The sequence below is a fragment of the Schistocerca gregaria genome, chromosome 8 (assembly GCF_023897955.1).
Source record: "Schistocerca gregaria isolate iqSchGreg1 chromosome 8, iqSchGreg1.2, whole genome shotgun sequence".
In the NCBI taxonomy this organism is placed as follows: Eukaryota; Metazoa; Arthropoda; class Insecta; order Orthoptera; family Acrididae; genus Schistocerca; species Schistocerca gregaria.
Genome location: NC_064927.1, coordinates 301,931,050 through 302,003,138, shown reverse-complemented (window position 1 = coordinate 302,003,138; position 72,089 = coordinate 301,931,050).

Sequence of the window (72,089 nt, the reverse complement as noted above, 5' to 3'; positions counted from 1 at the left end):
ATGGAGATCTGCATCAAACCAGTCTCAGGACTGAAGACCACAACGACAATGTTTATTCAGGAAGCAAACTAATAGCGATAGTGGTCGTATTCAGAGTTACTGTTACACTTGAGCGAATATCGATTTGACACAGTTCGATCATTCACAATCTCATCGCGAAATTCAAGTTATCTACGCGAAATGTCAGAGTTCTTATCAGGCGCTCGGCTGCGCTCCGCTCAGAGATTAAGTACCACGATACCACACAACACGAAATTTTTTAGTAGCTTCACTTCCTGCCTGCCTGAAGAACGACGGTCCGCTTTCGAGTCTGCATCCGCACTGTACCCTTTGGTGTCTCCACACAAACTGTCTTCATTTATGTCTAGATCAGAACTGCCCTCTTCCCGTTTTACGCCGAACATCTTCGATCAACCGACTAGCGCAGTTGCCTTTCCTGAAGCCGCCCATCTGATTGGCCAAAGCGTATTCTACATTACTTTACGTTTAACCATATTTAAATAATTAAAGCTTCACGACTTTCACGTTTTAAATAAAATAACAATAGTATTACCAATCACATAATAAACATTACAGTCTTTTACATAGTACCTATACAATTTCCTTAGTAACTTTGAATGTCAGGCCAATAGCCTCGCACCAGTGTGCTTTCTGATAAATAAATAAGGAACAAAAGTAATTATTACGCACTAAAATTTACAACATGTATTCCATTACCTAATGATTGAATAAGGTGCCATGCTGTCATCGTTCAGTGTGTTTTTTTTGTAGGGGGTAATGATGATCTGATGCTTAACCGTAAATACTGATAATTTAAATTTACTATGTCTTTCAAACAAATAAAATTGCAGAGTTGATATTTACAGCGTTTGTCGTTTCAATGATGCGCTTGTATATGAAATGTCGGTCGTTAAAAGCGACCAAAGCGTTCAGATTTTAGCATTCAAGGTCTTTGTTACAAAACTTGTTAGTTTCACTTTAACAGTAAATTGTAAACTATTACAGATATGAACAATATTCAAGTTTTATTGGGATCACCAGGAAAATTTATGAAGGATGGTAGATTAAAATAACTGTACCTTCATTCTTTGCACTACTACAGAATTAAATAATTTTCATAAATGTTTCGCCTTATGGCCGATCTTAGGTGCGCACATATTTAATACTGATATGAGTCCTTGACCAGAAAAGCCTTCTACTATGTTTGACTATGATGTAGGTTCTCGTCTGTTTTACTCGCACCCTACAGTGCTTAGGCCTCAATAGACAATAGACGCTGTGAATATCCCCATCTCTTTAGGAATCTATGCCCTTTGTGACACATGGTCCTCGACGACAGGGTTCGTTTCACAATTCCTTTGGGCTAATGCTTTCGGCCATATATTTAAATGAGAGCGCAACGCTCGTTAACTCAAGCCACTCTCCCCAAATATCTGTACATTTAATACTCCTCCCCCCCACCCCCCACCCCACCGCCCATCGCCTCATCTATCATCATATTATCCACCTCCGCCATTCTGCTCTATCTGTCCATTTCCTCTAGCCCATTTATCTGTCCATCTACTCCTTCCACCTTTCTCTCTCTCGATCTCCTCCTCTCACTTCTGTTTGCCTCCATCCCCTGTCTCTCCTCACCTCCTCCCCCCTGTCTCTGTCATTTTCCTCCTCGCCCCCTCTCTATCCACCTCCTCCTCCACTCACTCCCTCATTACCCCTTCTCTCATCTCTCTCTCCATTTACTCCTCCCTACCTCACTACCAACAACTTTGTCTCCCCCATGTCCATCTGTTACTTATATTCTCAGTCTCTCCATACCCTCCACGAACACCCTCCTCTCTCCATCATCCCCACATTAAGAGAATGCTGATGGTTCTCGTCCCCACAGTATTTATCTCCAGATAGTAAGTACTATGAGTACCAAGTTCGGTTGAAATCGATCCAAGGATTTAGTAGGAGATTTTTATATGTGGCTTCAGCTGCATATGCACGTTATAAATCTGACGTATAATTAATAAATTTCGTACATATTTACACACATATTTCACTTACATCTCTTGCAAATTTCGCCTGGAAATGTCATTTTCAAGCAGCTCATATTTCCTGCACTAAGCACAGTCCACTGATGTAATATTTCAGGTGTATTCAGCGACATATGTGAATACTGTCTGCGAGATGTGTTGTGAAAACAGTTAGTGGTGAAGACATAATAAATTAAAACGCCTTGCATGACCCGGCAATTCTTCACACATCTTACTGATAATGATGTGTTTCCTGAACTATGTGTCGTACAAATATATAGTTTTTCAGGTACATTCATTGGTATATGGAAATACTGTCTTAAAAATGTGTGACAAACGGAGTTGGTAATAGACAGGTAATAAATTAAAGCGCCATGACTGAAGCCGTCGTTTTACTTCACGAACAGCGAAAACGTGGTAAGCAATAGAATTCTTTCCTTTCAGTATTTCTTTGGGATCTGTCAGCGAAAAATGTCTCGTATAGGTTTCAAATCACATGTAATGTTTCTTGCAGGTCTCTTAGTGCAATCTTTCTCAAATACTGGAAGAACATAATCTGACTATTTGCGCGTCGTGTAAGGTTTTGAACATCCACTCCAATCGCTTTGATCGGTAGGTAGTTCTCAGCCCCACAATGCTTCTTTTCAGAGAGTAAATTAAGTTGGTACTAAGCCTGATTGAAATTGATCCATTGGTTTTGGAGAAGTTGTTGAATAGACACATATATTTATAATATGTATGAATGTCGTTGAAGTTGTGTTGTGTGTCACTGGGCGGAAGGTGGAAGGGGGAGTAGGCCATGTGGCTGGGACTCTATGTCTCAGCAACCGGTACAAGGTGTTATCCAGTGCTGATGATAACTCTGAGCCAGCCAGGATGCATTTCCTCTTGGCCCAGTGGTCGATTTTCCTGCCCAGTCCAGAAAAAGACAGAGGGTGGTTATGCTTGTCATTCGGAGCTCTAATGTTAGGTGGCTGATGAAGCCCCTCAGGGAGATGGCTGGCAACGTCGGGCGGAATTCCAGTATGCATTCCGTGTGTTTGCCGGGAGGTCTCATTTGTGATAAGAAGGCAGTGCTGGCGACTATCGAGAACACTGGGTGCAACTGGCTGCAACTGGCTGCGTACAGTGGCACCTGTCGACACGACTGATGCCTGCCGTTCTGAGGTGATCCTCGGCTCTTTTCGGCAGCTGGCTGATTTGGTGAAGGCAACTAGCAATGCACACTGGGTGCTAGCTAAGTTGTCTATTTGTGGGATCTTACCCAGGGCTGGTGACGGTCCTCTCGTTTGGAACAAAGTGGGAAGTCTAAACCAGAAGATCTGAGAACTTTGCGATTGTATCGGATGCGAATTTCTCGACCTCCACTATCGGGTACAGAATTGTAGTGTTCCCTTTAATAGGTCAGGTGTGCATGCAGGAAGTGGTTACTAGGATATCGGGGTGCGTGTGGCGTGCAAATGGGGCTTCTTTACGTTAGAGAACCCCTCCCTTGGGATCAAGGACGATTTGCCTGCTAAATCAGCCACAGTTCCCTCAGAAAATTTTGGTCCTCACATATCAGAGGCAGAAAAGATTAACATGATTTTGGTAAACTGCAAGAGCATCCAAGGAAAGGTCTTAGAATTAGTATCGCTTACTGAAGGTTATAATACATACATAGTATTGGGAACAGAAAGCTGGTAGAAGTGTACCGGGAGGAGGTAGAAGGCACCATATTAAGACTCATCTGAGTTTTCCTAGTGTTTTATTGTTTCCAACTATAGTGCTGCGTTCCCCTCAGTCTGTGTCACAGGGTCCCACAATGCTCTGGACACCACTTCACTGTCTGCGAAACGACTTGGCGCGGAATGGCTGCCTCAGCGACTCATGCAACTCACAGCTGTTTGTCGGCCTTGTGAGGCCGCAACGTCAGGATGTACCAACAGTCCATTCAGTGGTCTTTGCCCCTGCCGCCTCAGCACCGCGCGCCGGGAGCCGCAGGCGTCCAGCTGTGTGCTTCTTGCCAGAGTGGCTAAGTCTGCAGCGACAACAAGCGACTGCGACTCGGAATCCAAATCTCTTGGCCTTGCCTCGGGATGCCTCCAGCGTGTGTTGGAATCCAGGACGACTGCCCGTGCTAGCGAGCCGTGGAGTGGTCCGCCGAAGGTGGGCTACAGACCCTGCGTCGGCCTCAGAGGGCCGGACGAGCGACCTGCCAGGGACTGGAATGCCGGCACCCCATCTGCTCCTGTGTGTGTAGCCGGTGGTTTGACATGTCCCGACATCCAGGAGAGCTGCCACCCTTGAATGCCTTGTTAGAAAACTGACACCCATTTATAAGCGGCTGTGCAATTATGTTCTGAGTAAAGTTTTAAGGGATGTGAAAGAACCACCATTCTTTAATTGCCATATTAGAAAACCGCTACTTAAATGTACAACACTTCATCTCAGATTCAAGAGAAGTAAATACCTAGCTGATAAACAAAAGCTGAACGAAGGGAAAATGAGAGTAAGGAGAGCAGAGAGAGCAGAGTTCAACTATTTTGAAATAAAGGTGTTGTCAACCGAAGTGAGTAAAAATGCTTAGAGACTTTGGTCGCATGTAAAATCGGTAAGTTAGTCACAATCATGTATTCATTCTCTCACCGACCACACCGGCACCGAAACAGAAGATAACAGCGAGAAGACCGAAATACAGAATTCGGTCTTCCGAAGTTGTTTCACCACGGAAGATAGTAACAGTGTCCCACCTTTCAAACGTCGTACTAACGTCGAAGTGGCAGATATTGCGATAACCGATCGCGGAACTGAAAAGTAGCTACAGCCGCTTAGTAGCGGAAAGGTGTCAGGACCAGATGAGATACCTATAAGATTCTACAAACATTATGCAAAAGAACTTGCTCCTCGTCTAGCAGTAGTTTATCGTAGATAGCCTTAGCAAGGGAAGGTACATAACGAATGGAAAAAAGCGCAGGCCATTCTTGTTTTTAAGAAAGGCCGTAAGATAGATCCACACAATTATAGACCTGTATCGCCGTTGTCAATCTGTTGTAGAATTATGGAACATATTTTATGCTGAGGAATTATGACGATTTAGGAAAATGAACATCTCCTCTACAAAAATCAATATCGATTTCGCAGAGATCCTGCGAAACTCAGCTCGCTCTATTCCTCCATAAGATACAAAGCGCAGTGGACAACGGCGCTCAGGTTAATGGCGTGATCCTTGATTTTAGTGACGCATTTGAAACAGTCCCGCATTTCCGTTTAACGAAAAAAATCGAGCTTACGGAATATCGGAGCAGACCTGTTACTTGATTCAAGACTTTCTTGCAGATAGAACTCAACACGGAAAAAAATTGGCAGATGTAAAGGTAATATACGGAGGACCACAGGGAAGCGTGAGAGGGTCATTACTACTTAGAATATTTATAAATGATCTGGTAGAAAGCGTCGGATGCTCTTTAAGGCTATTCGCGGATGATGCAGTTGTCTGCACAAAGTAGCAACGCCACAGGATATTAATAATTTTCAGAACGACCTGCAGAGAACTGATGAATGTTATAGGCATTGGCAGTTGACCCTGAATGTAAATAAATGTAACATATTGCGCATACGTAGTACAACAAGTCCATTACTGTACCACTACGCTATTTATGACAAACACCTGGTAACAGCTTCTGCCGTAAAATATCTAGTCTTAAATAACCAGAGCGACATTAAGTGGAATGATCGCATAAAACAGATAGAGGGAAAAGTTACACCAGACTCAGATTCATGGGAAGAACTTTAAGGAAACATAACTCATCCACGAAAGAAGTGGCTTATGAGGCACTTGTTCGCCCGATTCTTCAGTATTGTTCATCTGTCTGGGATTCTTATCATGTAGGACGTGATAGAAAAGATAGAGAAAACCCAACGAAGAGCGTCGCGTTTCGTTACGGGATCGCTTAGCTGGTGACAGAGTGTTACGGAGATGCTAAACAAACTCCACAGGCAGACGTTACAAGAGGTGCATTGTGCATCACGGAGGGATTTACTATTGAAATTTCGTGCCACCACTTTTTTGGAAGAGTCTGACAATGTATTACTTACCCTATATACATCTTGCGTACTGAACACGAGGAGAAAATTCGAGAAATTAGAGGCACTTCAGAGAGTTACCGACAATCATTATTCCCACGCACTCTTCGCGTGTGGAACAGGGTTTAAGGGATCAGATAGTGGTACCGAATGTACCCGCTGCCACACACAACTTGGTGGCTTGCGGTGTATGATGTACATGTAGATTTAGATCTTTAGTCTTGTGACATGACTGATGCAGCTCTCCATGTTAGCATATCGTGTGCAAATCTCTACATGTCTGCCCAGTTGCAGTAACCTGCATCCATTTGGACTTTCTTACTGCCCTTTGTTCTCCTTTACAACTTTTATATCGTCTTCCCCTCGAGACACACACCCACTTCCTTCCGCTACAAAACTGAGGATTCCTTGGTGCCCTAGCGTTTTTCATATCAACCGATCCTATATTTTATGCAAGTTGCACCACAAATTTCTTTTTCCCCAATTCGATACAGTACCTACTCATTCGTTATTCTGTCGAACCATACAATTTTTAACATCCTTCTGTAGCACCACATTTCAATGGCTTCTAATGTCTTCTAGTACGAACTGCTGACTGTTAATGTTTCATGTATCGTACAAAGCTTCATTCTACACAAATAAACTTCAGAGAGGACCTCCTAATTTTTGTTTTATACTTGATGTAAACAAATACCCTATTTTATCAGAAATGTTTGTCTTGCTATTACTGCCGCGTGGGATTAGCCAAGCGGTCAAAGGCGCTGCAATAATGGACTGTGCGGCTGGTCCCGGCGGTGGTTGGAGTCCTTCCTCGGGCATGGGTGTGTGTGTTTGTCCTTAGGATAATTCAGGTTAAGTGGTGTATAAGCTTAGAGACTGATGACCGTAGCACTTAAGTCCCATAAGATTTCACACACATTTGAACATTTTTCCTGCTATTACCAATTCATTGTAAACCCCTGTACGACAAGCGTCGTCAGTATTGCTGCGTTGGCCATCCAGGTAGCAGAATGCGTCGACTGCTTATGCTGTCTCACTCTCGTGTGTAAGAGTATCACCGTCTTCTGATGTAAAACGACTGCATTTGATTACCATTGTTTTACTCTTGTAGACTTTCATCTCAGAATCACTTTCCAAGATACTATCCATTCCTGTCACTGACAACACTGGAGTGTCACTGGGCAACCACTCAGTTTAATATTCTCTTCATAAACAAAAGTCCTCTTTCAAATTTCTCTTTAGTTTCCTTTACAACTCGCTCATCGTACAGATTAGAAACGTTAGGTTTGGGCCACGACCCGGTCTGGCTCCTCACTTCCACTTCCCTTTTATGCCCTTCGACTTTTGTATGTCGCTCAGTCACATTAAGGTGACCGCCTGCCAGAAGCCTGTATAACCACCTTCTGCAGCGCGAACCACTGCGAGACGTGCAGGAAGAGAGTGAGTGAGAATCAGGAAGATGCTGACAGGAATGTGGATCTACGCCGACTCCAGTGCCGTGTACAGCTACGTTAGGTTTTTCGGTTGAGGATCCATGACGTGAACAGCCCTGTGGAGCGGATCCCACTTATAACACCTACTGCCCAACAGGTGGTACTGTAATGTGAAAAACCATATATAGCACTATACTGCGCTGTTTGTTATACCGGCATAATGCGTATTACCAAATATGATATTACGATGCAGCAAACTGACCGTCAGTTACCTAATGGGTTTGGATTATCGAACCTGAATGTAATATAACAGTAGAAACCAAAAAGCTAAAGACTGAAATTTGGATAGTAAAAGCAACCATGTTTACTTAAATTAAATATAATACGGTCGCCAGCCTTCTCAAGCATAGTAATATAAAAATTACTTTTAAAGAACCTGTACCGAATTATGGTAAAGGAAACTTACCATTACTTCTTTCCTAGAGAAATGCAATGAAACTCTACCATAATCAGGTAAGTGATACAGTGAATATCAGCAGTTCAAAAATGTTTCAAATGGCTCTGAGCACTACGGGACTTAACTTCTAAGGTCACCAGTCCCCTAGAAATCAGTCCCCTAAAACTACTAAAACCTAATTAACCTAAGAACATCACACACATCCATGCCCAAGGCAGGATTCGAACCTGCTACCGGACGATCACGCGGTTCCATATTGTAGCGTCTAGAACCGTAGGGCCACCCTGGCCGGCAATATCAGCAGTTACAAATAGTATGTGCAAGCTCTCACAGTAAAAATTGACACTATATTTCTTCTCAAGATTAATACTTTCTCATATATCAATAATTTCTTCATTAGATGTTGTTAAAGTCATTAATAAACCAAAATTGGACATGGACGTAGTCCTGTATCAATACTTACTTTTCATATAGTACAAAGATGATTACAAGTCACTTGCAATAGGATTTTTACACTCAGTGTGAAGCACTCTTGTTTCTATTTTTATGAATAAAAATAATTACAGTAACTTCATCTTTCATAGGCAAGGATTTAGGTGGGGGCCCTCAATTTGTCTTTGCAACTTTTACTGCATAATGCACACAAAATTCTAGAATAACTTTTTAAAGCAATTAGTAAATTCATTGTTCAAGACTGTTTTTTCTAAAGTGGGGATTCTCAAACTGACCATTACACTAAAGGAAACTAAACACACTTCCATGAGACGATTTGTAAGGTGCAAATTTAGGTATTACTGTGTCACAAATTTCCATCACAATAGAAGACTTTTAAAACAGTTGATGTCGGTGATCTTTCAAACAGGTTCTTAAGTATGTCTTTAAAAGCATTTTACTCTAACTAATCACAAGACAAATGGCTGTCTTATTGCCATTGATACAACCAGTAATTTTTCATTTACAGAATTTAATGCAGTATATCTTTAAAGAACAAACACTTTGAAATAAAGGAAATCAACCACTATGGAGGTTTTCATAAATACAAAGCAAACTTCCTCGCTTAACTTCAATTGAAACCACAGTTTCCTTAGATACCTTTTTGCATTCAGAATTGTGCAAATAATCAAACATTTATTTTCGTTTGATTATAACACACAGGATTCTCATGGTGTGGGTTCCTGTAGTCATGTCCTAGTTCATGAACCACGGGCAACGTATGAGTGGCCAAGTAAGTGGCCCGACAGTCGGGGTACCAAATACTTTGGAATAAGGCTGGGCATCTCGGACATATTCTGAGTCGTGGTAACCTTTGTGCTCATACGGCAAAGACTACAAAATCAACCGGTTAGTCCCTCAGCCGTTAGGGGTAAGACCCAATGGGACTCGGGGCAAGTAAGGCTAGCAACCTGCTTCCCTGGTACTTTAAATATGATACTGGCAAAAATCAGAGTAACATGCCTCGGACGTTTGGAGGTGACGGAGTCCCACCTCTAACTGACAAACCAGGGACTCCTAAGATACGACTCGGCAAACAAATGGTAATGAGATAGGGGGCTATTAATATCAATGGGGGCTACTCTGGGAAGAAGGTAGAGCTGGCAGAGGCTGCAAGTAAGATGGGGCTGGACGTTTTAGCTGTTAGTGGCAATCGGGTAAGGGGTGAGAAAGAAGAGGAAGTGGGAGAATACAAGGTCTACCTGTCAGGAGTCAAAGCAAGAATAGCACAATGGGGTGGACTGTACATCAGGAATGAAATGGAACCCAGCATACTTGCATTAAGGTATGTAAATGAACGACTGATGTGGATAGATTTAACAGTATCTAGCAAGAATATTAGGGTTGTGTCAGAATATTCGCATTGTGAAGGGACAGATCAAGATAATATGGATAGATTTTATGAGGCACTCAGTGATGTAGTTGTTAGAGTAAAGGACAAGGACAGTCTTCTGCTCATGGGTGATTTTAACGGTAGGATTGGAAATCGAACAGAAGGGTATGAAAAGGTTATGGGTAAATTTGGAGAGGATATGGAGGCCAACAGTAACGGGAAACAACTCTTGTATTGCTGTGCCAGTATGGGCTTAGTAATGACAAACTCCTTTTTTAAACATAAGAACATTCACAGGTATACTTGGGAAAGCAGGGGAACCAGATCTGTCATTGACCATATAATAACAGATAAGGAATTCAGGAAGGCTGTGAGGGACACACGTGTATTCAAGGAATTCTTTGATGACACTGATCATTATTTAATCTGCAGTGAAATTGGGATTGTGAGGCCGAAGGTGCAGGAGGTCAGGTCCATATGTAGGAGGATAAGAGTGGAGAAACTTCAAGATAAGGAAATCAGGCACAAGTACATAACAGCGATCTCAGAAAGGTACCGGTTAGTTGAAAGTAGTCAATTACAGTTATTGGAAAAGGAATGGACAAGATACAGGGACACATTACTAGAAGTGGCTAAAGACTGTCTTGAAACAGTAGTGTGTAAAGGTAGGATGAAGCAAAGAGCTTGGTGGAATGACACAGTCAAGGCAGCCTGTAAAAGGAAAAAAAAGGCGTATCAAAAATGGCTACATACTAGAACTCAGGTAGACAGAGAAAGTTATATTGAAGAAATAAACAAAGCCAAACAGTTAATTTCAGCATCCAAGAAGAAATCTTGGGAAGACTTTGGAAACAGGTTGGAGGCATTGGGTCAAGCTGCTGGAAAACCATTCTGAAGTGTAATTAGCAGTCTTCGAAAGGTAGGTAAGAAGGAAATGACAAGTATTTTGGACAGGTCAGGAAAACTGCTGGTGACTGCTGTGGATGCCTTGGGCAGATGGAGGGAATATTTTGAAGAGTTGCTCAATGTAGGTGAAAATACGATCAGTAGTGTCTCAGATATCGAGGTAGAATGGGATAGGAATGAGGATGGAAATAGGATCAAATTTGAGGAAGTGGAAAAAATGGTCAATAGGCTGCAGTGCAATAAAGCAGGTGGGGTGGATGAAATTAAGTCAGAACTCGTCAAACACAGTCGAAAGTCAGGTCTTAAATGGCTACACAAGATAATTGAAATGGCCTGGGAGTCGGGACAGGTTGCATCAGACTGGGAAAAAGCAGTAATCACACCAATATTTAAACATGGAAACAGAAAAGATTGTAACAACTACAGAGGTATCTCTTTAATCAGCGATGTGGGTAAAATCTTCTCAGGTATTGTTTAAAGGAAAGTGCGAGTATTAGTTTAGGACCAATTGGATGAAAATCAGTGTGGGTTTAGACCTCTTAGAGGTTGTAAGGACCAGATCTTTAGCTTACGGCAAATAATGGGGAAGTGTTCTGAGTGGAACAGGGAATTGTATCTATGCTGTATAGATCTAGAAAAGGCATATGACCGGGTTCCTAGAAGGAAGTTATTGTCTGATTTACGAGATTATGGAATAGGAGGCCAACTTTTGCAAGCAATTAAAGGTATTTACATGGGTAGTCAGGCAGCAGTTAGAGTTGACGGCAAATTGAGTTCATGGTTTAGAGTAGTTTCAGGGGTAAGACAAGGCTGCAACCCGTCTTCACTGTTGTTCATATTATTTATGGATCATATGTTGAAAACAATTAACTGTCTGGGTGAGATTAAGATATGTGAACACAAAATAAGCAGTCTTACATATGCGGATGACTTAGTTGTGATGGCAGATTCGATTGAAAGTTTGCAGAGTTATGTTTCAGAGCTAGACCAGAAATGTAAGAACTACAGTATGAAGATTAGCATCTCCAAATCGAAAGTAATGTCAGTGAGAAAGAAATATAAACGGATTGAGTGCCAATTAGGAGGAACAAAGTTAGAATAGGTGGACGGTTTCAAGTATTTAGGATGCATATTCTCACAGGATGGCAACATAGTGAAAGAACTGGAAGCGAGGTGTAGCAAAGCTAACGCAGTGAACGCTCAGCTACGATCTACTCTCTTCTGCAAGAAGGAAGTTAGTACCAAGACTAAGTTATCTGTGCACCGTTCAAGTTTTCGACCAACTTTGTTGTATGGGAGCGAAAGCTCGGTGAATTCAGTTACCTTATCAACAAGGTTGAGGTTACAGACATGAAAGTAGCTAGGATGATTTCAGGTACTAGTAGATAGGAACAATGGCAGGAGGGTGTCCACAATGAGGAAATCAAAGAAAAACTGGGAATGAACTCTATAGACGTAGCAGTCAGGGCAAACAGGCTTAGATGGTGGGGTCATGTTACACACATGGGTTCAAATGGTTGAAATGGATCTGAGCACTATGGGACTTAACATCTGTGGTCATCAGTCCCCTAGAAGCTAGAACTACTTAAACCTAACTAACCTAAGGACATCACAAACATCCATGCCCGAAGCAGGATTCGAACCTGCCACCGTAGCAGTCGCGCGGTTCCGGACTGTGCGCCTAGAACCGCTAGACCACCACGGCAGGCTACACGCATGGGAGAAGCAAGGTTACCCAAGAGACTCATAGGTTCAGCAGTAGAGGGTAGGAGGAGTCGTGGGAGACCAAGGAGAAGGTACCTGGATTCGGTTAAGAATGATTTTGAAGTAATAGGTTTAACATCAGAAGAGGCACCAACATTACCACTGAATCATGGAGGAAATTTATAAGGGGGCTATGCTCCAGACTGAACGCTGAAAGGCATAATCGGTTTTAAATGATGATGATGATGATGATGATGATGATGATGGATACTCGGATGACAGTGTTTATGTGGAGTGGATGCTAAGAGGTATCATGAGAAGAACCAAATGAAAGATAGAACACAACTTTCACATAATTTGCCTGATTATTGCAGATTGAACAACACTTAAATATACTGGTTCACACTTTTACATAAATCTGACCTCTTAGATTTTCTGAAGTGTTGGGGCAATATTAGTGGCGAGTACATGGTGGCTACGTTGTCTTTTCTCTGGATGTAACTGGCTCTATTATCTTCTTCTTGGCGACAGAATTTCCAGCGTTAGAGCCGTTTTCAATAATAGAACACCATTTTAGACTCGTACACACATCCGGGACCTTTCCATATTAATCCAGGTATCCTCGGCACTTGCGCAGTTCCCTCACCTGCTGCTCAGACCAGACTGTACAGTAGCTGGCTGCCGACTGGCTTTTGTCCCATATTTTAGCGCGCGACAACTCACTTCCACTGCAAATGGGAAGTACTGTTGGTTTTCATTTTATACAATTCAAGTCCCTAGGTATGAACCAGCTTGTACACAGTTGTAAACAAACATCTTTTAAAAAATCTTGATATTTAAATACATTAACATGTCGACAAAAAGGCCACATAATTACTGCGATATCGGTAGCTACGATGCCACAATGTAGGATCGCTCTGCTAGGTTCGATCTACCACATTGACACGACACGACCTATAGCCGGCGTTGTGCAGCTCTACGAGCTCCGCTCCGGTTTCAGCCCATTTGATGCCGAGCAGACGACCAACCAACAATGTTTGTATTTCGTGGTTGGTGCCACTACTTGTAACTTTGTAATCTGATGTACAGCGTCGCACCTACGTGCTCATCTTCAGTGCAAAGTTACGTACATCATTCTCTATTAAATGTTCTATAAAGTTAAACGTAGAACCGAGGCTTTTCACCTTTCCCTGCTCCTACTCACTTCCTGCATTCGGCCAACCCTTCAGTTTTCAGGAGGGCCGGTCGGTGTAGCCGTGCTGTTCTAGGCGCTTCAGTCTGGAATATCGTGACCGCTACGGCCGCAGGTTCGAATCCTGCCTCGGGCATGGATGTGTGCGATGTCCTTAGTTAGATTTAAGTAGTTCAAAGTTCTAGGGGACAGATGACCATAGATGTTAAGTCCCAAAGTACTCTGAGCCATTTGAACCATCTGAACCAGCTTCAGGAGCGCAGTTTTCAGGAGCGCCGCCTATGCAGGCGGGATACAAAAATTACATTTTCTTCCAGTTAAAACGAAGAAATTAAACAGTAAAGAGAAAACATTTTACAAAACTTTCCACTTCATTACAATAGCTCAAAGATATTACATTTGAAAAATACATACTTGACATTGAATAGAATTAGTCAGCACAGAAAAATTATACTATTAATTATGGTTTTACACACTGATACTCGATTGGGGTTTGATCCTCGTAGTTTGGTGGCAGGGATGTTAATCTCATCATGGTGCTCTCCGTGTCACGCGCGTACACTGCGAGCTGTGTGACATGTGACATTGTCCTGTTGGTAGATGCCTTTGTGCCGAGGAAAAGCAGAATGCATGTCGAAGTGGATGGTCCCCAAGGCTACTTGTATTGACCCACCGTGGTTCCGAGAAAGACGAGGTGACTCAGGAAAGTGCCTAGAACCACTCAGTCACAGCGGCCGGCAGTTCGCTTGTAGCAGAGGTAAAAGTATACCGAGCATGGCAAAAGGGTGCTATCCAAGCAAAACCGACAGTGAGCTGAATGTAGTGCACAACGAGCCATAGGCAACAGAATTTAACGACGGCTGTCGAGATGAGTACCGGCGAAGATACGTGGAACTGTTGGACAACTGATTGCCCAGATTAACTTAGGGGCTACCGGTATCTCCTCAACGACCTTCAGTGAACGTTGCTGCGTATGGACCTCCGCAGTAGGCGCCTGGTTCGTACAGCCATGCTTTCTGCTGTTGCCAATGAGTAGCAGCAGATGGTCTTTCGAGGAGGATGACGATTTAGATGGCCATAGGCATGTACGACACGAAGAGTATGAAAGCAGACACCCAGAAACGGTCTTCGGTAAGATCTGTCTGGTTTCATACGCTTCATATCGTACACGCCTATGGCCAGCTAAACCGTCATTCTCCTGGAAAGACCATCTGTTGCCACTCCGCAGCCGTCGTTAAATTCTGTTGCCTATGTCTTGTTATGCACTACACTTGTCTCACTGTCGGTTTTGGACAGCACCCGTTTACCATGCTCGGTATACTTTTACCTCTGCTACACGCGAACACCCGGCTGCTGAGGTTTAGTGGTTCTAGGCGCTTCAGTCCGTAACCGTGCTCCTGCTACGGTCGCATGTTGGAATCCTGCCTCGGGCATGTATGGGTGTGATGTCCTTAGGTTAGTCTGGTTTAACTGGTTCTAAGTGTAGGAGACTGATGACCTCGGATGTTAAATCCCATAGTGGTTAGAGCCATTTGTACCATTTACACGCGAACAGTTTACAGACTTTGCCGTTTCGGTAATGCTTTCATCCTTGGCACTAAAGCAGTGATGACGCCCTATTGGGCGGCAGATAAATCGCTCCTTTTCAGCTTTACGGCAATGACTCGACAGTTTTTCCGCATCCTTCGTACATTCTTTGCATATCCTCCATTGCTAGTGCTGCCAAAGCTGCCACCTACCGTCTGTCGGTACTTATTGCACGTCGACGTCGAACATAAGCGGTGCTCACATTAATGTGACTATACAGTGTAACTGCAATGGTGTCCCGTACCATTTCTCTCGCTATGGCATTGAAGAATTCAGAGAGTGAATTCTTCTCAACATTGTCAACCGGTGTCTATCATTCCTAAGGCCAGCGTGATAGTCATTTAGTAGATACCGAATTCCATTTTTAATTCGTTAGTAATAACGTTCTGTGAAGCAAAATTGATGCATAAGCTTTCCAGCTCATCCACCACTGAACAATATTTCATCGAACGTGTGCTGTAGAGTCACCCTCTTCTGAAACCTAAGTTGCCACGGCGCTTAGCCGCACAAGAAGACCTGTGTGTGTGTGTGTGTGTGTGTGTGTGTGTGTGTGTGTTTGTGTGTGTCTCAGTCGACGCCTCGGCGGCTTTGATGGTAGAGAGCTGGAGTTAGCTGGAGCCTGCTGTGACAAATGCCTCCTGGAGCGGCGCTGTCGGGATTGACGCCGCTTTGATGGCGCCGCGGCGTGGCGTCGGCCGCACGTGAGGACGCCGACGCCGACGCCGACGCCTGCGTCCCGCTGCCGGCGGTGATTTATCGACAAGCGTCACACCCACACACGCAGCGCCAGTCGGCGACGTTTAATCGTCTTACCTCGCAACGCCGCCCCCACTCCGCGGGTTATCGCCCACAGTTCTCAGGGGAACTTGCGAATATTTTCCCGTGGACTTTAAAGCAGACACGGAGGTAAGAGTCACGTGCTACAGCTCATACCTAATATTAGCTAGACTCGTCCTTGAAGGTGGAGTGTATTTTATAGTATACTACCTATACCTGCACACGCTTTGCCTTGACTCAGACTGCTTAAAAGGAAAAAAAAGAGAAAGCACACGTTTTTAGTACTTATTAAAATTAGATATACGTCCTAATCTCCTTCTCGCTCGGTCTCTGTCCTTCTGTATCTCCTCTTTTCTCTCCATTTCCTCCTGGCCCCTCTCTCTGTCCATCATCTCCTTCCCGTTTTCTATGTTCATTTCCTCCCACCTCTCTGTCAATCTCCTCCCATCCTCTCTCTGACGTTGAGTCTTGTTTGTTGTTAATGCAATTTCAGATGCTGCAGTGGTTTTCTAATCATAAACCTATAAGCCATTAATACAACTTTCCTGTTTGCTAACAACGATTCACTATTATATATTTCATATCTATATTTATGTATATTAAAGAGCATACAGTCTAGCTGTACATATTAAGTAAGGGAGAGTCGGTTAAAACAGGATACTTAATATACAAAGTGGCATCTGTAATTAACTTTGTGTACCAATCTGCTGAGTTTTTAATGACTAATTGTCCAATGTGTCTACTTATAACTGGGCATGAAAAACATACATTTAAAAAATACCTCATCACAGAAAACTATTTTTCAGGCTTGTGTCAACTACCCCATTTTATCAGACTAGTGGGATAAAACAGTGTACTACATTATAATGAAAATTTAAAAAAACTTCATTCACAAACCCTGACAATCACTTCATGTACAAAAATCACATTTATATCGTTCATCATTAATGCCGGCATACTGTTCATGAGCCCATTCACTACACTTACAACACTTCACCCAGCTTTCTTCAGACTTAGAATTGGAGAAAAGTTAATTACAATAAATGCTAACTCTATTACTATCTTCTCATTCCCATTCTGACGATGAGCAATACTCCCGTACTTTTCCAACTTTCTTTGCTTTCTTCTGTCCAATATTTCTCACTTCAGTAGGCCTAGAACTGTTAGATTGTGGCCCCATTTAAAGTTTCCTTCCGTGAATCGTCCACGTTTTCATAGACGACTATAATTCTTCCCTATAAGGTGAATTTGTAAAAACAGCTGTCTTTCTTCTTCTTATATCAGAATTTTGTTCCTTTCTTTCAGCTATCGGCACTACTTTTAAGTCTTTCGGAGGGACGTGGAAAGCTCAAGTTGAAGGCTTAGCAGAAGAAGAAGAATGTGTTAGAGCATTAGGTACCTTAGGCCCACATTAGAAATCAATGTTGTGTTAAAATTTTAAAGCAAACGATCAAGAACTTCCGGACATTAACGATTCTGAGCAAACCATCATCTACATTTTTATGACGTTTCCTGTTGGTGGTTTTCCAGTACGTATACAGAAACACTTGAGTATTCGAATGTGTTGTGTAAAAATTTTAAGGCCATCCATGAAGAACTGTAGGAGGTTTTAGGTTATGAAGAAACGAACATACGTTTGTACTTACATAGAACAGGAAGTTCCTAATCGCAAATCTCTGAAATTTTTTCACTGAAGGCTTTGAAATTTTCGGACAACGTTGCATTGTATTAAGTGTATTTTTATATATTTACTTTTTGTAATATATGTAATATATAACTTTTTTATAAACTTAGTAATAGGAAAACCTTGTTAAAAATACCAAAGAGCGAATATTGTCTGTGTTGTAGATCTATAGTGTACTTTGGGATGCTCTTAGTGTCGTACGCTTCATTGGACAAACAGACTGAAGCTTGAATCAATTTTTGGTGCGCCACGTGCAGCAGGAAATTCATTGTGTGGTGGCCACATCTCGAGTATAGCTTCGGGTCGTTCATACACTGTGATGGAGCATCTAGGACACGGACTCACCGTAGTATCGTAACAATGAAATCGAGTGCTGTTACTGTGAATGGCATCGAGCACAATGATCAACACATGACGAGAGCTGCAGCACCGGCGTACATAAAGGGACCTAACGCTGTGACATGAGGTTCGGTTCCTAATGACAGCATGTCTTCTCCTCATTGTGCTATTTTCGCTTAACAGGCTGTTTCGTTTAACTAATGCGTTAGTTCCTCACTACGTGCTCTTGTGTAAGAGAGTTTCTTGCAGCAAGTATTACAAGCTAACAAATATCCATGACATGACTTTCTTTCGTTTCCTGTCGCAGTACCCTTTCTCAGAAGGCGGTGTCATAATGTTTCCACGACTTGCCCCACTTGCAACATGCCAACTCTCCTCCTGCTTCTGTGTCTATCTGTGGCGTTACTCGAGTTTCTATGTGGCACTGCTAATGGGTTTTAATAAGAACATCTATTTTCCTACCCCTTATTATTTTCTGCCATAACAGTTGGCAAGCTAAATGTTTACCTAATGGAAGCAAACAACAAATCTTCTTCTCTATTTACTGATGCAATGTACAAATAATTTTACTGTGTGTGAAGGAGTTTGAAGTATAACGGCTTTACAATACTTTTAAAGAGATAAAATCTGTAAAAGTTCGCTGTTATGAAGTACAGTGAAGAAGTACAGTGAAGAAGTGCTTACTTTAATTTTACACGGAAGTAGACAAAGTTCTTCATATCCAAGAACAGAGTTATCAGGATCTATAGGTTGCTGTTTGGAAACAAACAAACACTATCTTTCATTCACTTATTATTGAAAACGAACGAGTATTATGCTTTACCCTTTAATTACTATTTACAAGAAAGTCAATATTTATATCTTGCCTTGTTAATTTCATAGTGCTGAAACAATAGTTACTGTTTTATATGGGACTCCATGTGCTTTTGATCATGTACAGAAAAACTCATTCCTCTAGCTGTGGTCGTTCTGAGATTTTCCACTAATCTTGCTGTACTTGATCTCTGATATTTATTAGAGGCTGGCTACTAATATTTAGAGATGGACAGTATCTTTGAATACTCTGCACTTATTTTCTTATCGTCTCAGAACTTTGACAAGCCACAAACTTAGGAAGATCAGACGGTCAATTCCAATGACAAAATGATCTAGAGAGAATTTCAGTATGGTGCGAAAACTGGCAATTGTCACTAAACAAGTACATGGGTACTAAAAGAAATCCGATAAATTTAGGGTATACGATAAATCGCCAAATCTAAGGGCTATGAATTCGACTAAATACCTAGAAATTACAGTTACTAGCAACTTAAATTGGAAAGACCTCGCAGATAATATTGTGGGGAGGGCGAAACAAAGACTGCGCTTTGTTGGCAGAATACTTAGAAGATGCAACAAACCGACTAAAGAGACAGCGTACATTATATTCGTCCGTCCTCTGCTGGAATATTGGTGCTCATTATGGTATTCTTACCACGTACGATTGACGGAGGACAAGGAAAATGTGCAAAGAAGGGCCGCTCGTTTCGTGTTATCGCGCAGCAGGAGTGGGTCACTAATATTATACGTGAGTTGGGGTGGCAGTCACTGAAACGAAGGCAGTTTCCTTTGTTGCGAGATCTATTTACGAAACTTCAGTAACGAACTTTCTTTTCCGAATGTTAAAATACTTTGAGAAGACTACCGGCCTTTTCAGGCACGTTCTGACCTCCACGTATTTTCTCTTTACTGGAGGCTGCCATTAACAAACCGAAGGAGTCGTAATGGGGAGCCTATGGTAGCGAATTTCTATATCGAGTACTTCGAGAAGGAAGCTTTGGTGTCATCAAAATGGAAACCTACTTGTTTTCTCCGTTATGTGGATGACACGTTTGTGATCTGGCGCCATGGAAGAGACAAGCTCCTAGATTTCCATACACAGCTGAACTCCATAAATCCGAACATCAAATTCACTATGGAACCCGAAGCAGAAGGAAACCAATCCTGGAAGTCAAGGTCATGAGAAGAGCGGATGGCACCCTGGACCACGGGGTATACAGGAAGAAAACGCACACCGACTAGTATTTGCATGCGGATAGCAGGGACCTGCTGGTTCTACCCTTAGTCTAGGGGTAGCACCTTCGGTTCATTATCAAAATGCCTTTGGCCCCGGGTTCGATCCCCTCCCATGCCTAAATTTTGATAAATAGTCAGCATTGGCGACCGAAGAATTCCGGCATACGAAGTCAGCCTCATTCTGCCAACGACCTTGTCAAAGAGGGAGGAAGAGCGGATAGAGGTTCAGGGCACTCTCTTGTCCTAGGGGTGGGAAATTGCCACTAAAGGCGGAAGAATCAGCAATGATCAACGACTTGAGGATGCAGAAGCCAATGGAAACCACTGCATTAAACACACGTAACGTGTATCCACAGGATATGTGGCCTGTAATTGAAGAAGTGTCATGATGATCTCTCCATTGGCAAAAGATTCCGGAGTAGTCCCCAATTCGGATCTCCGGGAGAGGACTGCCAAGGGAGACGTTACCATAAGTAAAAGATTGAATAATCAACGAAAGGATAACGTTCTACGAGTCGGGGCGTAGAATGGCAGAAGCTTGAACGTGGTAGGGAAACTAGAAAATCTGAAAAGGGAAATGCAGAGGCTCAATCTAGATATAGTAGTGATCAGTTAAGTGAAGTGGAAGGATGACAAGGATTTCTGGTCAGATGATTATCGGGTAAAATCAACCGCTTCAGAAAATGGTATAACAGGTGTAGGATTCGTTATGAATAGGAAGGTAGGGCAGAGGATGTGTTACTGTGAACCGTTCAGTGACCGGGTTGTTATAATCAGAATCGATAGCAGACCAACACCGACAACGACAGTTCAGATATACATGCCGACGTCGCAGGTTGAAGATGAACAGATAGAGAAAGTGTATGAGGATATTGAAAGGGTAATGGAGTATGTAAAGGGAGACGACAATGTAATAGTCATGGACGACTGGAATGCAGTTGTAGGGGAAGCAGTAGAAGAAAAGGTTACAGAAGAATATGGGCTTGGGACAAAGAATGAAAGAGGAGAAAGACTAATTGAGTTTTGTAACAAGTTTCAGCTAGTAATAGCGAATACCTTGTTCAAGAATCACAAGAGGAGGAGGTATACTTGGAAAAGGCCGGGAGATACGGGAAGATTTCAATTACATTACATCATGATCAGACAGAGATTCCGAAATCAGGTACTGGATTGTAAGGCGTACCCAGGAGCAGATATAGACTCAGATCACAATATAGTAGTGATGAAGAGTAGGCTGAAGTTCAAGACATTAGTCAGGAAGAATCAATACGCTAAGAAGTGGGATAAAGAAGTTCTCTAACGCTATAGATACAGCAATAAGGAATAGCGCAGTAGGCATTACAGTTGAAGAGGAATGGACATCTCTAAAAAGGGTCATCACATAAGTTGGGAAGGAAAACATAGGTACAAAGAAGGTAGCTGCGAAGAAATCATGGGTAACAGAAGAAATACTTCAGTTGATTGATGAAAGGAGGAAGTACAAACATGTTCTGGGAAAATCCGGAATACAGAAATACAAGTCGCTGAGGAATGAAATAAATAGGAAGTGAAAGGAAGCTAAGACGAAATGGCTGCAGGAAAAATGTGAAGACATCGAAAAAGATACGATTGTCGGAAGGACAGACTCAGCATACAGGAAAGTCAAAACAACCTTTGGTGACATTAAAAGAAACGGTTGTAACATTAAGAGTGCAACTGGAATTCCACTGTTAAATGCAGAGGAGAGAGCAGATAGGTGGAAAGAATACATTGAAAGCCTCTATGAGGGTGAAGATTTGTCTGATGTGATAGAAGAAGAAACAGGAGTCATATTTAGAAGAGATAGTGGATCCAGTATTAGTATCGGAATTTCAAAGAGCTTTGGAGGACTTGCGGTCAAATAATGCAGAAGGGATAGATAACATTCCCTCAGAATTTCTTAAATCATTGGGTGTGGTGACAACAAAACGACTATTCACGTTGGTGTGTAGAATGTATGAGTCTGGCGACATACCATCTGACTTTCGGAAAAGCATCATCCACACAATTCCGAAGATTGCAAGACCTGACAAGGGCGAAACTTATCGCACAATCAGCTTAACAGCTCATGCATCGAAGCTGCTTACAAGAATAAAATACAGAAGGATGGAAAAGAAAATAGCGAATGCGCTAGGTGACGATCAGTTTGGCTTTAGAAAAAGTAAAGGTACGAGAGAGGCAATTGTGACGTTACGGCTAATAATGGAAGCAAGGCTCAAGAAAAATCAAGACACGTTAAAAGGGTTTGTCGATCTGGAAAAAGCGTCCGATAATATAAATTGGTGCAAGCTGTTCGAGATTCTGAAAAAAAGTTGGGTTAAGCTATAGGGAGATACGGGTAATATACAATATGTACAACAACCAAGAGGGAATAATAAAAGTGGACGATCAAGAACGGAGTGCTTGTATTAAGAAGGATGTAAGACAAGGCTGTAGCCTTTCGCCCCTACTCTTCAATCTGTACATCGAGGAAGCAATGATGGAAATAAAAGAAAGGTTCAGGAGTGGAATTAAAATACAAGGTGAAAGGATATCAATGATACGGTTCGCTGATGACATTGCTATCCAGAGTGAAAGTGAAGAAGAATTACATGATCTGCTGAACGGAATGAACAGTCTCATGAGTACACAGTATGGTTTGAGAGTAAATCGGAGAAAGACGAAGGTAATGAGAAGTAGTAGAAATGAGAACAGCGAGAAACTTAACATCAGGATTGATGGTCACTAAGTCAATGAAGTTAAGGAATTCTGCTACCTAGGCAGTAAAATAACCAGTGACGGACGGAGCAAGGAGGACATCAAAAGCACACTTGTTATGGCTAAAAAGGCATTTCTGGCCAAGAGAAGTCTACTAATATCAAATACCGGCCTTAATTTGAATAAGAAATTTCTGAGGATGTACGTCTGGAGTACAGGATTGTGTGGTAGTGAATCATGGACTGTGGGAAAACCGGAACAGAAGAGAATAGAAGCATTTGAGATGTGGTACTATAGACGAATGTTGAAAATTAGGTGGACTGATAAGATAAGGAATGAGGAGGTTCTACGCAGAATCGGAAAGGAAAGGAATATGTGGAAAACACTGATAAGGAGAAGGATGATAGGACATCTGCTAAGACATGAAGGAATTATTTCCATGGTACTAGAGGGATCTGTAGAGGGCAAAAACTTTAGAGGAAGACAGAGATTGGAATACGTCAAGCAAATAATTGAGGACGTATGTTGCAAGTGCTACTCTGAGATGAAGAGGTTGGCACAGGATAGTAATTAGTGGCGGGCCGCATCAAACCAGTCAGTAGACTGATGACCAAAAAAAAAAAAAAAAAGCTGCCACCACCCTTCGCAGAGGAATGGGGTGCTAAAAACACTGGTGCACAGAGGGCGCACCATTTCTGATGGAGAGAGTCGGCCCCATGAGCTGAAACATCTCAAAACTGTATTCCGGAAAAACGAGTACTCGGAATGGCAGATCAGACGCGCTCTCTTTCACATCTCTACAGCTTGTGGAGATGGAAGACGTCACAGAGGAAGAGACAGGCGCTGCCTATATACCATATACTGGCGCACTGTCTGGGAAAATAGGACGAATATTGAGAAAACACCTAGCAGGAACTGCCTTTTGCCAACCCAATAAACCATGAACATTATTGGGAAGTGTCAAAGGCAGTAACGGTTTGCGGAAGGTCAGCATATATCATATTCCGAGCCAGTGTGAGAAGACTTACATTGGACAGACAGTGCACACCATCGAAGATAGTTGCTTAGAACATCAGAGGTACACTCAACGTAAGTACCCTAACAAGTTGGCGGTCGCAGAGCACTGATTCTCCGAAAATCGCGAAATGGACCACCAGCTTACCAATGTCTTGGTACAGACATCTAAATAATAGGACAGCGTCGTTAGAGAGGCTATCTAAATTCGTACCAGAGACGGAGTCATTAACCTAGATTGCAGCTATAACCTCAGCAAGGCATGGGAACCGGCACTGAGTCTAATTAAAAAGTCGCTCAACAAAGAGAACGAACGGACGACCAGGGCGGACAAGGCAATTACACCGACGCCACCACAAACGCCGACACCAGTATCTCAGCGATCGCCGAAGCGTGGCTGAGGGCGCGGACCGCGGAGAGAACGCTTCGCAGGGGGAAGGTGTTTAAGACGGCGTCCCGCCCTCAGGAGATAAGTTCGTCAGCGCACCTTACGATGGCGACATGTCTGTCACCGAAATATTGTGCCCGTTGGACACAATGGACTGGCAGTACACCCGTGGATTGTTCGAACAATTAATTTGTTGTTATTATTAAGGGAGACACTAACTTAATTCAACAAGTATTGTGAACATGTGTGTTTTCGGTTAGTTCTATAGACATATAATTTTTGTATCTTGAGACTGTTTATTTTAAGCCACTATATCAACTTTCTTAAATCGGGTGTCAAAACTTATTATTGCTGAATGTAAGAGCAGTAACAATAATTTCTGTGTTCTAATACCTCCTCAGAGACAGAGTATTAAACGTCTTCGATGGGATGTTTCGCTGCAGTACTTGAGTAAAATCGGTGTGCATAATATCATTTTCTTAAAGAATCGAGAATGTAGTAACTTTATCAAACGACAGATACCAACTTTAATTATTTGGAAAGAATCAAAGTACTGAATGGAAGGTGACATATATCTAGTCAGTTTAATTAAATAACTATTACAAGTTGAATGAAGAGATTCAACATTCTAAACTCCTTCAGTCAGAACGTGGAAAAATTCAGTATAAAATATCAGAGTTAAATTTAAGTAGAGATTGCTGAAGATGAATTTAGTCACAGTTCCTGTTCTACTGGTGAGTGCAGTAACACTGTCTGCATAAGGTATTAAAACGATAATTCGAGGTAAGCAACGAGGTGCTGTTAAATAAAATGACACTACACTTTGTCTGCTAAACTCTTTGTAAGAAGTTCGATAGCCAAAATAAAATTCTATCATGTAAATAAACCGTCAGTATTAGTATAAGAGTGCTTTGTGGTCTAATATGGTGCTACACATGTTAATATCGTTGCTTGGATCAGCAAATCCGAATTTAGATGCTACGGAAGAAAAAGTCGTGGCAACGTCACGCTGCTTCACAGATACGGCAAGACCTCCGTAAAAACAGACGTGAGGGAACGATTATATTTGGGAATAGGAAAGAGGGCAATAGGGTCGTTGTAGTTTGCTGTCGAATGCGTTAACAAAAACTCTGTACCTGAATAACTCTACTACTTTCTGCTACTGTTCATATTACCCCATATTCGTATGAACAAAAATTCTTGTCTTCTTTTCATTCCAATTCACTGACGCTCTTTGTACCTAAATTGAATCTCTGCACATTCTTTTTCAGATTTTGTGGCTAAATTAAAACTTCTGCCATTTCATTCTCCGACTCCTCTTTGGTATTCCATGCTCACCTCCTCCGCGGCTGTCTTTTCCCGGAAATAAGATACGAATGGGGAGCTAAATCGATATCTTTTGGCAATGCAGAGATGATCAAGTAACTTTTTTTCCATAGTAGCCACACGTCTTGTGAAAAGATGTTATGTGCCTTTAATGCTGTGGTTTACATTGCAGTCTACATCTTCATGCTGTCGATCATTTGTTGCGTTTTCCGCCTTTTGGGGTAGTCTTCCATCATAAAAACGATAGAGTACCCTCAACTTCTGTCCGCACCTCCGCTCCCTTTGCCAACCAAGGCTGTAGGCATAACGAAGGTATCACCTTATTCCGGAATTCTTTGGCCGCCATTGTCCTGCGATAGTTACTCAGAATTTAAACTGTCTGATTTTTAGAACAGGACCTACGGCGTTTTGATTACAAGTGAAAGACGGTGTCCTTAGCCCATCGTATGGCTTTATATTTACTGAACTCCTCCCTTAAGGTGCTTATACGCCATACAAGGACCGGTCTCTCCACGTTTCATCTCTCTGTCATCGATAACGAAAGCTGGTGTCTGATTTTGAGAGTATGTCACGTCGTATCTCTTGAAACTATCAATGCTTGAATTTTAAAAAATTCTCTCTCAGTAAGGGACTATGGTAAAAATTAATGTTTCACTCCTAATTTCACGGTTGTGGAATGATTTAGGATGGGAGAAATTCGGTAGCAAAACATTGAAGGCCCTAACCCCTCTCGCCACGTCTTTCTCCCTCTCTTTCGCTGAATATGGAAAACTTATTTCGTAGCAAACACCTAGTAACACACAAAGAATGTTTCATCCAGTAATTATGCTCCTAAAGCCATTGCTTAAGGATTTATATTTTAATAAGTTTCTTCATTCATATATAGGATGTATCATAACTAGTAGACAAAACTGGTAAGCTATAAATGGTAAAACAATGTAAGGGAGAAGTTTCTTAACGGTGGCTGTACTCTTTGTAGTTCCTTTGTAATTATTGAATATGTTTAGTAACGAGCCGTTCTGAAATCAAGAAAGCAAGATCGATTGTCAATATGTTTATTGCATATCACTGCTGACCTTTTACTTCAATAACTTGAAACGAGTTTGCTGACATAAACAATTATTTTACTGCAATCGCGAAGAGTGCTTTAGAACTCTTCAGCGGAAGGAAAAATGCTCGAATACGCAGGAGCCCGCAAACGATCACCTTGCGAGATAATTTCGAATCTATGTTTACGACCTGTTACTTACTTCACTACGAAATTCTGCATAGTTAGCACAAAGGTTTCTATTTCTTGAAGTCGCTCAAATTGTTCCTACAGCCTGTGGATTGTTTTATGTACTAGCTGCATGACGGACAGCTCATTTAAAACTAGATCAACGAGCCGATATGATCTAAGATGGAAACGGCGAGCCGAGACTGTTCCTGGGCATTGAAGGTCAAGTGAGCTTCATTTTCGTCTGCCTAGAAGATTGGAGAAGCAAAACGGAATGTTTCAGTCTGGTCAATATTTTCAAGATGTTCCGGGAGGTTAGGTAAGAATTCGTAGTTATACAATTACATCTACATTGGTACTCTGCAAGTAAAATTGAAGTACCTGGCAGAGGGTTCATCGAAGCACCTTCACAATTCTCATTATTTCAATCTCATATAGTGTACGGAAAGAACAAACACCTATATCTTTCCGTACGAGATCTGATTTCCCTTATTTTATCATGGCGATTGTTTCTCCCTATATAGGTCGGTGTCAACAAAATATTTTCGCATTCGGAGGAGAAATTCGTGAGAAGATTCCTCCGCTACGAAAATGCATATATTCCTTACTGTCGTTTCTTGTTATCTATATCAGCTTATTCCCAAGAATAAGCAGCTTTCACTCAGTTAATACTTGGCAGAAACCTAACCTGCATTTGGATCGGACTTCTCTTGTGCGGAAAGGTGTGCAGCATATTGCTGCATCCGTTTTCAGTAAGCTACCAAAAGAGTTCATCTCCTTCTATTCAGTTGAGGAGTTCCTTGAGAAGTTAAGCTGATTCTTGTGTTATGTTGTTGACTGCGTTTACTTAAACTTATGGCTCGACTTTTCTTGGGCTCGTAAACATTTTACTTTTGTGTGTTATTACCTTGATGTCGTAAGCTCATGTACTGACACATTCCATGAGTTTGGAGATTTGCTCCTCAGTTTGGGCATACGGAACTTGGCGTGTAAATAAAAATAAAAAAAGTTAGAGCGAATGTTACAGCGGTCGAGGTGCTTCCTACAATCACTCGAACAGCGGAAGCATTAACCCTCCCTGCTAGGTTTAATTAACAGAGGATAAAGGGGAAGTAGATCTTTCTCGAGCGATGGGCTCATTACTCATCCACATGAAAGAAAACTCCGCCTCGTAAGTCTCCAAAGAATAAACTCGACAGTTGTGAAAGACGACGACCAGGACGTGATAAAGGAAAACGAGTTGATGTTAAAGACTTATTAAGTGTAGGTACCTGGAATATAAGAGGCGGTTTTAATACGAAGGAATGATAGCTTGTAAAGAACTGCACTCAAAGACATTCATATACTGATGCAGTAGCAGGACCAAACAAGAAAATGAGAGAGAAAATGGTTTAAATGATTAGAAATTAATTTACAGTGAATTCGAACAAACGAGCATAGTAGGCTTTCTTATAGATAAAAGAAGTGAAAGACTTTTATGACTATCTAATTGAAAGGATAGTAGCTGCTAACGGACATTTATGCATCATGAAGAAGGAAAGCGTGTAGATTCTGAAATATTGCGTTAGTGCAAAAGTCCGTACTATTTTCAGTTCAGATGTTGGTATACTAGTTGCTACGGTTCTATATATCATTTCCAATTTTTTAAATTTGTAGTTCATTGTTGCTATTTGAGTTAAAATACTGTGATTTTGTCATTTGAAGAAAGCGAGTGGAGCTTGAACGCTAGAAAATAGAGTGCGAAATGGAGAAATCGGAACGTTCGCGATGTAACTTTCTGTTTGAGTTCAGCAGAGGGGTGACAGTAGCGAAGGAAGCCAAAAGCATTTGCGCCGTGTAGAGGAACAATGCCACTGCACAGAGCACGGCAAGAAAATTGTTTTCTCGTTTTAAGAAGCATTGTTTTGACATTTATGACCCTCCACACACAGGAAAACTTTGGGGGTTTGATCGATTAAGCGCATTAATCTACAATGATCCGCGTCAGTGTACTCGACCACTGTCTGGTGTGATGAACTGTGATCATTCCAGCATCGTCTCACATTTGCATCCAAAGACTAAAGTTCAAGGTATAAGTCAAAATCACAAAAATCAGCGCTCACCATATGCACACCTCTCCTATATCGTCATTAATTGCCTCGTGAACAACACTCACTGTTCCATTCCTGTACCTTTACTGGTGACGAGAAATGGTGTCTTTATGAAGACATACGGAAAAGAAAGGCATGGTTGAACCCAAACAAAGTAGTAACTATCCGTGGAAAAACCTGCGAATATCAGCAAAATACAATCTTACGGATCTGCAGGAACAGCGACTGTATGATGTATTACGTAATGATTCTCAAATGTATACCCATCAACAAATAAGATATCTTGCAGACGTAGCCGAAGGACACCGACCAGGAAGACTGCGTGAATTGAAGGTATTCCACGATAACACCCGCCCGCGCTCAGCTAGACTGACGGAAACCGCTAATAAAGGAGATGGTTGGGGAGTCGTGATGCACCTATCTTGTTCAATTGATTTAGCACCCTCAGGTTTTAAACTCCCCCGCTCTCTTTCTAACAAGCTTAAAGAAACTTCCTTTCCAGGTGCAAAGGCGGTCTGGAAATGGCTTGACCCTTGCGAAGGTAAGCACCACTCAAATACATTATGAAGATCTGCAGAAAAATGAAATTACTGAAATTTATCATTTGTTAAAATTAGGAGACTTAAATTCAAGAACTAGAGAGGTACCAGTGGTAGACACCATAGACACACTTGGTGAAATAATATGGAAAAAAAACATTATGCCATTATGCTATATTTCATCAGGTAAAAATAACAAATAGCCTCGTCCGGAAGTAACATATAAATAGGTACACCTGTATCGGTAGATCGTTGTGCAATCATTAATAAAAAGGTAAACTCTCAGATTCGATATACTCATATATTTAGAGAAAACGATATACACTTTCGTAACTTCCTAGTTGCTTCGAGGATTGGAATGTGGGTAAGATGGAGGAAACAAACAAATGTAAGTAAAACTCATAGAAAAACGTGAAATATAATGTTCATATTTTACTGGAAGAGACCATAAGGAACCTACATCAACACATACCAACACAAGATTTGCAAATAGTTGAAACTAAAGACAATATTGAAGAAGAATGGGAAAAATTAAAATCAGCGATCTTGAAAACGATCTAATGACCTACTAGGAAAAACTGAAGTATCATATCAGGCAAGGGGTGCGAAAACATGGAATACACAACTAGCTAACAATACTAAAGAAGAACGAAATGTTTATAATGTGTATTTGGAAAACATATCAACAGAAAAGAAAGAATGACGAAACAAAGAATTTAATAAAAAGATACAATAGTGAATCCTCAGAAGGATTTATTACTAATGTTGAACATGAAAATAGCGAAGAGAGAACGTAGCGTTTAAACTTATAAAGGATATGAATAAAATGGAAAAAAAAAATATTGCAAACATTAGCTTAATAGTGGAAAATCAATTTAAATTCCATTAAACAAGTTTATGGTATACTGAAGACAATCAAGAAATTTTTGCTATAAAAGTAGATAACAACTCTGTAGGTGCAATAAGCGCAAAAGAGTTAAAAACAGCATTGAATGTAACAAAAATAGGTAAGGTACTGGCCTACAGTGCATGAATAATGCATTAATCAATCAAGGAAGAACCATTTTAGTATTTCTGTGTTCTCTACTTTTTAAATATAGGTTAGTCGATATCGAAAGAATGGAACGGTGCTATATTATAAAGGCAAACAGAAAGATACAGGAAATTACCCAGGAATAAGTTTACTAAATGCAAGATATGATATTTAAGGGAAAATTCTCAATCAATGATTACGAACTATCGCTGATACAGCAATCTCAGAAGAATAATTAGGCTTCAGAAAAGAATATTTTTGCAGTTATAACATGTTTATAATTAGACAGGCTATTGAAAAACATCGGCAATTGGGCTCAGAAAAGATTATTTCATTTATTGATAACGACAAAGCCTTTTATAAGGTAAAATATATATTTTGTAGAAAATTCAGGAAATAAGAAGTTTTTCCTAAGCACCTTATTAATACCACGAGAAGTGTACAAGAAACTAAAAAATAGTTATACGTTCAAGTTCGAAAATGTTAGATGAAATGTAATAAATCAAGGTGTTTAACAATGGAGCAGTCTATCTCCCACTTTATTTAATATATATAATAACGGCCTCGTAAATAAGCAGAAAGATGAATTACATTCACGGATTCAAACAGGTTCTAGTGTATAGTTAAACACTCTCGTATATAATGATTGCCGGAAAACTATATGGGAAAAAGAAGATAATTTAGAAAGAGTAGTATAAAGATTCAGCCAAAACGCGGTAATTGCCGCCCAAGTACACCTGCAAATAAGACATAGGTAATGACTTTCAAAGGAAAGAATACAGTCAGATCTAAAATAATAATAAACGACAAAATTTTATAAAAAGGTATCTTCCTTCAGTTAACCTGGATGTGATATTAGCTATAAGTAGGACAAAGATTTTGAGGGAAAGATTAATAAATATCAACCTGTCTACACAACAACTGGAATAACTCTGGAAAGAAATACAAGAAAGGAGACAGAAATGAAATTATATAAACTTAGGGCTGCCCCTACTTTTAAAGGCAGCAGAGATGAATTTCATGAACTGCAATAACTTTTGGAAGAAATACTAAAACGGAAACAGAAATGAAATTCTGTAAACGTAGGGCTGTACCTAATTTTGTACGTGGTTCTTAATCATGGACAGTAGCAAAAAGAAGAAAAATAACGTTTACAGGCAGCAGAGATGAAGTTCATGACATATGCAAGAGGGCTGTAAGAGAATTAGTGAAATAATGAAATAATGAAATAAGGACTGGAAGAATAAGATCAGCTTTAAAAATCTTTTCAATTAATGGAAGAGAACAGAATGAAATGGAAGGATCATGTTGACAGAATGATAGAAAACAGATTACAAAAAAAGGTTATGAATTATCGGCCGACTGGGAAAGAAGAACTAGGTAGACCTGGATGGTTGGATGGTAGAGACTGGAACAGCTGACTACAACACTTAATTCATTTAAGGAGATGATATCGATGACAATATAGAATAGTGTATGATAGAATGGAAACTGTTGCCTCGTAACCAACCATTAACAATTATCTGTCGAATGTTACGTTTGCGGATGTACACTGTATCGTATATGCTTCTAGTAATATGTTTTTGTAACCTGTCGAGTTTCACTTATAATTACGATACACCTTGTATATGGATAGATAATATGTAACTGTATCTGAGTACAGTCTCCTCTTGGCCTTAAAGTACGTGACAGAATGATCAGAGTTCGTCAGCTCAACGTAAATAATTTGAACAGATATTGCGCCCGCATACCACTGGTAACACGTGCGATTCTTTTGCGCTGGAGGGAAGGAATGTGTAAAATTTTAGTGGAACGACAGCTGGAATATTATCAGACCACCTGTTCTGCAGCCGCAGAATGAATGATGGACGAGCCTCTCTGCCGCTGTTCGGCACGCAGATCACAGACACCGACACCGACAGGGACAGCGGGAGGGTGGACGCCGCCGCCGGCCCTCTGGCCGTGACAAAAGAGAGCGCACGCTTAATGACGCATTCAGACGGCCGTCAATCTGAGCACTGTGCGGCTGCCTCCGCTGCAAATCGGTGACAAAATCCTCCCCGTCGGTCCGGCAGCCACAATTGGACGCCAGCCGCGCATCGATTTCAGATGGCCGGCCGACGCGTCGGCTATTGCGCTTTGCGGCGAGTAATATGGCAAATTAAACAGCGCGCGCGTTTTATTTCGTTTGTAACTAAAATCGGCATTGTTCCTGCTGTGCGTCGTCGCCACATCAGAGCCCGCTACAGTTACAGCCGGCGGAGCTGTCAATTTACCTACTGTACCATGACGAGTGTAAACGATTTGCGAACTGTAATAATGAGTGATAGTGTCGACAGGGGAAGATTTACATACCTGCAGAGGCACCTTATGAAGAAATTATAACAATGATATAAATAGAAAATAATACTGAAGATATGTGAAATGATTAGTTTCGTTTTAGGTAAGATAAAGGCACGAGGGAAGCAGTTGTAAGGTTGCGGTTGGTAAGTGAAAAAACAAAAATTTCATTGTATTTATCTACCTGTAAAAACTGCGCAACAGTGCCAAATGGTACAATATGTTCGAAATTCCGAGAAAAATTGGAATAAGCTGTAGGGAAAGAGGAGTAATATACAGTATGTACAAGAACCAAGAGGTGACATTAATGACGGAAAACCAAGATGAAAGTGATCTGATAAAAAGGGTGTAACGAATGGTGTGGTCTTTCGTCCCTACTGTTCAATCTGTATATCCGAGAGCCAATGAGGGTAATGCAAGATGGGTTCAAGAGTGGGACTAAAATTCAGGATGAAAGGATACCTATGATACGATTTGCTTATGCCGTTGCTATTCTCAGTGAAAGTGAAGAAGAATTACAGGATATGTTGAACAGAAGGTACAGTCTAACAAGTACCGAATATGCATTGAGAGTAAGTCTAAGAAAGACGAAAGTAATGAGAATCTTTGCAATTGAGCTGTGGTGCTACAAAAGAATGCTGAAAATCATTGGACTGATAAAATAAGGAATGAGGAGGTTCTTTTCAGAATCAGAGAGGAAATAAACATATAGAAAACGCTGACAAAAAGAAAGGACATAATGATAGAACATCTGACGTGGTAGTAGACGGAGCAATAGAGGGTAAAAACTGCATAGGAAGACAAAAATTTGAGTATATCCTGCAAATAATAGAGTTCATAGGTTGGAATTGCTACTTTGAGATGAGAAAATTGGGCAGGAGAGGAATTCGTTTCGCGCCGCATCAAACATCAAACCAGTCACAAGCCTGACGGCCCAAAAGGAAAATAGAAGAATCGCGTTTTTTGTACGGCTAAAGCCTTGGATAAGTGTAAATTGACCTTACACATTAGTGATATTTGAGAACGAGCTAATACTCGAGACTGATCCAGAATACATGTGGTGGAAGAGGTTGCGGCCAGATGGTTTTCTATTAGCTGTTACCAAGGGAACGTATTGCGAGATAAGTGACCTACGTCCATATTCGGTCATATAACCGCCATACAACGTTAACCATAGTCGGAGCTGACGCTACAGTAGAACTACTCTGAAGAGTACATCGCCCAAGGAGCAACTGTTGGAAATTAGTGTTCACATGTTTCCAGGGTGGAGCTGGTGGATGATTGGTCACGGTGAAATAGTATCACTCCATTTGCCATTTCTTTTTATTGGCAAAGGTTTCGTCCATTTGTTTGAAACATCTTTCTACGTACTTGGATGACGATACGAGTAATGGATTTGATGTTGTTTTGTACTTTAAGAAATAGCCCCTGTACTATAGTTACGTTACGGTACAGAAATGGAAGTTGTAATATCACTTTGATCATAAGTGCCACGTAATGATTCCAATACAAAATCACAGCAAATAGTGATATTTTATCACATAACATATCTCCATTAGAACTTAGGTAAGTTATGCGCCACCTCTGTTGAAAACGCAGTAGCAATTCTATCATAATATTGCCATTTTTTCAGCATCTTAGGAATAGGATTAACACTGGAAGTTTACGAGACTTACCCGTTGGTCCATAATTGTGCCCTTTACCTATTCTGATTAATACTTAATAGTACTCGATTCTGGCACTATAAGTACATACAAATTACTAATCTGCACTATCTTGGTTTTTTCAAGCAGAGCTCTGTCCCCACGCTACGTGAATTGCTACCGTAACATCTGAAGCAGCAACTAACGCAATCTGCTGTCTGTGCGAGAAGATACTTGGTGCTCCCGAACTGCAGATGTGTTCCTGTTCCTTACTCCTAAGCATTTTACAACTCTGGTTTAAATTTATCATTATTTGGAATAAAACGATTGGAATGCATAATATGTTCGGCACTTTATCATGAGAAGAGTTCAAATACATTTCATAGCACGGCAAAGTCACAAGTTAAGTAATCCCAGACAGCTGATTTACGTAAGTGTTTCTGCTTTTCTCGAGTGTTTACTCGTTCGACTGCTGGATGTCTGATGATTATAGCAGCTGAGGAGAAATCTAGTACTTGTGGTTGCTGTATACGGCGACCCTGTGTCACAGAAGAGACAACGCTGAAGTTTGTCAGAGCTGGAAAACCGTGAACGACTAACATCTCAATACACAGATGAATACATTGCTATTATTTGGAAAAATCTACTGCTGGTTTAAGTCAGTATGCTGCAACCGGAATACCGTGTAACGGAATAAAAGCAGGACAAGGAGCGTTTATGAGAAGCCCCCCTTCATGATGTTTGTACTTATGTCCACAACGCATCAACAACCGATGCAGCGGTGCGGCAGCAGACCAGTTCCGCTTTGGACATGTAAGTGCGTAGTAGTGTGTGATAAAGAGTCTACTAACTACTGAAGACTGTTGGGTCACATATCAATTTCGTGTCGTAGCAATAACCAAGGACGTAGGTCGTAGCAATAATGCCAAGGCATTTTCCACGACCACGACGTGCATTACCAAGAGGCTCTTGAATTATATAAACAACGTACTTTTCAAACAGGTACTGATGTGTAAGTAAGATCTATAACCTGAAAAATCTTTAGCAGCCTCAACTCGCGTTCAGTAACGCGTACGATCGACTTTATGACCACCACATATAAACTTTAAAAATGCTTATTTCATTTACTGTTGTGGAATTTTCTCCCAACACTCTTTTTAAAAACATAATGATGTGTAAGTAAGGTTTCGAACCTACCAGTGTTGAGTACATCAGCTACTGAGACGTAACATTTTAGGTTCAGGTCCAACTGGAAAATTTATAACATATATGGAATCTCCTGGAAGAATTTATTAAAAACCAGCAATACTTTTTCAAAATTTTTCAATATAAAGTAACTGACTAGGTTACAATATTTCCAAAGGGTGGGCATTAAATACTCCTACCCCCTCCCCCCCTTCCCCCTCGGTTGGTATTTCATGGGTTCAATCCCCGTGTTGTATTGTGAGCACCATTCACATACTAAGTGTAAGTGATCATGAATGAGTTCCAAAATGGCTCTGAGCACTATGGGACTAAACTTCTAAGGTCATCAGTCCCCCAGAACCTAGAACTACTTAAACCCAACTAACCTAAGGACATCACATACATCCATGTCCGAGGCAGGATTCGAACCTGCGACTGGGGCGGTCGCGCGGTTCCAGACTGTAGCGCCTAGAAGCGCCCGGCCACACCGGCCGGCAATGACGGAGGTGTTCTGCCCTGGTGGCGGACTGGATAACAAAGCAGTGTGTGTGTGTGTGTGTGTGTGTGTGTGTGTGTTGTGTGTGTTTGGTTACCGGTATACTCTTTGCCCAAGTGTGTCCAGGAAACTGAAAGAAAATACTTTCAAGCCCTACGTAGCGTTCTTTATATATCTTCACAGCTTGTATACTATGACGTTCCTCTTTCCCTTCCTATACCGTCCGCTCCAACTGAAAATGTTTGTATGATTTTCTGTAGTACGTAGGCAGCTGCTACGTAACAAAATAAATGTTTGTTAGAGTGAATCGCATCGGAGTTTTTCTTTTGCAACCACGACTACGTAAAACTGAATCCTGACCAAATGTGGCTTACCTTGCCGTCAGTTTTGAGTTAACATTGACATTAACATTTAACAAGGTTATACAGGTGACTCATAACTACAAAGACAAACTTCCAAAGGCGGAAGTATGGTCCAAAGAAAGGAAAATGGCCTATTAAGAAAAAAATGTCTCTAAAACGCATAAGAGCTATGAACACTTGTTCAGCTTTGCAACTGGGAAACACATCTCTTAACTCAACACGTGATAATAACTCTTAAGTTATATACACTCCTGGAAATTGAAATAAGAACACCGTGAATTCATTGTCCCAGGAAGGGGAAACTTTATTGACACATTCCTGGGGTCAGACACATCACATGATCACACTGGCAGAACCACAGGCACATAGACATAGGCAACAGAGCATGAACAATGTCGGCACTAGTACAGTGTATATCCACCTTTCGCAGCAATGCAGGCTGCTATTCTCCCATGGAGACGATCGTAGAGATGCTGGATGTAGTCCTGTGGAACGGCTTGCCATGTCATTTCCACCTGGCGCCTCAGTTGGACCAGCGTTCGTGCTGGACGTGCAGACCGCGTGAGACGACACTTCATCCAGTCCCAAACATGTTCAATGGGGGACAGATCCGGAGATCTTGCTGGCCAGGGTAGTTGACTTACACCTTCTAGAGCACGTTGGGTGGCACGGGATACATGCGGACGTGCATTGTCCTGTTGTAACAGAAAGTTCCCTTGCCGGTCTCGGAATGGTAGAACAATGGGTTCGATGACGATTTGGATGTACCGTGCACTATTCAGTGTCCCGTCGACGATCACCAGAGGTGTACGGCCAGTGTTGGAGATCGCCCCCCACACCATGATGCAGGGTGTTGTCCGTGTGTGCCTCGGTCGTATGCAGTCCTGATTCTGGCGCTCACCTGCACGGCGCCAAACACGCATACGACCATCATTGGCACCAAGGCAGAAGCAACTCTCATCGCTGAAGACGACACGTCTCCATTCGTCCCTCCATTCACGCCTGTCGCGACACCACTGGAGGCGGGCTGCACGATGTTGGGGCGTGAGCGGAAGGCGGCCTAACGGTGTGCGGGACCGTAGCCCAGCTTCATGGAGACGGTTGCGAATGGTCCTCGCCGATACCCCAGGAGCAACAGTGTCCCTAATTTGCTGGGAAGTGTCGGTGCGGTCCCCTACGGCACTGCGTAGGATCCTACGGTCTTGGCGTGCATCCAAGCGTCGCTGCGGTCCGGTCCCAGGTCGACGGGCACGTGCACCTTCCGCCGACCACTGGCGACAACATCGATGTACTGTGGAGACCTCATGCCCCACGTGTTGAGCAATTCGGCGGTACGTCCACCCGGCCTCCCGCATGCCCACTATACGCCCTCGCTCAAAGTCCGTCAACTGCACATACGGTTCACGTCCACGCTGTCGCGGCATGCTACCAGTGTTAAAGACTGCGATGGAGCTCCGTATGCCACGGCAAACTGGCTGACACAGACGGCGGCGGTGCACAAATGCCGCGCAGCTAGCGCCATTCGACGGCCAACACCGCGGTTCCTGGTGTGTCCGCTGTGCCGTGCGTGTGATCATTGCTTGTACAGCCCTCTCGCAGTGTCCGGAGCAAGTATGGTGGGTCTGACACACCGGCGTCAATGTGTTCTTTTTTCCATTTCCCGGAGTGTATTTTATAGCCAATGTTCACCGGACAATTTATCTTCTTTTCATCCCTACTACCACCTCGGAAACTTCGTGAGTGGGATGCTGGTTCACCCTGTATACTACTTTTTGCTCTAAATTTTTTCTAACTTTCCTCAAATCCTTCGATGTACTAAAACTTTTAGATTTAAAATAACATACAATAACCCTTTTGAAAAACCCTTAACAAACTTTCACTTAACAGCTACTGAATTAAAAGCACATAATGAAAACTGACCGGAGTTACAAGTTAAGGCACTCTTAGACTCCTCTATTAAACCCTGTTACTCAATATGTTAGGTCTTAAGGTCTTAATATATTGCTATTTTCTCAATCCTTAAATTAATATTACATATTATTATCTTCACATTATTAACTATCACATTCTCATACATATTACTAAAAGACTTCAACATATCTTATGGTTAAACGATGAGGTTGGTATTCTACCAGGATATTAATGAAGCTCTGTATTCCCGTATTTCAGTTTCAGGGAACACTGTACATTTCGTATCAGTGAACACTGTAGAGATAAAAGGCGAGGGAATGGTGAAACACGATTTCTCTTACGTTAGCGTCCTACGTGAGTGACATGTTGAGAACGTGCCGCAGTGAGGCGACCGCGGAAAACTATCAATCAGTCGCCGGCGGTTAGTTGTCCTACGTGAGCGCACTCGCGCAGGGTGTCGTGCGACTCCCCCCTAAGCGGACGCTGTCAGTTGTTTTGACATTTTAGCGTGAGCTGGTTGGAGTTTTGTTGTTTGTGTTTGAAATTACAATGTCTGAAATACTGATAATTGTTGTTCAAGAGCATTATGTTTATTTACATCTATACCCTGCAAACCGCTGCCAAGTGAGTTTGAGAGGGTACGTTCCATTGTACCAGTTGTTAGGGATTTTTCCGTTTAATACATGTATTTTGTGTAGGGAGCGTTTTCTGCTGGTTTCAAATATCAAACAACCATACACTGTCAGATGAAAGTGGTCACTAATTTCATATGAAACTCTCTATAATTGATAGCTGTCGTGGTCATAGTGGTTAATCAAAAGCATATGCGGTATTCTATAAGTCCAGTGGCTGCTGAACTGGAAATGTCAAAACTATTTATGCCAATAGGTAATTATATTCCTTTTAAAGTTACTTGATAACTTACGTCTGGCACTTACCGCTACAGTGTTGCCACATCGTCTGGCGGCTACCACTCGGTTATAGGCGTCACACAAACACAGCGGGTCGCTTGACAAATGCTGTTACTGGGTAACGCGGTATCTGTAATCCCTTCCTGTCATTGATTCAAACCTTTGTCCTTCTACATGTCAGTTTATAAGCCAAAGACCACACTATACTATTACTTAGACAAAAATCTTGTGTTCCAGTCCTAACAAATAACTGACTATAAAAACCTAACCTGCGCCAGACCAGGCCACGAAGGCCCAACGGTACCGACCGGCCGCCATATCGTCCTCAGTTCAAAAATGGTGCAAATGGCTCTAAGCACTATGGGACTAACATCTGAGGTCATCAGTCCCCTGGACTTAAAACTACTTAAACCTATCTAAACTAAGGACATCACACATACCCATGCCCGAGGCAGGATTCGAACCTGTGACCGTAACAGCAGCGCTGTTCAGGACTTAAGTGCCTAGGACCGCCGGCCGCATTGGCCGGCTCTTCCACAGTCCTCAGCCCACAGGCGTCATTGGTTGTGGATATGGGGGGGGGGGGGGGGTGGCATGTGGTCAGCATTCCCTTCAAAATTTCAGCTTCACTCAATGACGTGTGAAGCTTATCTCTTGTAAGCCGATCTCTGCGATTTTAATAAATGTAAAAGGCGTTGAATCGCTTTTTATGCTGTTTGGTTAGTGCTGTAAGTGAAATATATGTATTTCGTTAGGATCGTTGTGTATATGTGTATATGTGTGTGTGTGTGTGTGTGTGTGTGTGTGTGTGTGTGTGTCTGTGTGTCTGGTGTGAATAAAAAGGCCAGGTTCAGGATTCAGGTCCCAAACACATTAAGAAAAAAGCCGGACGGAAAACTGTCAATGAACTAATTCTTGCGGCAGTTTGGCAACGGTAGACGGTTGGGGCGCGACGTTGAGCCCTCTGACTGGAGGAAAGCAGCTACAACGAGTGAAGTGTCTACTACCAAGTAATTTTATGCAGACTACACTAATCAGTTTTTGATTAGTGGGAAAGCTGAAGATGCCAAATTATAAAGATAATTTCACTAGCGCTGCTGGAAAGACTAAATGGCAACATAAAGAATTATCGCTACATGTAACTAAAAAGCTCTCTATAGGTTGTAAATCAACAAAATTCATCAGCGCAGCCTGAAATAACTGAAATATGTACTTACTTAGCGACTGCATCTCGTAATATAGCAAAAAACGTACTTCACTTAAAGCTGAGCAGCCCATATAGAAGATCGTAAATATTAACCTGTACAGTACTGCAGTAGTCTTCTGTCACGAGGTATAAAATGCTGTTAACAGAGTAATTCGTTCCATTGAGAAGAACTACATTTGCTTGGAAATCTCTATACAAAAAATGTGTGGCGTATTGATCATATGGCAAAATGCACGCCTCTTTGCATGATATAATTTTCAAAAAACTACATTATATTGTTTTGAACTATTTACGAAATGCAATGGGTGTTACGGCTACAAGATTCATGTTGTGCATGCACAGGAGTCGGCATACCATGTGAAACCCTCCGATAGATAAAAAAAAAATACTATCTCTCGAGAATAGAGTGAGATATTGCTCTGCTCTCAGCTTTCAATAGTGTTTGAAGATGCGAGGTACATTTCATATGTGGCTATGTACGACCTGAAACGATCCATATATAAAGTGTACACAGTGTGTTTTTGCCTCTGAAAATTATTAAATTGTAGTGCCGTGATCTGACGCATCACAGTATCTATGACGAACAAGAAGAGAATTTCAGTCCTTTATCGAGCTAAGATATTAAACTGTAATATACGGAAGAGTCACATTTTTTTTTAACGTAATAGTTTTCTTAAAAGCGGACGACAGTATTTCATAGCGGCCGGCACCTTAACACAACTCGTGCCACACAGCTGCGATGCACATGTAGGACACGATAATCCCAGTGCACCGCTTCACTTTGTATCGCTTGAATATGTGTGCTCTTCCGGCACTGCTCCGCATTCGCGTTGGAAAGGAAGAAGAGGCGGTATGGCGCTTGGCAGAACACTGATTTTTCAGCCTCAACCGTCGCTTAACTCTCCAGTTCATCACAGGAAAACACATGTAACTGAGAACCGATAGTGACGATGAACTGATAACGAAGAAACGTCGAATATATACTGCTGCTGCGGAGGAGACACGTTTATAAAAAGACGGTGCATCATATCGCAGTCAACATGAACCACACAAATACCAGAGATTACTGCTTCATCAAAACTAACAAAATCGTTGGAAACAATTATAGGCAAAGTGTCGTCCACATATCTGAACTAGCAGCGTAATGGAGGCTAACTCCATGACTCGATTATTATTTAAGCTAGTAGTATTGGTAGAGGAAAGTGCTCTGCTATGTTATCTGTCTGCTACTTGTATTTGCCCTGAATTAACGTGGCAGACGTAAGTGAATGACGTTGCATATATAAAAGGATGAACACGTTTCTGTATACTGTAAGTAGTGTCGTTTGTTGATACGTATGTAGGTCCAAATGTGTGTAGAACAGTAGGAATAGTGAAAACCGTATAATCCTGGAGAAGATCACAGCAGAGGATTATTTTAGAAGTGCATATGACGCAACTTAAGAACCCAGAAGATTTTAACCTTAGTGACAACCGCCAGACCCAGAGGAAAATATTTCATATACACTTATTTAAAATAATAATATATTCCAAAAATTTATAAAATCTAACAGGAAATAGTGTCTGAATCATTCATGAACAAAAGTTATCCATAATTTTAGAAAACACAGCAGTAAACACAGCTCTATTAAAAAGTACACTTGCACGATATAGTGTCTGAATCATTCATGTACGAAAGTTACCCATAATTGTAGAAAAACACAACAGTAAACACATTTCTTTTAAAAGCTAGACTTGTAGCCCTCAGTGTCTTCAATATAAGCAGATGTTAAATAAGAAAATGTTCCAACTGTTATGTATAGATCAGTATTTCAAAAAAGTTCGCCAGCTTGCAATAGCAAAATTTGCGGAAAGTTCTTCCTGGAATGACTTGGCGACTTCTGAATTATCACACGTAATAACAGGGCAAAAGGTGACAGAGGAACACACCCCCATTCTGTATGTCCGTTCAATGGTACCATAAACAGCGCTATATAAAAGACAGAATAGCATCTAATTATGGCGTACTAAAATCTGTTCTACAAGTGAAACACTATCCTTATCATTGAGCAAATGGAAATCATGCAAATAAACCTACATAATAAAAGCAGTATAATATAACGGTTAATGAAATAACCTTCTATCAATGTGTCGCTGCGAAACCACAAACTTCTATACAATGTCAGTCTTTCCTCCCGATTGTTTCTTCTCCCGCCAATACACAACGTTCTTATATACACCGAAGTACCAGCGAAACTACTATAGGCACGTGTACTCAAATACAGACATATGTAAACAGACAGAATGCAGCGTTGCAGTCGGCAACGCATATATAAAACAACGGAGTATCAATATCGGTTACTGCGGCTCTAATGGCATATTGTCAAGAATTAAGTGAGTTTTAACGTGTTGTTATAGTCGCCGCACCAGCTATGGGGCACAACATGTCCGCGGTAGTGATGACGTGGGGATTTCACGAGTGTACCGTAAGTATCAAGAATCCGGTAAAACATCAAATCTCCTACATCGCTGCGGCCGGAAAACGATCCTGCAATGACGGGGCCATTCGGGGCAAGCAGTTAGGGGTCCTCTGGCAAACTGATGCATGTGCAACATGGATCAGACCGCTACAAAATTGCTTAAATACAGGCGACCATCTCAGCAGGAGGGGCTGGGTTCAGCAACTGACCGGCCCATGTATGGGGACTTTTACGAGCACACTACTTTCATGCAGATGTTCAGTCACCCAGTGATCACTTATAAAGACTCAAGTGTGTAAGCATTTTTTAACGCCATTACACATAGTCTGACCGGTCAGCTGACCCTTCCTCCAGCTGCCTCCCTGTACTAGTTGGTTTGCACCTTTTTCAGTCTGTTTGCCCTTGTGTGGATATTTTACAATAGTCACGTCAGTGCTCCAAGTGCGTCAGTTTGCTTATGGACCTCTATCAGCTTGCCTCCCTGGTACATCCCGTCCCACACTCCATCAGTGCAGGCAACTAGGATTCACCAGTTAGTCACAGTGTGCCCACACAGTGTCAGATGGGTCAGTGATCCACTCAATGGGGGGTCCTTACAGTCAGTTTGGATGTGCGTGGGTGACTGGAACGTTTGCGGGACACAAGGACGCAAGATTCTACAACAACTGACCACAGATACAAGATTTTGGGAACTTTTGAGATAGTCAGTAAGAAATTGCAACCTTGGGATTATGAGTGATTTGTCTATTAGATGGCACTGATGTACCATGAGAGATGAGAAAAGCTCAGTGCTTTGAAAGCAATGCTAGGGCAGCTTGAAACCCACAGATCGTCTTCGGAATAGAGTAACTCAACCTACATTATGTACTACTATTTCTAAGCCAATTAGTGGGCTTTTTCCTGAAAATATCTGTACGACTATCGTATGCTTGGTGATAAGATAACCGGCGCAAGTGCAACGCAAAACAGAGTCTTGAACGTTAGGAGACTGTGACTGATCACGAGTATCTTTAAGTTACATAAAAAGTATAAATTAATTATGCAGTGAACAGACTACGAACGCTTCGTGTAGTGGAGATCTCATTATACAAAATTTACTGTGCTGTGCTCATGTTTGTGTAGACTTTATAATCTGTCACCAGTCTGAATATTACTTAAGTTCATAAACAATGGTATCTGAAAACAAAACGAACTTTACATGACAATCTGGTGACACTCATTCTGTAGCAAGTGCTTGCTGTGCTGCTGCACTCCTCTATGATGACGGTGAAATTTACCTTACTTATAATAATACTCATTAAGTTGGAAAATGTGAAGAACGGTACCGTTAAAGAGGGCATGGGAGCTTATTACAGCCGGTTACAGACCGAGTGTTTATATAAGATTGATGGGAAAGCAAAGGAAGATTCGAAAATCCATATGGACATTCGGTTTTGTAATACCTTGCTCTATCAGAACAATTTCCCCTTTTCAGAGTAAATATATATCCGGTAAAGGTCTTGCTCCACCAGAAAAAAATTCCCGTCTTCAGAGCAAACATATGTCCAGTAATGGTCACTGAACAGCATCAAAATTCATATTCAGCACCAAAACAATACATCACTTTACAGAATATTTGAGTGATCACTGAATAGCTTGCTACTGAATGACAGAGTGTCTTAGTACATAGAATGGGCATGGATAGCTTTAAAATACATGGAAGTAATGAAGCACTTGGGCAGACTACTGAGACCCACCCATAAAGATCCAAGTTCCGTTTACAGACAAATGGCAACGAAAAGTTAAAGATTTACTTATTTAATCACGACATATGAAAAATAATTTCATCCTACGTCAATGTAGCTAACTGTACTTGTAGTATCTTCAAGTTTTCGCGGCGCAAAGACTGCTCGATTAAGTTTCGGGAATGCAGCCGCATGAATTCTGCTTCTTCTAATATTTCGGCTGTATACCTTTCAGCCATCTTCAGAGAGAGCCGTACGACTGACGCTCCAGCGCTCGCTCCATCCTTTTAAACTCGCGAACCGCGCCACTGCGCATGCGGCCACAGATAAACAAGGCGCCAGTGAAGTTAATCGGCGTCAAAGACGTACAACATATGCATGAGTTACGTCTGTGGCTGCGCATTTGATCCATGCTGGGAGGTCGATGTATTACTGGGAGCTGAACTGTAGCGACGTCTTTGTAAGTTCCATATTGAAAGTGCCGGATTCCATGATTTATCTAATGTGAAACCGCTGTCTCTATTAATTAAATTGTTCGTCAAGCGGATTTCAATGGCCTCTTTTACTACGGAGTCCCAGAAAGATGAAACAGAAGTCAGAATTTCGACATTTTCATACACCATAGAGTGACCAGAATCAATACAATGCTCTGCCACAGCCGATTTACTGGGTTGTAAAAGCCGAGTGTACCTGCGATGTTCCGTACACCTCTCTTGGACTGTACGATTCGTTTGTCCGATATATGAAAGGCCACATTCACATGGTATCTTGTAAACTCCAGGCTTGCGGAGTAGTAAGTCATCTTTAACGGAACCCAGGAGTGCAGCCGTCTTCGCCGGTGGACGAAAAATCACTTTTACTTTATGTTTAGTGAGGATCCTTCCTATTTTGGATGAAAGGCTTCCCACATACGGCAGGAAAGCCATGGATTTAAATGTTTCCTCGTCATCTTCTGCATTCCTTACGGACACCTTAGGTTTTATTTGTAGTGCCTTACGTATCTGTTGTGGAGAATACCCGTTGTCCTCAAAAACTCTCTTCAGATGTAAAAGTTCGTCTATTAAACTACTTTAATCAGAAATGACGGGTGCTCGGTGTACCAAAGTTCTTAGAACACTACTCGTCTGCGAAGGATGGTGACAGCTATTTGCATGTAAATATAAGTCCGTATGGGTCGGTTTCCGATATACTGCATGACCCAAAGTGCCATCTTCTTTGCGCCGTACCAGGACATCCAAAAATGGAAGACATCCCTCCTTTTCCACTTCCATTATAAAATGAATTTGTCCATGGATGGAGTTCAGATGGTTTAAGAAGTCCTGCAATTTGTCCTCGCCATGGGGCCACACTACGAAGGTGTCATCAACGTACCTCCAAAAAACTGTAGGCTTCAAAATAGCAGACTCCAGGGCCTTCTCCTCGAAGTCCTCCATAAATAAATTGGCCACCAAGGGTGACAAAGGACTACCCATGGCAACACCCTCAGTCTGTTCAAAAAAGTCGTTATTAAATAAAAAGTATGTGGAGGTCATCACATGGTGAAACAAAGCTAAAATCTCCTTATCAAAACTTTTTCCAATGAGATCTAAAGATTCAGAGAGAGGTACCTTAGTAAATAGCGACACTACATCAAAGCTGACTAATAGATCAGAGGTGTTCAGTTTCAAAGATTTTAATTTGCCAATGAAATCTGCAGAGTTCCTTATATGATGATCACATTTTCCCACAAGCGGCCTCAATAGTGACGCCAGGTGCTTGGCACAATCATAGTTGGGAGAACCAATATTGCTCACGATAGGACGTAGAGGAACCTCTTTCTTATGGATCTTTGGAAGTCCATAAAGCCTTCGAGGCACTGCACCGCTTGGTTTCAGTCTTCGTATGACCTCCGGTGGAAATGGGGAGGCATTCAAAAGCGACACCGTCTTCCTCACCACCTTGTTGGTTGGGTCCTTACTGATCTTCCGGTACATACTATCATTCAGTAAGCTGTATATCTTATCATGATAGTCGTCACGTGACATTAAAACAGTGGCATTACCTTTATCAGCAGGAAGAACCAACGTTTCGGTATCTTGGCGGAGCTTACGTAGTGCAGTCCTCTCTGCCACAGATATATTGCTTCTTTGTGGGCGAGCCTTCATAACAGCTCGACAAGTTTCGCGTCTTATTTCATCTGCAGAATCCGTAGAGAGTGGTCGGACAGCTTCTTCAACGGCACTGATGAATGCAGGTATAGGCAAAACCTTTGGCGTGGGTGCAAAATTCAGTCCTTTGCTTAAGACCATCATCGTAGCATCGTCCAAATCTCTACCTGTCATATTAATGACGGAGCGTCGAATGATACTTCGTTGCTGTGGAGATGGCTCAAGTCGGCTGAACTTTGCAGTCTGTCTTGATGTCGCTACCTCACGAACCCAGTCTGATTTGGCCCATGTTGTACCATCTATCCAGTTCCAAGAGTTGTTTGGTAACTCCACAGACATCTTCAGGTGCAGAAGATAAAGTTCTTGAGAAACAAGATCCAGCTTCCTTCGTGTAAATCGGATCCTCTCCTTAACGATAGCAGAACCAGCTTTAATTAAAATCTTATTCATGGAAGTCGATTTTATAAAATGTACTAACCTGGCAAACTTCGGAATTATGCCATGGTCACGGCACCTCAGTAAAAAACTTAGAGAGCTCAATAGTCTCGCTCTCAAATGTCGTAGTTGTCCAATCGTCGAACACATAAAACCATCTCCTCCCCGAAGAGGTACTTGATGTGAATCTTCAAGTTTTCGCGGCGCAAAGACTGCTCCATTAAGTTTCGGGAATGCAGCCGCATGAATTCTGCTTCTTCTAATATTTCGGCTGTATACCTTTCAGCCATCTTCAGAGAGAGCCGTACGACTGACGCTCCAGCGCTCGCTCCATCCATCTGTGGCAGAGAGGACTGCACTACGTAAGCTCCGCCAAGATACCGAAACGTTGGTTCTTCCTGCTGATAAAGGTAATGCCACTGTTTTAATGTCACGTGACGACTATCATGATAAGATATACAGCTTACTGAATGATAGTATGTACCGGAAGATCAGTAAGGACCCAACCAACAAGGTGGTGAGGAAGACGGTGTCGCTTTTGAATGCCTCCCCATTTCCACCGGAGGTCATACGAAGACTGAAACCAAGCGGTGCAGTGCCTCCAAGGCTTTATGGACTTCCAAAGATCCATAAGAAAGAGGTTCCTCTACGTCCTATCGTGAGCAATATTGGTTCTCCCAACTATGATTGTGCCAAGCACCTGGCGTCACTATTGAGGCCGCTTGTGGGAAAATGTGATCATCATATAAGGAACTCTGCAGATTTCATTGGCAAATTAAAATCTTTGAAACTGAACACCTCTGATCTATTAGTCAGCTTTGATGTAGTGTCGCTATTTACTAAGGTACCTCTCTCTGAATCTTTAGATCTCATTGGAAAAAGTTTTGATAAGGAGATTTTAGCTTTGTTTCACCATGTGATGACCTCCACATACTTTTTATTTAATAACGACTTTTTTGAACAGACTGAGGGTGTTGCCATGGGTAGTCCTTTGTCACCCTTGGTGGCCAATTTATTTATGGAGGACTTCGAGGAGAAGGCCCTGGAGTCTGCTATTTTGAAGCCTACAGTTTTTTGGAGGTACGTTGATGACACCTTCGTAGTGTGGCCCCATGGCGAGGACAAATTGCAGGACTTCTTAAACCATCTGAACTCCATCCATGGACAAATTCATTTTACAATGGAAGTGGAAAAGGAGGGATGTCTTCCATTTTTGGATGTCCTGGTACGGCGCAAAGAAAATGGCACTTTGGGTCATGCAGTATATCGGAAACCGACCCATACGGACTTATATTTACATGCAAATAGCTGTCACCATCCTTCGCAGACGAGTAGTGTTCTAAGAACTTTGGTACACCGAGCACACGTCATTTCTGATGAAAGTAGTTTAAAAGACGAACTTTTACATCTGAAGAGAGTTTTTGAGGACAACGGGTATTCTCTACAACAGATACGTAAGGCACTACAAATAAAACCTAAGGTGTCCGCAAGGAATGCAGAAGATGACGAGGAAACATTTAAATCCATGGCTTTCCTGCCGTATGTGGGAAGCCTTTCATCCAAAATAGGAAGGATCCTCACTAAACATAAAGTAAAAGTGATTTTTCGTCCACCGGCGAAGACGGCTGCACTCCTGGGTTCCGTTAAAGATGACTTACTACTCCGCAAGCCTGGAGTTTACAAGATACCATGTGAATGTGGCCTTTCATATATCGGACAAACGAATCGTACAGTCTAAGAGAGGTGTACGGAACATCGCAGGTACACTCGGCTCTTACAACCCAGTAAATCGGCTGTGGCAGAGCATTGTATTGATTCTGGTCACTCTATGGTGTATGAAAATGTCGAAATTCTGACTTCTGTTTCATCTTTCTGGGACTCCGTAGTAAAAGAGGCCATTGAAATCCGCTTGACGAACAATTTAATTAATAGAGACAGCGGTTTCACATTAGATAAATCATGGAATCCGGCACTTTCAATATGGAACTTACAAAGACGTCGCTACAGTTCAGCTCCCAGTAATACATCGACCTCCCAGCATGGATCAAATGCGCAGCCACAGACGTAACTCATGCATATGTTGTACGTCTTTGACGCCGATTAACTTCACTGGCGCCTTGTTTATCTGTGGCCGCATGCGCAGTGGCGCGGTTCGCGAGTTTAAAAGGATGGAGCGAGCGCTGGAGCGTCAGTCGTACGGCTCTCTCTGAAGATGGCTGAAAGGTATACAGCCGAAATATTAGAAGAAGCAGAATTCATGCGGCTGCATTCCCGAAACTTAATGGAGCGTACTTGTAGTACTTTGCCTTATCAAAAAGCACATAGATATCTCACCATCACAGTTGCAGGAACATAAAGTAAACATATCCCAGTGACCAGGAAGAACATGATTACTACAAAAAGCCAAAACTGAAATGTACCCTGAAGTTGAATTGTACTTGAAACCAAAGAGTCTCCTGGTAGACATTTCACGCATCTGGCTACCCATTAGTGCAATTACTATATAGTAAAGCATCGACATATATAATGACCAGCATGAACTGTATGACCTCCTACCTAATAGCCCTTCTGTCCACTTTAGTGTGGATAACAGCGGCTACGCGTTGTGTCATGGAAGCAATAAGGCCTTGGTAGGTCACTGGATGGAGCTGGCTCTACATCTGCACACATGTCGTCTAATTCCTATAAATTCTGGGTAGGAGCCATGAGCTCTGATGCCACGTTGAGTGGCATGCCAGATATGTTCAGTAGGGTTGAGATGTGGTGAGTTGAGGGGCAGCACGTCTACCAGAGCTCGCCACTTTGTTCCTCGAACCAGTCTACCTCACTTTTGGCCTTGTGATGTGGCGCATTATCTTGTTGAAAAATGCTACTGCCATTGGGAAACATGATTATCATGAAATGGTGTATGTGGTGTGCAACCAGTTTTTGATACTGCGTAGCCATCATGGTTCCTTGCCCAAGGTCCATTTGATCCATGGATGCCCACATGAATCTTCCCCAGAGCACAATGGAGCTGCCACGAGCTTGTTTCCATCCCACAGAAGCTTTTCCCCTGGAAGACGACGGAATCGCCCCCTCCCATCGGTATAATGGAGAATAAATCGTTACTCATCAGAGCATGCAACGCTCTGACATGCTCCAAAGTCCAGTGCCTACGATCATGTGCCCATTTCAGTCATAGTTGCCGGTATTGTGGTGTTAACATTGGTACATGCATAGGTCGTTGTCTGTGGAGGCCCATCGTTAGGAATATATGCTACACTGTGGGTTCAAACAGACTTGTACTCTGTCCAGCATTGAGGCCCGAAGTGAGTCCCACTAAAATTCACCTCTTGTCGTGATTTACCAATCTGCCCAGCACACTTGGTCCGACATATGTACTGAGTAGTGGCTGTCAAACACCAGGTCTGAACATGATTTCACGTTGATTTTGCAATGTGTAGAAGACACTCATCACAGCACTCCCCAAACACCCGAAAAGTCGTGCCGTTTGTGAAATGATTTTCTTGTGCCTCTAGGCCATCACAACTTGACCACTGTTACACTAAGAAAGATTGGGTACGTTAGCCATTCTACACACGAACAGCACGCTCACTGATACTACATAAACCGAACATGTATGTCACTAGCAGTTATTCTATGCCAGATGAAGCTGCTATCACATGGACAGGCCTATATCGATAGTAGGTAGGTGGTCATAATATTCTGGCTGATCAGGGCATCTACACCTGTATGGGTTGGTATTCCCCCACAGGCGACTCCGCAGGTGGCGGGTAGGAGAAGAGCCATCAGTTATGGTGGGTAGCGACAAAATGAAATACTCGGCATGTACTATAATATGGCACAGCAGATCGAGGCGCTAAGATAACTTACTATCAGCGTGTATCCACCAAGAGATATGGCACCAAATGAAGGCTCCAGTAACCAACAATCTCTGGTTCTAATTTCCCAGAGGAAACAATGGACGAACAAGATTAGAAAAAAAACGACTCATTGGAGGAATAAGAACAATACCCCAGGTGGTAACCAATCCACTCATCAACAGACAGTAACCAGGAACTCATATTCTGGGGAACTTGAACTTACACAATCGCAGAGAAAGTTGGAGACCTCTGGTAGACATTCACACAAAACTTCTACATTTGTTAGAACATTCAACATAAACACACTGTTCTAACCAGGAAAACTGCCAAACCTGACATTGAGCTCTATCAACAAAGGACAATGAGTCATCCCCTGCAGGAAACATGCAGAGATGAGAAAGAGACCAACTCACTTCCCTGATCCATGCATTAACATATCAACTAATTTAGCTTTTTGGTTTTTATAGGAAGTACCCTTTAAAATAATACGCTTTGGAATTCATTGTTCACTTCATTAAACCGGCCTCTGTGGCCGAGCGGTTCTAGGCACTTCAGTCCGGAACCGCGCTTCTGCTACGGTCGCAGGTTCGAACCCTGCCTCGGGCATGTATGTGTGTGATGCCCTCAGGCTATTTAGGTTTAAGTAGTTCTAAGTCTAGGGGACTGATCATAAGTCCCATAGTGCTTAGAGCCATTTGAACCATTTTTTCACTTCAGTAACCACAGTTCAAAATGTTCAAATGTGTGTGAAATCTTATGGGACTAATCTTCTAAGGTCATCAGGCCCTACGCTTACACACCACTTAACCTAAATTATCCCAAGAACAAACACACACGCCCATGCCCGAAGGAGGACTCGAACCTCCACCGGGACCAGCCGCCCAGTCCATGACTGCAGCGCCCTAGACCGCTCGGCTACTTTAAGCACAGTAATTGTTCAGATAATTGTTATTTGTGAAGCTAATGCGAAGTTTTACTCTGTCTTTTTGAATACATACCGGTACGTCACTTTGAAATCGTTGTCGCGGAATATCATCTCACAGGAATAGTTCCTCTCCCCATCCCACTGTTTAAACCAGGTTTAAAGTTACGCATTACAGCACTGCACCATATGGTATGCAACAGTCTGTATGTTTCCAGAATGAGATTTTCACTCTGCAGCGGAGTGCGCGTTGATATGAAACTTCCTGGCAGATTAAAACTGTGTGCCCGACCGAGACTCGAACTCGGGACCCTTGCCTTTCGCGGGCAAGTGCTCTACCAACTGAGCTACCGAAGCACGACTCACGCCCGGTACTCACAGCTTTACTTCTGCCAGTATCCGTCTCGTACCTTCCAAACTTTACAGAAGCGCTTCTGCGAAACATGCAGAACTATAAGAGCTTCTGTAAAGTTTGGAAGGTAGGAGACGGATACTGGCAGAAGTAAAGCTGTGAGTACCGGGCGTGAGTCGTGCTTCGGTAGCTCAGTTGGTAGAGCACTTGCCCGAGAAAGGCAAACGTCCCGAGTTCCAGTCTCGGTCGGGCACACAGTTTTAATCTGCCAGGAAGTTTCAGTCTGAATGTTGTTTGGAAATTTTATTTATAAATATAAATTTATCTTATCCGCCGCCTGATTCCTTTTTGTCGCTGTGCTTTCGAGAAATCTGCAACAACGATGCCAAGACGAGAGGTAGGTGGGAATTTTGATTAGGGCCAGATAATTGTTTTACTTCGGTTCCGCATTTAATATACAGACAAGCTGTATCCAGACCATTTACTATTCATTGCAAATTACATTCTTTTTGGTCAAAGGTTGGTATAGAAGTTTAATTTGGATAATAATTTTGGTAATACGTAAACATTTTATAGGTTGGGAATTAATTTTTGGCTACATTCATACACGAACCACATAGTGCGGAAGATAAAATATGTACGCAATGTTATACGCAGCTCTAAGACGCCTCTGCGATGAATATGGCTACTTTAATACAACGTAACAGGGAAGCTGTGATCCTTTGTGTACCTTAAATTGCTGGAACCGTTACTCCGCTCGACTAAATACTGAGTGTTTTCACAGTCTATAAATCCCTGTATAGACGCTGTACGGAATACAGGATGTTTACTTCACTTACAGAATCGACTCAAGCAGTTCCACGAATGTGAAAGAAGGCAACTCCTCCGAAGTAATGCGATATTTATACGGCCGTCGGTCACATGTTGATCATTCACGCCTGTCTTCCCCAGGGAGCGTTTCCAGCGGGTTGCGGAGGAGTATGTTATTCGCACCCTTTCCGCTCAGAACCACGCGTAGAAAGACAGGCAGAGAGAGAGAGAGAGAGAGGGACACCGCTTTGCCACAGAGATGGATGGCGGAGACGGCCAGCAGGGTAGAGAGGAGCGACCCGCGGCGCACGAACGCAACGCAGCGCGGCAGCGGCCTGGCGGCCAGGCGCCCCGGCGCTGCCACTGCAGATCGATCGGGCCTCCGGGATCGGCGCAATCTCTCCTCTCTTCGCAGGTTCACAACGCGAACCTCAGGGTGTGTGTGTGTGTGTGAGTGTGTGTGCGTGACGTGACAGCGCAGACAAGCGCTGGCGCGTGTGTGGAGATAGGCAGCCGCACGAACTGCACTGAAGATTCAAAGGCATTGGTACACCTTCCTACTATCGTATTCCCGCGAGCACGCAGAAGTGCCGCGACACAACGTGGCATGGACTCCACTGATGTTTGAAATAGTGCTATAGGGAAATGACACCACGAACCCTGTAGGGCTGTCCGTAAATCCGTTAGTGTACGAGAGGTTGGAGATGTCTTCTGAACACCACGTTGCAAGGCATCCCAGAAAGGCTCAATAATGTTAATGGCCGGCGAGTTTGGTGGGCAGCGGATGTGTTTAAATTCGGAAGAGTGTTCCTGGAGCCACTCTGTAGCAACTCTGGACGTGTGGGGTGTCACATTGTAATGCTGCAGTTGCCCAAGTAATTTGGAATGCACAGTAGTCATTTATCTACGTGGGTGATCAGACAGGATAGTTACATACGTTTCACCTGTCAGAGTCGTATCTAGAAACATCAGGCGTTCCACATCACTCAAACTGACGACGCCACCACCATTACAGCCGCCACAACCTTGAACAGTCCCGTACCGACATGCAGGGTCCATGGATTCACATGGATTCATGGGGTTGCGTCCATACCCATACACGTCCATACGCACGACATAATGTGAAACGAGACTCGTCCAACAAGATTTCCAGTCAACAGCAGTCCAATGTCTGCGTTGACGGGCCCAGGCGAGGCGTAAACTTTATGTCGTGCAGTCATCAAGGGTACTCGAGTGCACCTTCGGCTCGAAAGCCCATATCGATTATGTTTTGTTGAACGGTTCGCCAATTGACACTTGTTGATGGGCCGGCATTGAAATCTTCAGAAATTCTCGGAAGGGTTCCCCTTCTGTCAGGTTGGACAATTCTCTTCCGTCGTCGTTGGTCTCGTTCTTGTAGTATCTTTTTCTGGCTGCAGTGATGTCGGAAATCTGATGTTTTTCCGGATTCCTGATACTCACGGTACAATCGTGAAATGGTCGAACGGGAAAATCCCTACTTCTTCACTACCTCGTGCGCCCACTGTAACACCAAGTTCAAATTCATTTAAATCTTGGTAATCTGCCATAGTAGCAGCAGTAATCGAACTAACAACTGCGCCTGACACTTTTGTATTATATAGGAGTTGCCGAACGCAGCGCCTTATTCAGACTTTACGTAATCTCGGTATTTGAATACGCATGCCTATACAAGTTTCTTTGGCGCTTCAGTGTATCAGATGGTTTTCACTGCCATGGAAAGTGTTACTTATGCCGCACTTTTGGAAAGTTTTTACAATAACATCTTCTCTCACTCCATACCACTACTGCTTTATTCGCTGCCGCGCCTGTTGACTTGTAGATCGTTTTAAAGCACTCCTCGACGTGAATTCATGTTGCATTTCATTCATCATCCATCTGTTTCATTCCTCTCTGATACACACTTTAAATGATTTATTTATCGAGACATCAAGACGTATATCCCCCCGAATAACAGCAAGCTCTGTATTTCCTTGCCTCAGTATGTCTTTCTCAGGATTTTTCAAATGCCTACTGAAGTGATCTATCACATAAAGAGAATTTTTCTTCAATAAAGCGCCTTTTCATCTCTCCCACATTCTGTTAGTCCATAATTCCACACCAACACCAGCATCTTCTATCCAACCTTTGCCATGTACATGATCAAAAACGTATGGCTATATTTCATGAGGTTTTGGCATTGTTTTGCTTTTGAAAATGATGACTGATTTAAGTAGCACAACTTGAAAGAACAACAGCGTAGTGCACTTTTTCATGTCTACTTTTCTTTATAGTTTCAGCTGTAGAACCTCTCGTAGCAATAGTTCACCCGGCATGTCAAGTGTCAGAGCAGTTTCTTCCATATTTACTATTTGGCTTAGTTCCACACTGGTTGCCTTTCGATTTTGATTACTGAAGCTATGGAAAGATAATATTTTCTCTTCATACTCTTGTTGCATTTTCTGAGATATTTTCGTTTTGGTTCGTAGTCCAAGTCCATTATGCTTCATAAACCTACAGCATTAACCAAATCGAACAACGAAGTCTGTTAAGTTCCACTGTACAGCTAGCTTATGAGCATGTATTTGAATCGATTTTGTATTCATGCCACTGTCATTCTGACCGCGTCCTTGAATCCATTCCAGTATGTCATCTTCTGGTTTTGATCATTTTGCTTTCAGTCCTCTTTTTGCACATTTAGTCTTCCTCATTTCTTCAGTTGTTCTTTATGAGCCAGCCAATCGCGAAAGGTTTTTTCCTGTTGGCTGAAGGCCGAAATCCCACTCAACTGCTATGTTTCTTCTGCACATTCCATTATTTTCAGTTTATGAGGCCGCAATATATGAATACACTTTGTTTTTTTTCCTTTAGCTACTAACAAAAATATTGTTCTTTTACCGATAACACAAATCACTTTCAGTTCAAGTTCACTGATACCGTAGTCTGCAATGACGCATAAGAGGTAAGACAGTGGTTTTGGTTTGCGATGTCGGGGCCGGAGGGAGACAGTGTTAGCAAGCTTGTGAATTCCTACAGCTCATGTTCGTCGCATTGGTGCATTGCTGCTGCCGGTTGAATCCAATGTTGCCAGACAGAGATAGGTTTCCCGTGACATCAAATAACTGGTCCCGTTTTAAGACTGACGAGAATTCAAAGCAATCACTGGATAATTTTATATTAACTTCGAGTTCACGAAGCAATTGAACGTTGGAATCAATTTTTCGGAAAAAAGTACGTCTTACAGTCCATAAAAGCACTAACGGACATCCAGCAACATTCTGTGTCATCCGACACCACTGGTTGGAGACCGTTCCATGTAGAGACTGTTGTTGTCACCGTTAACACTAACAACTGCCGAAATTCTTCCAATCCATATGTGGCATACAGCAAACCAGTGCTTAACAGCACTGGTTGAAAGTCTTGGTTGAAATTTTAGTTTTTCATTTTTCAACGACGCGTTTCGCCTTATTTACGCATCTTCAGATTATCTTCAATTGTTATTTCTAATTAATATAACCTGAAGATGCCTAAATAAGGCGAAACGCGTCGTTGAAAAATAAAAAAAACTGAAATTGCAACCAAGACTGTTTTTAACCAATACTACTAACAACTGCGTTTACAGTAATTCCTTACCCAGAGAGCATGAGGGGTTGCTGAATGGCGGCACAAAGTGGTCATCTACATTGAAGCACCAAAGAAACTGGAGCTGGCATGCGTATTCAAATACAGAGATTACGTAAGGCACTGAGGTCTGCAAAACCTTTATAAGATAACAAGTGCCTGACGCACTTCTTAGATGTTTTACTGCTGCCACAATGGCAGGTTATCAAGATTTAAAATGAGTCTCAACATGGTGCATAGTCGGCACACGACCGATGGAACACAGCATTTCAGAGGTACCGAAGAAGTGGGGATATCCCCGGACGACCATTTGACAAGTGTTCCGTGAACATCAGGAATCTGCTAAAACACCAAATCTCCAACATCACTGCGGCCGGAGAAAGATCCTGCTTTAACGGGACCAACGACGACTCAAGAATCGTTCAACGTGACACAAGTGCAACCATACGCAAATTGCTGTAGATTTCAATGGTGGGCAAACAACAAATTTCAGTGTGGGAATCTTACAACGAGGCATCATCGATATGGGCTTTCGGAGCGGAGGGTCTGCTCATGTTCCTGTAACGACTGCAAGACACAAAGCCTTACGCTTTGCCTGGGCCCGTCAACACCGACATTGGACTGTTGATTACTCGAAAAGTCTTGTCTGGTCGGACGAGTCTTGTTTCAAATTGCATGGTCGTGTACGCTTATGCAGACAACCTAATGAATTCATGGTTCCTGCATGTCAGTAGGGAACTGTTCAAGATGATGGTGGCTCTGTAATGGTGGGGGGAATGTGTAGTTTGAGAGATACGTTGACCCCTGTTAGGTCTAGATGCGACTCTGACACGTACATAAGCATCCTACCTTATCACCTGTATCCATTCATGTCCATTGTGCATTTCTACGGGCTTCGGCAAATTCCAACAGGACAATGCGAAACCCCAAACGTCCAGAATTACTACAAAGTGCCTCCAGGAACACACTTCTGAGTTTAAATACATCCGCTGGCCACCAAACTCCACAGATATGAACATTATTGAGTATATATGGGGGTCCTTGCAACGTGCTACTCAGGAGAAACTTTATCCCCGTCGTACTCTTACGGGTTAATGGACAGCCGTACAGGTTTCATGGTGTCAATTCCATCTAGAAGTACTTCAGACATTAGTCGAGTCCATGACACGTCGTGTCGCTGCACTTCTCCGTGCCCACCGGGGCCCTACACGCTATTATCGAAGTGTACCAGTTTCTTTGGCTCTTCAGTGTGTGAATCGCGACTCTCCATTAGTCGAGCGATCACTGTGGGTGAGTATATTGGAACTTGGGGTGAGAACCTATTCATGCAGTATTTAGAAGAGGAACACCGTCGTAATTCCTAAGGTCGTGCTGTGTGGGGACACTGGGTTGAACTTCAGGTCACGGCTTGCAGTGGTTGAGAGAAATGTGACGGTGCATAGTTACCTCTCATTCGACAGTAGCGTGTTGTGATTTTCCAATAGGACAGTGCCCCTACACACACTTGCCATGTGTCTCTATGAAAAGTATGTCCCCGATCAAAAACGTTTGGTTCCAGCTCGGGTGCCAATTTCGCTTCAGTGCCGGCATCCCGGACATCAAGAACTAGTTACAACAGTTGGGGTCCGGTTTACGTCAGGATAAAATAGAACGGTTTTTGACACTCTTCCAAACCCAATCAGTGCGTGCACTGAGACCAGAGGTGGTGGAGCGTCATACTGATAGGTGTGGTCATACCTTCAAATTTAATATAAATTTTGTTCGATGTTGTAATCATTGAAATAACATCACATTCGTTCTCAACTTGTAAAGATTAATTTCGTTACCTCTTCTTATTATGGGTGCTTCACTTTTTATGTCCGGTTGTGTATTAATCTCACTGCATGTTGCTGAGAAGATCTGAGCAAGTATCATTTATAGTGAGGGTACTTGAAACGCCGTCCGCCTTCCCGACGCTATGACTACCGAGATACTCTAGGACACAGCCAATCACGTTGGCACGCTGCAGCGCTGACCAGCACCTTGCGGGCCACTGAACCTGCCGACCTCTCCCTACGAGTCGGACCCGTCCGATCGACACCCATTTCCATTTTTCCAGCTGTATGTGACTGATTTTATCTGATATTCAAATTGTAATCGCGTCCGCTGACCGGAGCCACCGCGGCGCCCTCCGACATTTGCATGATAACGAAACTCGTCCGGCGGAATACTCGTTTTAGTTTTCCACCTGCTGGTAATGGAAATGTAAATAGCACTCTGCCAGACAAACTAGATATTACGAGCGATAATCTGGCGCCGTTGATTTGCTTAATTACCATCTCTGCTAGTGGAGTCGGCTTTGGTGCTCTGGTATTCATTTACGAATCGGAGATTACGCTCAAGGGTTAACCGCTCCAGGAATGTCAACATGTGCGGGTTACGCGCGTTACCATTTCTGGATATCGGTGACGGCGATATAGACATTTTCCGGACCGTACTCTAATCAGCCATGAGCATAAATGTTGACGGTACCTCAGGACACATAAAAACGGAAAGGATTTCACGGGACAGTTCGGTAGATATTAATGCAGTACCGGTTGAGTTCAGTGTTCAAGCGATTGTTTGAGAAAGAGATAAAGATATTGTGTTGTGGTGAATGTAGTATTCTGGTGCTTGGTGTGAGTGCTTTTCCTTGATCACATTAAAGGATCGCCAGTATACAAGGCACACTACTGTCAAGACACACGAGTCTCAATCTGAACAGCGAGTTACACTACCAAACCACTCCACGGAACCAGGTACCAAATGCAGTTTCTCTCTCTGACTTCTTCCAGGAGCTATAAAAATTTGATTTTAAATATTTCGTACAGGCATCTACTGAATTTAAAATTATAAATTGCTCTTACAATCTACTCATTAACAAGTGTAATTTTACATTAAAGGTTTAACACAATACGTCTAGTGCTATAGTTTTTCTTGAGGTAACGTAAATGACGCACAAACAGCCAGACTACATTATTCTAACATTTGAGGACGAGAGCAGTAAGCGACTTCCGACACACTTTACACACATAATTTCAAGCCCTTGCGAAACACCTCTGAGACAACACCTCCCAAAAATGATGAAAGGAGTAAGAGTTTACCGATTATTCGTTAACATCTTGGTATTTAGTCAAAGAGTCACTACAGTCAAATGTCAGAATCAGTCACGAAGTGTTAATTAATTACTTCTTTACTACCGACTTTATTCGCAACACAGTTTTCAAACACTATGTACATACGTCATTTAACGTACCAGCAACGTTATACCACTGTACGACACATTGTTCATGAGAAACGACCTAAAAAAATTGAGATACCTGAAAAACTAGTCTTTACTTAAAATGGAACACAAATTACCAAGACTAAATTCATCCTGTGTTTCATACAGAGAGCACTGAGAGACTTCCAACAAACTAGAACTCTAAGGGGAAAAATGTTACATAGACACTAAACAAACGTAAGTTTTACTACCACATACTTCATTTAAGGGAAGTCATGATTCATTGTTTACGCACTACAATTATAAGTTCCGCGGAAACCAAGAATAATTGTCCAACTGCAGTTGTATATTTCGCGACGGTTTAGTAATCTAGGTTGGAGCTCTATTTCTAAACTTTTCAAGACTTATTCTAGCTTACATGCACTGTCAAATTATTAAGACATTAACTCATTTGCAATTGGACGTTTGAAGCTTTACTATACATTGAAGTTAGAGTCTTAAGGAATTTGGGATTTACTTGCACATATTTAACAGTGCAAGATACACCTGTAAACGTGCTACTTTTCGTTGAAGTTCCCCACAAGTGTTAGCGACTGTTTCGTCTAGCCCTATCGCTAAAATACTCAGTTTCTTTAAGTTAACATCATAAGGAAAATACAAAGCCGATGACTAATATTACGAGTGTACTGAGTGCTTACTTACACACTCGGAAAACTTACAATGTAAATGTCATTATCAATTTTGGTCGGCATTCGGGACCCAACAATGCGTTGCTGAAGTACGGGGCCATCGGAAGCTACGGCCAAAATAATTTTAATACTCAACAACCTTACTGATTTAAACAAGTCTTTGGTAAAGTTGGATGCAGAAGACAGTGGGAGCTACACCAATGAGGCAATAAAACGAACGGAGAGACATTTTAAATGAGGCCGCTATACGAAAGATTTTCAGCCGGTTGCATAAAAGTTTATCGTTAAAGGCGTTGACCATGTTTCATTACCACTAAGGGCATTTTCTTCATAAGGAATGGAGTCACCTCACATTGATTTCAATAATTCTTTTTTGATTGTTCGATGCAGTTCAAAATGCGAAACATAAACTCATCCTAAATCGATCTGTTATCCCTCTTACATTTAACATGGAACTTTGTGGCTATGGTGCCACGACATATTTTATATAACGATCAATCATGAATTCAACTTTCCGATCACAGTAATAGTGTACTTCCTATTATTTTACCCCAACACTGAAGAAAGACACCGTAGCTGTGGTTGGAATGTTAGCAATAGTTATTTCCTGTAAGGTGCGCTACCACATCCAGAAAACATTCCTGTCAACTGACTCTAGTTACGGAACCCTATACAGTTTTATACCTAAATATTATTTCATGTAAATGGAAACTAAACCGTAATAATCGAAACAATAAATATAAAATAAACTCTTTACTCTTTTTTTATTTCGGCTCACTTGGTGTGAAAAGAGTGGGTACATTTACCAATAGAAAACCCAAACAAGCCTCTCCACAGGACGTAAAGGTAGGGTTTGTGTCCGAATATCCTTACCTTTTTCATATATCTTCTTCTACTTTTGCCTGCTTCGGCCTTCCTCCCCTTCTATTTCGCTGTTCCTAGTTGTTTTCGATTGTCACAAACCAGCGCCCTTAAGGAAACGGCACCATGCGCGTTCACCCCGTCTGCCCTACCCTAGCTACACCACTCACTGAATCTCATAAATAGATGGCTTGTAAGAGATTAGGTTCTGGTAACATAGTACTCAATCTCACTTTATTAACAAAGCGTCATAACAGAACGACCAAGTTCACAATTGGAGCAGCCATTTTCAGATTAAAATAAGTGATGGAATCGACACTTTACCACAATCTCGGATCACTCAACATGTTAGCTGAATTAACTAAATTTCCTGTGCGATATGAGCAGCATACTACATGACTGACAGCTCTCAGGTATGTGTAAAAATTAACTATTTACGTGAACCTCTTTGCCCATGGGCAGTCTGTCGTGTGGCTTCCGTAGCTCGGTTCAAAAATGGCTCTGAGCAATATGCGACTTAACTTCTAAGGTCATCAGTCACCTACAACTTAGAACTACGTAAACCTAACTAACCTAAGGACTGCACACACATAGAAACCCGACGCAGGATTCGAACCTGCGATTGTAGCGGTCGAGCGGTTGCAGACTGTAGCGCCTAGAACCGCTCGGCCACCCCGGCCGGCTTCCGTAGCTCGGGATTAGTATCCTAGCATGTCATCTAAAACAACCGAATTCCTTGAAACATCAATAAATATATTTTTAGTGCACTGTAAAATGACAAATAATGTTCAAAAAAGGAAAACTTCTGAGAACTACTTCCGAGACTCAAACTTGATTCCAACAGGTTAAAACCTGTTCCATGTCGTATGTCAGTTATCAGAGAAAATTGAGACTAGTAAAACTCCGACCTGATGTTTTGTAGGTGCTTATCTTTGAATACTGTGTCAACAGAATGAAATGAGCAGTATTACAGTGTGTCGAAAGAACGGAAGTGGAAACGTGAATTTCTACGTATGTGCTACTATATTTATAGTATAAGAAGGCTCTTCTGGGGCGGGGAGGGGAGGGGAGGGGGGGAGGTGGCTGAAGCTGGCACTAAAAGTACCTGATGGGCACCTAGCGCATGGGCTACTTCGAGGAGGCGAGTGATGAGAGGGCAGAAACTCCACTTTATACTCATAGGAAGAGCAGCACGCTGGAATCAACATCGTATTGACAATGCTCACTGAAAGAAAATATTAATCCGCAGATAGTAGTGTCTGTTAGTTGCAGTTGGCAGCGGGCAGAAGTAGTCCATACTGGACCAAAGTTATCTGGTTTCCGATGCCTCCTCTCCCATAAAACTGCCTAGTTATTTGGTGTACGTAATGTGTGGACTGCGATCTTTTTACTTATATTTACTTTTATTCCCTACAAAGAAGCTTCACGAAACTATATCACTTGCATATTGCTATATATGTGCAGTAAAAGGCTTTTGTCATGCTCTGGTGCAGGATGATAGTTTAAGGTGAGTCAAGATTGATCGTAGTGGAGGTCCTTCATCAGTTTAGCAACACATCAACATCTGTTATGCTCATCGTGGCCTGAGCTTATCGCTATAATGTCGGTCATCAGACAAGCTGTGCCACAGTTGATGTAGCTGGTTCTCACGGGGGCGGAATGCTGAGACCCACCACAATGTTGCAGCTGATGAACTCAAATATCCACTGGTTTCGATTATGTCGACTGGAACTCGTGGATGCGCCAGTATCTCAGTGGTTAGCACAGCCTCAGTTTGATAGCTGCCAATCTTGCGGTGGCTAAAGCTCCTTGTGTGATTGTCCTGTTGACATATCAGCAGAGTGACGTAGAGCCTAAGATTGACATCTGGCCCGTCTGGATAGACCACCACAGCTGTCAGACCTGTTGGGATGGCAACAGAGTGATGGAGAGCCTCAGCGCCACATCTGACCCATCTGGTGTGAACTGGAGTCCCTTGGGTGACAGTCAAAATGGTTCGAATGGTCTAAAAACTATGGCGCTTGACATCTGAGGTCATCAGTCCCCTAGACCTAGAACTACTTTAACGTAACTAACCTAAGGATATCACACACATAGATGCCCTATGCAGGATTTAAACCTGCGACCATAGCAGCAGCGCAGTTCCGGACTGAAGCGCCTAGAACCGCTCGGCCACAGCGGCCGGCGGGTGACAGTCCTGTTGGGATGTCAGCTGAATGGTGGAGGACCTCATTTTGATACCAGACCCACCTGGTGGTGTCTGGACCCCTTTGGGTGGCGGTCCTGCAGGATGTCAGCAGAGTGGTGCAGAGCCACAGTTTGAAATCTGGGCCATCTGGTGACAGCTAGACAAAGTTGGATGGAGAACTGAGTTGGATGGCGTACAAAGTTGGATGGTGCACAAAGTTGAGAGGCTTTCCTCTCGCGACATCAGCAGAATGGTGTTAACATCACCACACTGATACAGTTGACTACTCGTTGACTCTTGAACTAGCCATATCGACACATGCACAGACTGGCTGGCGAACGGCAAGTATTTAACTGTAGCAAATTATGTTTGTTGTTTTTTGTGCTGTCGAGGCTATAGATGACGCATATACTATGTGCAAGTGTCTCTGCTTTTGATAACCGTCCAGGCACTAACCGACAGGCGGAGGGCGACGCCTGGTTAGTACATAGCCTGAAGTCTCAGCTTTACACCTTCCAGCCCATCTGTATTGACATGTGTCGTTACTCTTTCTTACATTTCTTTTCTCTGAAGCAAATTTTCTATGTAAAAGTATATTGAGATTGACATACGTCTGCATTACTTAGGGGAAAGATAAAGCAAAAAGCCATGCAACTGCTTTATTGGAGGATCTGAAATGAAAACTTAAGTAAGAACAGAGTTAGATTGGAGCTGAGTACAAGTTAAGTGCAACGCCAGTGCAGAGGCTCTCATATGAGCCGTGCAGTGAAGGGTGGTGCGCTGCACGTAGCCTCACGCGCCACACTGCACTGACGGCCGTCCGAAGTTGGGTGCAGTTTGCGGGCGCGCTTGTAATGTTAGTCCGCGCGCCGGCCGCGTCGTAACGCGTGGCGCTAATGTCGCTGGCGAGCAGCTCCAAGGCGGCGGCGGCAGCGTTTATGGGCCTTAAATTCGGGCGCACGTAGCGCGGCTCGCGTTACGACCAGCAAAGTGTCTGCGGTGCCGGCTGCCCGCCTGCTTTATGCAGAGCGGGTCAAAGGAGCGCCCGCGCCTGCCGCCCAGCCTACCAAAACGTTAACTTTCCTCAAGTGGCACGTCCGACATGTTCTGAACTCCCTGCAAATTTATTTTGTACATCCTGCTAGTTTAATTCTTGGCGCTCCCCTGGTCCTCATCCGACATACTACCTGAACGAACAAGATATCATTGACTAAGAAGACGATGTACATTAAGCCTCTTTAATTCTCAAGAGATAGTTGGAAGATACAATGAAGGAAAAAAGAAATCGCAGCACCAAGCAGGAATGTTGCGACATAAACGACATTGGGCAGGCGTGTTCCTACTTCTGATACATCTACATCTACATCTACATGATTACACTGCAACACATTTAAGTGCTTGGCAGAGGGGTCATCGAACCACAATCATACTATCTCTCTACCATTCCACTCCCGAACAGCGCACGGGAATAACGAACACCTAAACCTTTCTGTTAGAGCTCTGATTTCTCTTATTTTATTTTGATGACCATTCCTACCTATGTACGTTGAGCTCCACTAAATATTTTCGCATTCGGAAGAGAAAGTTGGTGACTGAAATTTCGTAAATAGATCTTCCATCCCAACTCGCGTATCATATCTTCGGACGACTTTACTAGACGGTAAATTCAGCATCATCTGCGAACAACCTATGAGAACTGCTCAGATTGTCACCCAGGTCATTTATATAGATCAGGAGGAGCAGAGGTCCCAGGACGCTTCCCTGGGGAACACCTGATATCACTTCAGTTTTACTCGATGATTTGCCGTCTGTTACTACGATTTGCGACCTTCCTAACATGAAAGGACGAATCCAGTCGCACAACTGAGACGATACCCGATAGGCCCGCAGCTTGATTAGAAGTCTCTTGTGAGGAGCGGTGTCAAGAGCTTTCCGGAAATCTAGAAATACGGAATCAACTTGAGATCTCCTGTTGACAGCGGCCATGGATGATATCTATTAAAATTTCCAGCCAGTCGCATTACAGTGGCGCTAGTAACACTTCTATGAGAATGAGAATCAGGTTTGGTTTAAATAGACATTTTAACGGTTGTGAGAGTATGTTATCCCTGAGACTGGGCGTAGTGAGTTGCTGTTAGTGAAGGATGCTTTTAAGGTGACAAAGACGCCATTAAAAGTGAGTTTGAATGAGATTGTGTAATAGTGCTACAATAAGCTTGATGTTTGCTTAGTGATACTGCGGAAAGAATTTGCAGAAATTTAGCCATGTACACGATTGCTGGCAGCGGTGGCCACGAGAACGTACAGTCGCAATAAGACTGGACTACTGGACTGTCACGTAACGTTACGGAGAGGAATTATCATCGGTTGTTCGACGTATGCCACTGGCACATCGTACTTTATCAATCTGAGCAGCAGTTGGTGCTACTATGATACAATGAACTTTTACAAATCGTTTACATCAAGAACAGCTCTGAGCCAGACAGTATGTAACGGCAGTCCAGTGACCCCAAACCATCACCACTTGCGACTTCAGTAGTGTTAAGCGAGAGCTCATTGCAGGGTAGAGCGGAATATTGTTGTGTTTTCTGATGAAAGCTGGTTCTGCCTCGGTGCCAGCGATGGCTATGTGTCAGGTAGATGGATGCCTATTGAATGCCTGCACCAAACATGTCCACGTGCTAGACAAACTAGAAATACACCTGGATTTATGGTCTGCGGTACAATTGCGTATGAAGCAAGAGGACTCTTGTGCTCATCCCAGACACACTAACTGCAATATTGTACGTCAGTCTGGTTATTCGACAAGTTGTGCTGCCATTCATGAATAGCATTCCATGAGGTGTTTTCTAACCGGATAATGCTCACCCATATAAAGCTGTTGAAGCCAAAAGAGCTCTACAGAGTGTCTCAATGTTGCCTTGTCCTGCTCGATCACCAGATCTGTACGAAATCGATCACGTACGGCACACCATTGGACGACAGCTCGAGAGTCATCCACAACCGCTTCTCTGTCTTGGTCGACCAAGAACAACGGTAGCGGAACTTCATCCCATTAGTTGATATCCGGCACCTGTACAAGGCAATGCACGGATGGATGCTTGCATTCAACATTCTAGCAGTTACACCGGTTATCAATGTACCAGTTTTTAACACTGGCAATGGCTTACCTTGCTCTTACGCTAACCTGTGATATTGCAGTGTAAATCACTTTAATATGTTACAAAAATCTAATCGTGAAATTTCGTTACTGTATAATAATTACTTTCTGGTGATGAGATTATTTTCCGTGAGCGTATATGAATATCAGTTTAATAATAACGGCTCTGATCATTTTTTAATTAACCTTTCCTACATCCGCCTCGTAACTCAACGGAGAGCGTGGCTGCTACTTTGCAGAGGATTCGTGTTCGACTCCCGGTACTGCCAAGGATGTTTCCTCGGTGGGAGGACTGTGACAGGATGGACTTAAAATCGTGGTACCAATTTAGGAGAAAACTGAATAATAAGTAGCCTCTTCAATGTCAAAATAACTGACAACGGCGGGGGAGAGCGGTGTGTCGATCCCATGCCAACCCACATTGCATGTAATTGTCGATAATGAAGAAGGATGACAAGGTGGTCTGTCGTTTTTGATTACTCCTCTGAGCCAGAAAGGACATACAAAGAGAGAGAAATGAATGCCTCCTAATGTTACCAAAAGCTGAGGGTTAAATGTCTAACGATCTTCATATAACTTTACCTGGCCATTCTATTTCGCTGATGTATCGCCTTCGCCAGTTATCGCATGCAGTGGAAAATGAGATATTTGTTTGTCTAAAGAGGATGAGCCTGCTGTTCCTAATGTTCCCAACTGATAGTGGTCACAGTAGATTGCTATACCCTGAAGGGCGAACAATTTCCGAATACTAGATTGTTTTTACCAACTCGATGCATAGAAGGTCCTGAAGTCGTGACAGGAGACAGCACCTTACAGGAGCGCTAGAATGTAGTGGTTAATGAGAAATACTACTTTCTGTTACCCATTCTAATTGGCTGGGAAACCTATATATTGAATGATTTTCTCGAGCAATCTGGAGCTCACGAGGTAGAGGAGTTGCCCAGCAGCCCTCGTTTGGATGACGTGGCAAGTGAAGAGCTCTCTGTAGCGGAGGCTGTGTTTTTGTGTGGACATCGTCTCGGAGTTGTGGTGTTAGTGATCCTCTACTATCAACAGCATAACTCATCCAGTACCGAAAGTGCTTTCCCTAATGCGGGCGTCTTGTTCTGTTCTTGCGCGTGTCTACTTTTTCCAGAAAGTATTCTGAACACGTGAACGAGGACTTGTTCGGGGAGGACAGGCTTCAGAGTATGGCACCATAAGCTACCTGTAGGTAGTGTTAATAAAAACGTCGAATATGGCTAGGGTTAGCTCATTGAAATAAATTTCATTTTTGTGGTACAAATTCATATAAAGAAGCGGTAAATACCACTAATCTCAGCCTGAAAGCTTATGTTTTCAGTTAAACCCAGAGTGCAATACGTAGTATATCTAGTTGTCTCGCCTACTGCGCATCAACAATACTATTTGGGGTTCGATCGCGGCCGTTAGTGTGACTTCGCGGGACACCACAGTGCTTTGAAGAACAGACGAAAGGAACATTCCACATTGTACACCACAGCTTCGAGCAATTACATTAGAAAGATTGTTACATGACTAGTTTCCGTATACTTGTTACAATAGGATGATGTTGGTGGTGGTGGAAAGTTCGTATGGGACCAAACTGTTGTTGGCATCGGTCCCTAGGCTTAGACAGTACTTTACCTAACTAAAATTAACTTACGCTAAAGACAATACACCACTCATGCTCGAGGGACGGCTCGAACCTCCGAGAGGGAGGGAGGGAGGGGGGGAAGGGGGGCCGGGGAGTCGCGCGAACCGTTGCAAGGAGCCTCAGAACACGGTACTGCCTCACGAGGCTTTACAATAGGGTTGGTGTAAACTATTAATACCTGCCACATTTGGTAGTTTTAAGGCGAAGAACACCAAGCTTTCCGGTTCGTCTCTTTTCATTTAGCTTTGATAAATAGTTCAGCTGGATGGGAGTTGGATAGGAGCTAATACGAAATTTAGATTGATTAATGAGAATACGGTGATTGTATGTGATGACTTTATTTCCTCTTTCTTAGCATTTTTTAACCTCGCACTGGTTATATTCTCTGCTTTTAGTGGTGAGCTTTACAGGTGAGTAGTGCTGCGGATGTGGGAGACGAGTGGCAAGTGGGATGGCAAAAGCACCCCCTATTGGGCGAGTGAACGCAGCCTTCGCAGAACTGCAAGTGGTGGAGACAAAGGTATAGTTGCATTTGTGTTGTGTTGGTAAAGTTGAAAGGTGGCTACTCTGAGTCACAGAGCCAGAGATTGCGCCAAAGATTATTATTTCGCCGCCCTCACTGGTGCAGTAGTAGTTCAGAGGATGTCGAGGGCAGTAGTAGTTCAGACGATGTCGAGTGCAGTTGTTGTTCTGTTGGGCGAGACAGCAGATGCTGTTCGGTTGGTGTAATGTATAGATGGAAGATGTTGCAATGATTACAGTGTATTTTTCGTCAATATATATTGAGGTAAAAAAAAATTTATTACAGATTTCTTTAGTGACAATGCCTCTTGATCACAGGTTCAGACAACAAAGCATCTGGCTCTTGTTCATGTATTAGACTTATAATTTTCGTTTCTATGTGCAATTATAGTATTTCTGGTTTTTCAATTACTTCATTGTAAATGGTGTTTAAAATATATGGTCGTATTGAGGAAGAACCGAGCCAGATACACGTTCGTTGAGTCACTCTATCACACACAGAACAGTTACACTTGTGCTTTGTTGTTTCGTAGCTTTTATAGTTGCAGGGGACTTAATTAATTAATTGTGTTAATGGAAATTCCTTGTCATTCTTTATTTTTATTTTATGATCAAGAAGTTCTACCAGGAGCCACAGTGGACATGTCGTAACCCCTCTTACCCATATTTCATCCCTCCTTCTGACTCATAGATCATAGAGCTCACAACTCTGACTCCCAGGTTTCAAATCGTGCGGTATTTTATGGGTGGATGAGGAAAACAGTTAAGACACACACCGCTCGGAATCTAAGGGCAGAGGCCTCAGGAACGGCGTAAAGGATGTCAATGAGACCACGCCTTTCCTTTGGGAGGCGCTTCTCAAAGATTTCCCTGTCGAAAACGTCAGTTCGCTGTGCGGTGAGCAACAGGACCACGTTCACACCTTTCCATTGGTGTAATCACAAGGGGTTGCAACACTGACCTGCATGAATAAGATGGCAAAGAGTCCCTCTAACATTCACCAGTTTGGAGACACCCTTGGTGGCACTTATCCACCTCTATTGTAAAGATACGCCTTTAACGAGACATCCTGTGAAGCAGTCTCATGCGTCCGCTAGTAGGCAGTTGGAATCGGAGTGATGTCAAAATGTTGCTACCTGCAGATGGTCAGGACAATTTCGCTGCCTTTCTTCGTAAAGTCATAGTTATAAAAGTCTCAATAAATGTAGGAGGGTTCAACCGAGAGTAATGACGAAACGAAGGGCTCTTGAGGGACCGTTTGCCTTCTTATTCACGCATGTGTCAATGGCGTACTGCTCCCCTGTGCCGTACTCTGCCGTCACCCCCGTCGTGATCATGCCATAGAAGAACGCAAAACAGGACGGCTGAAAATCGATAAGCAGCCTTTGCTAATTCTGGCACGTTCATATTTAGTCAAATGATTCTGAACGGTCCCTAAGTTTCCATCCTGTGCACGAGAGCAAAAGTAGCGGTCGCATTGTGCTCCAAAGGGATATGATCACATTCAATTGGGATGCAATTCCACAATGTTTTTAGAGAAGGGTTGAAAAATTCCGGGATATCAGTATTGTCAAAGACTGTCGTTCTGTTGCTCATAGTACAGAGAACTGCCATTTTCGACTGCGAAATATGTGGGAATCTACGCCCCAAGGAAATTAGTTGTTCCTGTGACTCCCTTTACGCCACCCCCTGAGGCCTTTTCTCGTCCATTCTGAGCGGCGGTGTGTCTGAAACGTTTTCCTTGACCACTCATAAGAAAATTGGGTGATTTCTATGCTAGATGTTACAATACTGACTTCCATCACAAAGGCGTCAAAGAAAGTGATATAAATTGGGTAGAACTGTAGTGAAATCGGAGGCCAATCAGAAATAATTAACCCATCTTACATGTCACATGAGCGTCTGAGCTCTGGCTTCTTTTCGCGCGTGTCGACACTATGGTGTTAGTATCACCGTCAAGCCCAAGGGTGAGGTCGCAGGTTGACAAACTTTTGCACCATTCAGCCTAAATTCTGATTCTCCATCACTTTGGGAGACATTACGGCGTTTTGAAAATGTGATACTGTAACTGTGTTGCGCAATGCAGATATTCTGCTGATCCCATAATTCTCTTATGGCGGGATACTTTCTTCGATAAGAACGAGTGTGATATCCTCCAAAATCTTGTCCAGTTCTCAGTTTTTCCTCCATCCCTAATTACCTCTTCAACGACGGAACCTTAAATCTCAGTATTCATTCCTTTTCCTTTTTAGAGACAAATTGAAAAACATAAGGCACAGTCTCCTCCTCGTGTTCGAAATCCGCTCACCTTTTAAAAATGATGTTTCGGCGAGTAATCCTACTCCCTGTTATAATACTCGTAACCGATCCCCCCCTGACCCTCTCCTACATGTATGAGGTCAAACTGATTTCCCCCCCCAATATGATGGTCGTCCCCATTCGTCAGACATCAGAGAACAATTTTGTCTAAAACATTCCTGTTACTGAGAGCTCAGTCTGTTCCCGCACGACTCTCGTCTAAAGCATTTACTCTCTTTAAGTGACCCCTGTCTTTCTGAAACTTCACTGTTTACCTACTATAAAATCTATCTTAAGAATGCAAACAGAAAGTGTCAGAACGATTCCCATACCACACTTTCCTGCTGAGCATTCTTGTTAAATCACATTCACACCCTACCATTTTGCAGTATGTCCTACAATACACTGAACAGAAGAATAGAAGTAATAGTCACGGGGGAATAAAGGATTGTTTGTAAGAATGACAGAGGAGAAAGTAGAATTACGTTCGACATTGAAACACCAAAGAAACTAGTATAGGCATGCTTATTCATATACAGAAATATGTAAATACACTCCTGGAAATTGAAATAAGAACACCGTGAATTCATTGTCCCAGGAAGAGGAAACTTTATTGACACATTCCTGGGGTCAGATAGATCACATGATCACACTGACAGAACCACAGGCTCATAGACACAGGCAACAGAGCATGTACAATGTCGGCACTAGTACAGTGTATATCCACC